Source organism: Ostrinia nubilalis, chromosome 7, assembly GCF_963855985.1.
Source record: "Ostrinia nubilalis chromosome 7, ilOstNubi1.1, whole genome shotgun sequence".
NCBI classification, from domain to species: Eukaryota; Metazoa; Arthropoda; class Insecta; order Lepidoptera; family Crambidae; genus Ostrinia; species Ostrinia nubilalis.
The window spans coordinates 9789245-9861333 of record NC_087094.1 but is presented as its reverse complement, the minus strand read 5'-3'; the positions used below and the strand labels follow the sequence as shown (position 1 = coordinate 9861333).

Genomic DNA, 72089 nt, shown 5'->3' with positions numbered 1-72089 from the left:
ATGTATTAAAATACACTTTTTCTTTTCTATTTTTTTTTATTTAAATAACTCTAAATGCAATAATTATAAAACTCAATTGAAAGTTAAGAATATGTGAAAAGTGTATGAAAGAAAAAACGTAAAGATTTTTACATGCATTGTAAGTGTTAAGTGATTTGAAACATTCATCATCACGAATTTCACGAATCACGATACGTAAAAAGTTTGAAAAGCGAGTTTACTTTTGTCACAAAAATAAACAATCCGATCGACGCGAAAAGCACCTTAAACATCATCCTTTTTTTGTGAAAGAGAATTTTGTGCAAAAACTCAGCACAAAAAGTTTAAATCTGCTCTAACTTTGGTTGCGACGTGATAAGTTTATTTTGAAATGGAGATGGTTTCTTTATCGGCTTACCATCCAAAATTGAACACACTTCTTTGTAAAAAAGTTTATGTAACTATTGCAAATACTTTATTTTAAACTTTACCTCGTAAGATAAAAATACGAGTTTATGTATTATTTATAAATCATCATGGAATTTTCCTAGTTCAGCATAATTTCCTAATCACTACTGCAAAATCATTACCAACATAAAATATTATATGAATTTTATCTACTGTAAGATTTTCAATTCAAAATTTCTAATAAGAAAAAGTAGGTTAAAAAACGCGATTACAGTTGTAGAGTGAGTTTTCAGTTCAGTATTTTTTGCATTTACAGTAGTTTCTTAGCAGTCCTTACATCGTTCTAAATCTAGGGTTTTAGAACAATATTTGAAACTGAACCCGAAGGCAAATTGTTACAAGATGGCGGCTGAAAACAAGCAGACATTTGCGCGGAGTCGTTGAACCGAACAAAAACTCCCCCGCGTTTCAGGCGTTCCCACGCAGCCTGAACTCTGACACGGGTAAAAACTGTGCGGCTCCCAACGCTTTCGCGTTCAAATGGGATGCTGCAATTGGATGCACGTATAATTAAAATTTAACTAACTTTATTATTAGCAGTTTAGTTGAAAACAACACCAATAATACCTAATAAACCTTTAAAAAATTAAGTAATTGGTATAATAGCCATGCACTGGCAGCATCACCTCTCTAAATAATATAGACCTTTTTATTTGTTTTTTCTCGATGAACTTATAAGAACCTGAATAATATTGCTTTGTAGCATTCGGTAATAAGTTGGTAAATAAAACTTGTCAGAAGTAAGTACATCTCTTTCAAATTGAAGCGAGAATAAATCTTAAATTACTCTTACTTCGGTGAAACGTTGCGTAAGAAAGGATCTTGCATCAAAACCAAAGGAAAGGTTTTTTGGATCAACCTTTTTGCATCTGTAAAGTACACGGGGTAATTATTGGGGCTGCGACAGCGCCGGAAGTGGCGTTTCACTGCGAATGTCATATCCGGAGCCTTCCCGCTGCGATCTCCCATTATTCTTTCAGCAAATATGTTGTGACTTAACCCATTACCCACCTTCGCCGAGCGGACGTCGCAAACGATCTTACCATCCTCGTAGTCATTAATAGTGTTATTATCAATCATTAGGGGTGAATCGCTACCATATGCTTTAAAGGGGTAAGAATACAATGTAATTTTAATTTAATGTGTTTTTTCTGCATTAATCAACCTGCGATTAAATTATGAATGTAAAGTATCTGTCTGTCCAATTAGATATTTTGGACCTGAAAGAATCATCATCATTTCAGCCATGGGACGTCCACTGCTGAACATAAGACTCCCCCAATGATTTCCACAATGGCCGGTTGGTGGCGGCCTGCATCCAGCGCCTTCCTGAAATAATAACACAATGAAAATTTCAAAAGATGAAATAGGGATTAAGGGAATCTTTTGTGACATTTTATAATCTTCAAGCTTACGGTAAATCGCGCTTACCCAAACCCTTTAATTTTTTTGCGCGAATCATAACGGTTGTAAACCTATTGAACGATATCTGGCTGTCATCACTTCCCGATCACACTTAGAAATTGTGGGAACAAATTATTGCAAACACTTCTCAGTTGCGCAAAAAACCTGCGCACAAAACGCCATATCGCAAAAAACGCACTCCCACGCCATGAAAGGGTTGAGTATGCACCTGACCTATATTAAATAGCATAAAAAGTGTGTTTTCTTTCGCGTTTTTTGCTTACTATGAGCGTACGAATGCATTAGTTATCGTAGAGTCGCCATACGTCCATGTCTACCATGGATATGGATAATAATACAAAAATTAAAAAGCGCATCTACATAGTTAATGGTTTTTATTTTTAGGCAAAGCTTTAGAAAGAGTGATTCTAAAGTAGAGTTATCTGAAAAACGATTCATAAAATCGTCCAATATTGCTAGTACCGCCAGGCCTGTTCATCTCCGCGAGTTTACATCGAAAACAAAACACGCACGATTGCCCCCTACAAGAGTACTATTCGACAAGGCCTCACATACGAGCGAACATTGACTCACGCACGCGTATTCTTGTGTATCATGGAAAAAAATAAAGAAAATGGTGTACTAAATACTGTGCAGTATTTAACTGCCTAAATAATAATAAAAACACAGAATGTACTTTTTTAAGTTGCCTCAAGACACTGAGAGGTAAATAAGTAGTTAATATTATTCATGATAATTCAATCTAAATCATGTATTTCCTCCGCCATTTTCTGCAGATTGGCACCTCACGTCACATCATTTTACCGAAGTCAGCCCTATAGCTTCGGCGCAGTACCGATCACTGACGTTTGTCAACAAAACTTCTGACAAACTTGCTTGACTCTTGAGACAAGCTAAATTACACCATATTGTTAATGACATTGAGCATACATTTTTTTAAATACCTTCGCGAAGTAAAACTTCTGTACGTAGTACTTATTATTATTCTGTGGTACCGCTTATTTAACTTAGGACATTAGAATATTTTAAAACTGCGTATAATTTTATTGACACCCCACTTACTCTCGTGTAGCATTTAGTTTGATAAATATCTGCAAACACCTTCACAAAATAAACAAAAACAAATGTGCTAACCTGTCCAGGTTCCCCTCAAAATGTTGCGGACCCCACTTGCACAACCAGAGTGCGCACAATACGCGCATTGTGCTCTGCTCCCGCGCAGGTAGCGCCCAAAGGGTTATCCGCTTATGCAAAAAATATATTACTATCCGATTAACACTCACACAAAACACGATTTACCTTTTTAAAATGATGATTACGATAACAATTTTATATTCTTTATCAAGATCGTGTGCTGGCTCCCATTAATATGGTAATGGCAAACTTTTTACGAGTTTTCATTTTCAGTAGTATTTTAATTAGAACACATTAAAAGTGGATGTGTAAACTACTTATGTACTGTTTTTTTACCTATTAAAAGGAGTTAAAAATAAAAATAAAAATTGTGCTAATACATAATTTCTCGCGAATGTAATCCTTGTCTTAAAACTTTATATTGAAACTCCTGAAGAAACCTTTGAAGGTAATAGTTAACTAAAAATCAGTTTGATTGTTCGAGAATAAGGCACCAACAACATTGGACTAAGCAAGGTGGAAAATAAAGTAATCATGTCCTAATTTCACCTAACACGAAAATTTGAAGCAGGCGATCCGTGCGTGTCGCTGTTTTGGTTAGCGCCCAACGAGGGGAATTTGGCGGCCTTTAACGAACGAAGCTCATTAACAATGCATTGACGAGATCGCGCGCGCCGGCCGGGGTGGGTGAAAAGGCTGACAGGCGATGTGTTGCAAAATGAATAAATTGTGCCGAGAAATTAGGGGCACTTCGCTAAGGCAACTACCAGACTCACTAAATAATGCAGCCCTCAACCCGTTACCAATCTTATCAGATCCGTGAATTTTTCTGTTATAGAACAAACCGCAGATCTCAGTTCCCTGGTCATTACGGCCACAACGCGAAACACAGCATTGGTAATGAGTGTGGCCGCCGACACGATAATGCCATGGCAAACAGTTGCAATCGACAGTTCGCGACCGCCCCTTTCCTACGACTTTCATTATGCAATTACAATTTCATCGAACTGACATTGAAAATAGCATTTATATTTAAACAGTTTATTTGCTTAGTATTTTTTCAGTTGGAAGTGTCATGCATATTGGAATAGTATTGATGTTTCATTCGAAAGGCTTTTCAATATTCAAACTGTATTATTTATTTATTTAAAGTATTGGTTTTGTTTAATTACGTTGAGTTTTTGCTCGACATTTGTTTTAGCAGATATTATAGCAAGTTTGAAACCAAAACTATCAAGAATTTGTTTTTGATGATTGTGATTGAAAATCAAAACATGCATGCATGCTAGTGATGAGTAAAAAACTGCATTAGACTGAACTCTGTGCAAATGTATAAAAAACAGTGGATGCGCAGCATGTGCATACGCAGGTGCCCTCCGTTCCCACACAACCCTTTCAGCGCTCGACCTCCCCGCCCCCGCGGTTGTCTCAACCCCTCAAAACTGCATAAGACAGATCTTACTACCCTTTCAACCTAAAATAACACCTATCACCTTACCCCTAAGATCAAAAACTCCGCATCAAACTAACGCTTCATCAGCCCTTTGGTCGTTTAAGCCGCCATTAACTTAAAATTCTACCTGTTCCGATTATATTTATAGATGCTGTCGTGTCATTAGATTTATTATGGATATAATGCAATCCTCTCTGCATTTTTTGCCGTAAGATTCGGACAATCTACGCGATGAAAGCGTTCTTATAAAAATTGGGAGTGAAATACAAATTCAGTCATAGAAAGTGTAGTTCGTCGATGTCAATTCAAAATTAAAACATTATACAGACAGACAGTATTGTTTATACTAGCTGTATTGAGTTAAAACCGTATCATCCCTGACATTTTACCGGTTATGTTTGTAGACCAATAAATATACTGGACTTATGAAATATGAATAGCTCTAAATTAATTGATACCTTCTACCCCGTTTACACATGTCAGCTTACACCAATTACTTTGGCAATCTTGCAGATGACTGAAGCCGACTAACATTGGCATTTAACTTTCAGGGGTCTAATTTTAAAAAATCTATGTTGAGACACTGCTACAGTTCAGTAAAGTTTATCATAATAAGAATATATCTAATGGTGCAGATATTTCATGCAAAGCTTTATCTCCGCGGAACTACACAAACGGGACTCATAACTTTAATCTGTGCGTTATCCAAAAAAAATTCAGATGTTTCGTTATCAGCTCTGTTTTTGTGGATGGGGTGAGTTTTGTAGCCAATTACGAAAAAAGGACACCGGCTGTCGGCGACGGCCGCTATAAATCGCAACCCCACGGAATAGCTTCCGCTGCCGGCCGCTGGTAACCTTCGTAATTTACATCACAAAGTTTAATTTTTTTGCCTTTGTCACCGGACTTTCGCTAGGCCTTTTCTTTTGTTTCACTCTGATATGATACCACGGATAATACATGCTGAATAGTACCCTAATTTGTTTGTCCTTAAATTTGAAAGTATAAACAGGATACTCGAGTCTGACAAACATAAACGACCGAATTCTCGGTTGGAAGACTCTCGGGAAACCGATAAAGTACTTCAATTACATACTTTATTAGGTAAGTAAAACGTCTCGTCGTATTTCATTTGCGGCAACAAAACTTGGCGCGTAACGGCCGCCGCCCACCGCTATTGCATCGAAGATATTAAAATAATTATTCACAGAACACCTTGCGAATAATAATAATATTACAGGCTTTCTGGCCGAGCTCGCCCTCCCAATCTTGAATTAAATGGCGGCGGCGGCTTGCGATTGGCCGGGGCGCTCAAGCTGCAGGCCACTGCAGTTGCAGATCACTGATATCATGCTTGTTTAACTATTTTACGTTAACTTACCTACATCTGCCTCCTTACTCGCTATATTTTGACCACCATGGCACAATAACTGCCCATTAGTATCCCATTAATTTAAGTTGAATGTTGCAGAGTGGTCTGCGTTCACTATAGTCTATTTACGAGTGTAAGTAATAAGTAAAGTTAATTGCGGATGTTTGAAAACATTTTTATTGGAATACTTTGAAATCTGTGTTTTGCTATGTTATAAATAAATTATTATTATCAAATATTGTCGTAGCTACGAGTGCTACGACTACGACACAATATTTTCTTAATTTTGCACGTAGCGTCTCGGTGTTTTTACACATCGCTATAAATTCGAATTGAATTGGTGTAATGTCGCATTAGCTGAATTTTATCTACTTAGAGAGACCTACCACTAACACTAAAAGTGATAACACACAATATTTCCAATTAACTGCCCCATAATTTTACTCCTTACTTAGTTTCATGTGAATATTTGAGATCTGTTGTTGTCACCAAAAAACTATAGGAAAGCAAATGTTTGTCAATCCGATATGTGCAGTGGAGTGTTTCCGTAACCGATATTTCTCATTAAGGTCGTTGTTTGCCATTCGATAAAAAACTGTGTCCGAGGGTAGCCGGTGTCCGGGCAAGGGTTGGCTACCCTCTGAGGAAGAGGGACAAACAGACAGATGGTCGCAGCTACTATTACATAATCAACAGTCATCGTATTCAAATGAAAGTGCATTGGGATCATGTGCAAATGAAAGATTCGATTGCGAAGCCGTTTTTTAAATTGTTTAGTTTCTCTACAGTTTCACTGTTAATTTATTTGATCTGTTAATTGATAGAGTCGATTTCACTTAATAATATAGAGTATACGAGCAGCATTCCTTAGTCAAATCAGATGAGGTAATCGTCTTAAAAGACATAATAAAGTTATTTGCAAAAAATGTAGCAAGTTTATCATTTGTTACTCTGAATTTCGAGGTCAAGTTAACTTCGACATGCTTTGAAATGATAGAACATAACTGACCTGCAAAGGTCGATTAAAATCGGAGATGCACAACAAAAATCGAAACCGAAAGTAGTTAGAACAGATACATATTGTAAAGTCACTAGAGCACCGGGTAACTACACAATTGTTCCGCTGATGTGGCAACTAGACACTCATTTCTTTTCGGGTCTTGTAACGAGAAAGCTTACGCTGCCAGACAGTAGAGAAAAGCAGCGTTACATCGATGGGCGTGAAAGAAAACGTGTTGTGTCTTTTTAAAGAGATGGAGCGATGAAAGGCAATTTAAGCGACTGTGAAACGATTGGTTTAACATGGGTGTGGTAAGATCACGATGCGCTATGTACGTAACGGTGCATTAGTGTCTGACTCACAGGGAACTGACCTAGGGGCATGCAGCGGAGTGCATTGACGCCGACACTTATCGCCGCATGCCTCTTCAGAGATAATGCACAGAACATGCCCTTACCGCCTGATGAATAACACATCTGTTTTCATGTCTGACAGCTCAGATTATAAAACAGTTCAAAAACACGGATATAAACACGTGATAGCTGAATGAAATTGAAATAATTTATGGTTGTGAAGAACAAAGACATGCTTTCCTATAAGAGAGAGTAGCAAATATAAAGTCATCATATGAGCATAATGTGATAATCGTAGGCTTTGAATATTCTTTAAATACTTTATCAATATCATTTACAGGTACTGTTGACCTAATGCTATTCATCTTTCTGTAAAGTATCAAAAACTACTGTGCAGCAATGAATATAAATATATACCTACCTAGTCATCTCTTTTACGGTTATAATACTTCAATTCTGGGCTCTATTTAGGTTTTACAAATCTTTGTCAAAGGGTCAGGTTGCTGAATTTCTTGTAGTTACGAAATATTTTCATGCAAACTGTTTTTCATTAAAAAAATAATGTTATTAGGCTAGAATTTTTACCCAGCATAACGTTCTTGTTTCGGATCAAAAACAACAAACAACAAGTTTATTATCATAAAGAATTACTTATATCGTGAAATCGTCAACTTGACCGTAATTCGTGTGATCCGCCCAAGGTCCTGGCGGTGATAAGGCGGTGTTTCACAATAGCAGAATTATTTGCGGCGGAGGGCGACCGAGCCTTGAGATGAGCGACAAACAACGTGTTCTCGGCTGAAATGTAACGCACACTCGCTGAGTATTTTCATACTTCATGGCACGTAAATTAATGAATGATATAATAATATTGATTATGATCTTTTATATTTACAATGACAAATTAAATACCTACGTAGGTTTAAAAAAATCCTATACATTGAATTACCTATCCTATAAATTAAGTTACCTACGAATAGGTATTAGATATTATTGTTTTTTTTAAATTATAAATAACTTGAAAAAATTGAACTGCCTAAGGCGGGAATTTATTTTTTCAAGTTATTTATAATTTTCAAATTAGTTTGAGATGCGACTCTTAACGCTAAAAATTAAATAACTAATTGATGTTTTTCTAAAGATCTTGTTGTGCCTATGGTCTTTGTTGACCAATTTTTTTTTTAAATAACAATTATAGAGAATCTTAGCTTATTTAAATTAGTTACTTTACATTTTAACATACTAGATAATATGTTTAAGTATCTCTTACTTGTTTCAGATGGAGCTCTATCATAGCGGTTATGAGAACAATTTTGCTGAGTTTGAACTCGTTAGTGTTCATAGAAGAAAATCTATGTTCAGCAGTGAACAAGTCGGTACTTTAGAGAACATTATCTAAAAACAAAACGCACGGTAGAATACCGAAAAGAGGTCATTGTTTGTCAACAGAAGCTCATTCAAACATTTCCATAAAAGTGCATAATCTGTCCACAGTTCTGATACGATCAGCCTATTACGTCTACGTGCGTCCGCGTCGTCGCGAAGGGCTCCCAGCGGCGAGTGTGCTAGCTCATAGCTGCGCGGGCGCACGCGTAGGTACGCTAAGTGGGTCAATGGCGTCGCGTGACGCCGCGGCCCTTTGCGCGCAGGGCTCGCCTTGAACCGCCCTACTATGCCGGCTTGACTCTATTAATTTGCGCTCGTTTCTCCGCTAAAAATAAAAGACGATTCTAAGACGTTTTTGTAAACATCACGATTTTTACGAGAGCAAGGCTACAATAACATCTTTGTAACAGTTATATTACAAGGGACCCATCTCTTGCAATCAATTGTATATGTGGCAATGACAACGTTTCAACGGCTTGCCAGTGGCTAAGGAAAGTTTAGTTAGTGAATTTCAGAATTTCAGAGCATGATACTCGCCTTTTTCTTACAATCTGGAACTTGAATGGGGTTTTTATCGCAAAATCGATTCAAAATCATACTTTTAAGATGAAGAAAAGCAACTCTTTTGCCTAGCACATTATCACATCGTCTCGTATGAAATGATGAATTGGACTCATGTAAGCATATTGTCGTCTTCAGGAACTACCGAAGAATGTAGACCATAAGTATAGCAATAGAACAGTTGGCTACACTTCTCGCTTTCGCAACGGCTGGTTTCGTAAATTGTTCGCTTGATAGTCATCAGCAAATTGATGAGGTCAATGGGATGGAATGAAACAGATATGGGTCTTGATTAAAACAGTTGATGTTTTTTATAATCTTCACATCAGACGATTTCTTTTCAGGGTCCGAATTTTAAAGAAACATGACAGAAATGAATATCGATAAAGTCAATGCACTTTTGAATGAAATTAAGCAGGTGAATTTTAAAACAAATGACTGTGCTTCAATTACACACAAAAAAAGTTCTGTAAATTTTTTACTCACATCAAGACATTGTGGTGCTGTCTATGTGATCCGTGAATTTAAATTATCTTGCTATTTGGATGAGTATCGTGTTTGAGCAGCTGTAAACATGGTTTGAGTGTGCAAACTGAAGATCCTAATAGCCCAAGGCTCAAGACACTTAGATCCGTATAACAAAACAACTCTCAAACTAGAAGCAATCAAAATCATAGACCCCGCGACTGGTCTAATTTAAAAAAAATAGTCAATAAATTCCTTAATCTATGTTTAAAAGTGAATGTAGTTTAAGCTAGGTTCTGGAATCAAACCTAAACTTGCTGTCATGATGATCATGTTAGAGAGCTGGTAAACACGATAGAAGTGTGCGAAAGATAGGTACTAGGCCCGTATTACAAAACAACGATCAAAACCCGATCCTATTGCAATTGGAATACACTGCATAAGTGTGGTGTGCTATCTGACGGTTCTAATAGCAAAGATACTCATATCATCGCAGGCCGGTAGTAGCTGAGGCAAGCACGCGCAAAGACGATTTGCATAAGGGCGCTGTCAATGCTACCGCGGGCTGACAGAAGGTCTCGGCCTCCGTTGTCGGCAGCAAGGCCCTATGATCTACAGCCAGAATTATAGTACAAATTATAAAAGTAAACACCGTTTTACAATTTGCATACGTTGAGTAACTGTCGATTTAAAAAAGCTATACTTACTATCATTATCTAGACTAAAGATTAATTTTAGTAATTTACTGTTTTATTGATTACTGCGTGATCGAATCAGAAATGAGGAGATCCGTAGGAGAACCAAAGTAACCGACATAGCTCGCAGAATTGCTAAAATCAAGTGGCAGTGGGCGGGGCACATAGCTCGTAGAGACGATGGCCGTTGGGGCAGGAAAGTTCTCGAGTGGCGACCACGGGCTGGAAAACGTAGCGTGGGCAGGCCTCCTACTAGGTGGACCGACGATCTGGTAAAGGTCGCGGGAAGAGCCTGGATGCGGGCAGCGCAGGACCGTTCATTGTGGAAAACCTTGGGGGAGGCCTTTGTCCAGCAGTGGACGTCATTTGGCTGAAACGTAACGTAATTTACTGTTTTATACCATTTTAAGTTACCTACTTTGATTTTAGGAGCCATTAGTTATCTTCAAAAATGCACAGATAGAAAAAGAAACCAGGCTGCAATAAAACACAAAAATCATGAAATTAACTTTAGGGTACCATAAATGATTATGACTAGGAGGTAAAGAATTCATGTACCTAATTACTTAACTACGTGATTGGAGGACTGGCATAGCCCAATCATGAAGTAACAGGAAACTTGCTTGTGTACCTACTCTCAAAATAACATTTTGCGGATCGGTAAAGCACTCTACAATCCCATAAAGTTATTTATCATCATGACACAAATACCTCTCAGAATAATCGGCGTCGCAGCTATCTATTCAGAAGCCGTCGCGCCCAATCATATTTTGGCACCGGATGCTAATCTGGCGAAGGTTAATTCGCACTTGACCGATTTTCTGTAGTACTCTTATCGTATCGCTCCGCCATTGGCCCGGCGTTTTCAGTGAGGTCGCGTGAAGTCCTTACGCTCAAGTACAACATTGACAATATACTATTAGTACACGCATAACACAATTATCACAGCAAGTAAACACAAATAAATGGTGGCTATAAAACACCTAAATAAATAAATTAAACACATTTTCCTTGAAATATCATTGCAATTAAAAGTGCCTAGTTTATGTTTATGTAGAGGTTTGGGAAGAGGAAAATATTGTAATAAAATATCTTATTATTTTGAATTGTGTCTTTTAATTAGTATGTACCTAGATAACTGCAGCTTCTAGCCGTGTAGCAGTCTCTATATCGTCGTTTAAGGTCATCACCACGTAAAAATTACTTACGTGGTGATATAACATAACCGACGAGGCGACGATATGCAACTGTAAAAAAAACAAGAGAGTATCTTGCCGGTCGAGGTTTTCAAAAGTATAACAATTCCATACGATCCTTGCATTGGAACTAATTATAACTTTGTATAAGGTTTCCGTATGCAAGAAGTTCCTATGCAACTGGCAGTAAAAAGAAGAGAACTTGTCGGTCAAGTTTTTTAAAAGAATAAAGTATCAATACGACTTGCATCAGCTAATTATAACTTATATCTGTATAGTTGGTCGTCTGATAAACAAGTCCACACCTAAAATTGTAATGGGATCGATGGCGTTCCACATTATTCGCGAGCGCAAGGTTGCATTGCGCAAGCGTTACACGTGTCGCTTCGAGGCGCGCGCGCCGACCTCTGCCGAACACTTCCGATTCGCATGCACAACGAGACGGGCAGGAGTGAGTCGCCGTTTCAGAGGAGTGTTCCGTAGGAGTCACAGACGACTCCTGAAAAATCCTACTTATCAGCTCTTTCGATGGTGACTACAATGACAACATCAGGCACCAATCGTTTAAGTGCCTTACCTCTACTGCTTATGAAGTAAGTTGGTAATGATATTTATACTTCGCAAATTAAATAAAAAGTTATAAAAAAATTTTGCCTATCTATCTACAGTTTTCCCAAAACTCACCGTACTAAAAAGAACGCCAAGTTTGAGAAACGAACAGCTACATACCAATAACAAGATCACATTGGACGTAGAGTGGACATCTCGCCAATTTTAGAGACCATGGAACCCAAAGCCCTAAGGTTTTGAAAGGCGAAGGTGAATATATGCGGAAACAAACTTCAATAACCTACTCTGCACCTTGACTCGCCGCCGAACTTGGGTCTGAAACACGAACGATACATTAATCATTATAATTATTCGCTAAACTAAACTCTAAAAGTGCCATTGCAAGTAGCGTAATAAATGATTAAAGTTGTTATCAGTTTAGACATCAATAAAATATTTAGTTTAGGTGTTAGACACATATTAACATGCGTTATTTATTATCAATAAAACATAGATATTTTATCGTATTGTGTATTTACAAAAAACTTATATCGTGTTAAAATTTATCAATTTGAAAGGCGGTCTTGTAGGCCTAGCAAAAAATATTTTCTCCTAATAAAGAACCAACGGTGAGTATCTCTAAAATCTTCAAGCGAGAACGTGTTGTGGAAAAGTAGCGGACTTTCATGAAAATTCCGTAGCTGACCCATTTTCAGCTGCTACGGGCCGTGCTTTGTTTGTAATCGTTAAGTACGGTCTATTGCGCAAAATGACCAACTCTCGTAGCGCCCCGCTCGTAGCACTTCGTAGCAACTGCTACGTCTTATTAGAAATTAATTATTAATTTCGCTTTACATATTATTATTTTTATGTTTAGTGATATAAGAAATGTTAGATTATAAGCCTAACCTTGTAATTAAATTAAATAAATAAAAAAAAAAAAAAAAAATAAAAATTTTTAAATTCATTATATTACTATTATTTGTTCTTGTGTCAGCTATCTCATGGTCATATTGATAGTCGGTTCACGAATGTTAAGTTGTAGCTATAGCTAGTTGAAAAACACGTGCGTAATTTTTAGCCTTCAGGTAAATATGCCTGTTATGCGGTCATTGGTTGCTCTGTATCCAAAATATTTTCAAAGATCTGTTGTAGCTATCTTAAATATTTCATTATTTGGCGTATAGTAAGTAAAATACGTGAAATTAAATGTCAAAAATATGGTTATTGCGGTCGCTTGATACTATCAGCACGTCGCTAACGGTACCTCAGTTGACGTTCTTACTGATTCATGCAATGCTTGGCTTGACCTATTTGGCCGGCCGGGGCCCGCGCATTGGCCAAAATTATTTGTAATCAAACAATTTAGGACGGCGTGATATCACCGTGGGGAGTAAGCAGAAGAAGTTGTACTACTCTTGGCACTGTTAACATGTGTTAAGCTTCTTTTTCTTGAGATGTATTTTTAACATAGACTTTGTACCTATGTGTTAGCTATAATCGCTTGGTCTCCAACAATAATAGACTCTAATAATGATTATTATTTTAAGAACTTATTGTTAACTAATATAAGTGTTATTGACCTCGCAGCATCCCCATTCTGTATACATGCAAATTATCTCTGTTTACCATGTATCCGCTGTAATTTATTAATTTGTATTCATTACTGACAAGTCGTATCCCACAAAGTTTTAATTGAGGAAAATTCATCGCGGCTATTTAACATTAAATTAATCAGCATTGCCGACCGCTCCCAAACTAGCTCCCTTCACGCACACAGACGTGATGCACACAGTTGCATTGGTCCGCTAAAACGTAATAAACGAGTCGTGTGTACGAGGTGGGCACGCACACTGGCGCGCCGAAGACTTTGTTTTGCTGTTGAGATTCGCGCGTGTAGTTGCGCAAGCGCAGCGTGGAGGCCATTGACTCGCGGCGGCCATGTTAACTGCGCAGGCGCCGACTAGAGCGCGAATTCGGCTCCTGTTCCGCGCTTTCGTAACCACATGTTTACTTCTACGTGACTGGACTGCGATTTTATATCAGCTGATAACGGCACGTAAACCCAATTGCTCATCTACTGATTGCCGAAACACACAAAATGTATTACATCGTTAAACCACAGAATAAACCAAGAATGGTCAGTAAGATACAAACTAGAAATAGTTATCTGGATATCAGTCTTGCTAATGAAGAAGTTAACATATTGACATTGCACAATGCACAGTAGTGTAAGATAAATGAGAAACCTGACATTTTGGCCTATGCTAAAATTCTATAAATATTGCTATTGCACAAAATAAAACCATCAAAAACTACGATTCTAAAAAAATAGAATTTAAGTAAAAATTAGCTGAAACATCATAAACAACAGATGTCTTGTGGCATTTCAAGGCACTTACACGCATATCCCCACACAAAATGATGTAAACAACTCTGCATTTTATGAATTTCTTCCGCTGCGTACAGTGTATCTAACGCGCAATTTAATAATTAAATGCTTATCGATTGAGCCGGTTTTGAAGGCTGTTTCGTTGTTGACCACTAGCTAATAGTCAGCGCGTCTTACTTCAATGAAAATTACTCTAAAAAACTCTATAGTTTTCGACTACTATTGTTGTTAAAAATGAAGTTTTGCTGCCGCCAAATCGAAACCTATTTTCGCAGTTGTACGTTGCGCAAGTAGGTATATTCGCAAACAGATAACGGAGTACCTACCGCGGCCCCTCCGTCCTCTCGCAGAATCCGTTCTTACCTCTCTGTCGCTCCCGCTGGCTATATGTGGCCCTCTCGCTCTAACGCTTTGACATAGATACCAAGTGAGTTGCGAAACAGCGCGGATTATATAGCAGGTGGATTGTGCGGTAAACGAGTTCTAACTGCTTTCACATACCTTTGAATACATAAGCGATTCATAATCGTTACACATAGAAACCGTTGATATGAATTTTGTGACATGCGAATGTTGACGGACTCGTTCTGTGTTGCTATCGATTAAGACGAGTCGACTAATCGACTTCCTCTCACACAATGTTTCTTCTAAAACTAAAATGATTAGGTACAACAGTTAATTGGCGATGAATGATGTTGATTGAAGTCATTGCACAGATTTAATGCATTCAAATATAATTTGGTTAAATAGGTTACTAATAAGGTGAAAAACCTGCGAAAAAATTCGCTTTGCCGTAAAATACCTCGACGTTTTTATAGAGCAAATTGAAGACATGATGCCTTTAGTATGAATTTTATTATTTTTTATTTATTAGGTTGAGCGAAGTAAACTAATAAGGCAATTTTCGGCTAACACATTGAAGATAGCAATTCTATAAATCACATTATAATTAATCGATAAGATCAATTAATATGCTGTGAAATGTTAAAGCACAAGAAACTGGATGACCTTTCTAATTGGGTCAAGAGTACACATGCTATCAATAACTTTGTTTTGGTATTCACATTTGTATCATAACATTCATAGTTTTCATTTTAATGAACGATGTGAAAAATATTATCCTGAATCATTTTTGACAAATCGTAAACTAAAAGAAGGACGTTAATCTATCAATTTACCCGCTCTACATTCAAGCACAAGCATTCAAAACTTCAGCGCATGAAAACATACCACCAATTGTAGGTATTGAAAAGAGGTTGTATACAGAATGGATAGTAAACCTTGAATCGTTTTTGCATGCACAATTCATTGCAAATTGCGCGCAATCCGCGAGGAGGCGGAGTCGCGGGCGCCCAATACACACGCCTTCCAGCCGCATGCGCGGTACATAGCTGCCTAGGTACCAAGTCCTTAGGTGCGCAGCTTGCGTTGACTCCTTCATTCGTGCGGCGACCATGCGATAGCCACCGATAAGATAAAAGCAATCGATAAATTCGCGCGATTCGCCGCCGCCGCACGAAAGGTCACTCACGTTGCGAAATAATGTACGAGCCGAACTGTGGAACACGAAACTAGCTATCGATCGTGACACAGTTAATTATTGTTTCAGCTTGCATAAACGTCACGTTATACCCTAAGCTTTAACGAGACTTGCAAGCTAACAACGAAAAACCATCACTACATTTTTTTTATTGAATGAACACTGAACATGGCACACACTCGTTAAATGGGGCAGTTGGATTAAGGCTTCCAGAACTCGATAGATAGCGATAATGATAGTACGTTTTAACTCATTAACGAACAGTTATACAAACATTCGTAACAGAAGCAGTTGTGCAAAAATCTCGAGCCATTATATCATCTATGTTAATTAAAATAAACTCAGTTACCTGAATAGATAAAAATTTAAGTCGGTAGTATCGTGGTTGGATATTGTTTTAACATCAACACAAGGAATCTGTAATCTGTAAAATACAACATTTTTCACAAGCACAAGATTCGTGGGAAATACATTTTTTGCTCATACAATAGTTGGGTCAATCGTCACTTCAAAATATATAAACTTTACTACATAAAATCGTTAGCAAGTTACGTTGTTTGTTTACTAACGCACCTTGATTTGAGAAATATCGAAGACATTATAAATTGTGTTAAATTCTAGTTTAAACCTTATACGAAGCTGCTCTATCAAACAAGCCAAGCCGGTCGAGAGCGTGTCGTGTCACGCACAGTGTAGGGTTCTGTAGTTGCCCGTCTTAATTTACATAATTATAATGCTAGGTATTATAACTTATTGGCTATTTCGTCGACATATTGATAAATAGGAAATCGAATCAAAGATCAATGGGGCATTAACTAGACGATTCCGTATGTTCGTCTCGTCAACTAAATGTTTCAGGGAAAAGGAATTCCAATAATACCGACTAAGTAAATCCCTTAATTTGATTCCTTGCTCTATCAATTACTACTTAAAATATTCCAGTTTTGTTGGCAAGTAAGCTTAGCCAAAATATTATTATGGCTGCCATATAAAACTAATTTCGTGCTTTGGATTTTAAGGGCGTTTCTGGTTCTTGCCTCTGGTCGTAATTATACGAGGCAAAAGCTCAAGTCAGAGGAAGGGTCCTAGTCACATTTATTCTATTAATATTTAAAACAACGTGTAGTAAAGCATTGTAAAACCAAATTATGAAAACCGCAAATGTACTTATTTAAAATGCAGTACAATTTTCTACCCCTCACTTAGTCTAAATTCGTAGAGCAATATGACGCCCTTAAAATACGCGTAATAGGCATACATACCTAAAATTCAGTAAATGTAAGATCTAAATATAGAAAACAACTTTACCTACTGTCATTTCTTTTTAGTCTAATACTTATGCACACTTTTTAAGCTGAAAAATAAATATTGAACTTCAAAGCACTGCTATTAAGTCCGGCCTCTACTGACAAGTTTCCTTGAACTAAACAATAAGCTATAAATGCAGACAATTTCCAAGTCTTGGCACCGTGATGACATTGACAGGGACTCTACATTATATATGAAGCGGTCGTAGCTTCGCGTGCTACCGAGAATATGCACAATGCATATTGCACTAGCATACAGTATGCAGGTAGGGATATTTTCTAAACAATAACAGCAAATGATACTACGCTGAAGGCCTACTAATATCGTAAAGTGCGCTATTCGTAATGTAGAGTTAGGCCTGTGGTTAGGCTGAGTTGCACCACTTAAGTTTGATCGTAACTATAACAAAAACCGGTGTCTTTTGTATGGAGTTTGACAGATTTTTGACGTTTGTCTAAGTTAAAGTAAGATGGTGCAACCCAGCGGTAGAGTGGTCTGTTACTACATGGTTTGTTAAGAAATATGCACTGTAATTCATGTAAATTTTAAATATTAATATAACTTGTAAAATATTAAATAAGATAGATAGATAAGATAAGATAAATTTATTGAATAAAAACTTAGCCTAAATACAAGAAACTTAAATGGGACTATGAAATTATTTGGTTAGTAACAATATGTTAATTAAGGTAGTATACCTAAACTAAGCAAAAATGTTTGCCTGTGTTTTAGGTATCCATACTTATTATGTAAGTTAGTGCTTATTAAACAGATATTATAAATAATTACACCAAAACAATGTTGATAAAGGTAAAGGTTGACAATTTTGTTACATAAATAAAATTTTGCTGACAGAATGTTTATTTATAGCTAGCATACCTAAAGTAAGTAATTTAACTAATAACTATTAACAGGTTTTCTGTGTCATCATATGTTTTACCCTTGAGCCATTTCTGCAGTGCATATTTACATTCTTTGCTGTTCATTGGGTATATACAGAGATACTTGTTTATACTGTTGTACAAAAAGCTTCCCAGAAAACAAAAGAATTTGTGGGTATGCTGTCTGTTAAATCGCTCAGAGGGACATACGATGTCAGCGCGCCTTTTGTTGGCTTTGAGGTCGGGATTAAAGGGAGTTAGTGAGTGTTTTTTGAGGATTGTTAGTAATACGAAAAGTTGACGTACTGATAGAACGTCGCATTTCGTAAGAAGCTCTACTGTAGGGAAGCGTGTTGGTCGGAAAGTGCTTACTTTCAGAACAGCTCTTTGAGCTATTTCTAAGCGTATTAGTGTAGTTTTATGCGTGCCTCCCCAGGATGTAATACAGTAAGTAATTAATGACTGACATAGCGTGAGGTAGACAGTTTTGAGAAGAGGACCCTTAGCCACGTGTCTCAGATTTTTGAAGGCAAATATCAATTTTCTGACTCTAGATGTGAGAGCTTCGACGTGAGCTTTAAAGTTCAGGTGTTTGTCAATGATTAGACCTAAGTATTTCATATTATCAGTACTATTTAAATAAGGGCATGCACATGCTTGTTGAGAATTAGTGCAGGAATGGGCTTTAATGGAGTATAAGTTTGAGGTAGGCTGCGAGAAAGCATTGTAGGAGAATGTTATGAACTTAGTTTTATCTACATTAAGGGTTAGTAAGTTGTTTTTAAGCCACTGATTGACAGAGTCGAAACCGAGTTGAGCTTGTGCGAACGCGTCACTCCAGGTGTTTGCGCTAAACATTAGAGCTGTATCATCGGCGTACGATATTATTTTCCCTTTGTTGTCGGGAAGTGGAAGTAGGCATAGGTCATTGATATACGTGAGAAATAATAGCGGCCCCAGTATGCTACCCTGTGGAACCCCATATTCGACAGTTAACTCTTCACTCACTTCATCATCTATAATTACACGTTGAGTTCTTTCCGAAAGATAATCCTTGATTAGAGTATGAGGAATTCCTCTAATACCGAGGTCGTATAATTTCTTTAGAAGCATTGGTATCGAAATTGTATCGAAAGCTTTTGCAAGATCAAGGAAGATGACTAAGCATTTATTACCTGAGTCTAGTTGTCTCGCAATGTAATTGGTGAGCTCATGTACTGCGTCATCAGTAGACCTAATACGGTCTGAAACCGAATTGAGTGTCTGCCAAAAGTTTGTTTTTTTCTAAATAATTTAAGAGTCTGTTATAAATAAGCCTTTCAAGGATCTTGGAAATGGATGGCAGTAAAGCTATTGGGCTATATTGGGAAATACTTCAGCAATAGGTACGACAGCTCATCAAGCTAAAGACATTTCATTTGAATAGACGAATTTGCAACAAAAATGCTTCGCTCTATTCGTGGTCTGTGGAACTAGTGAATCTATTATAAGCATGTAAAACTGGAAATTGACGTAACACTTATCGCAAAATGTTACGTAAATTCATCCCATCCATAAACTAACATGTACCTACCTATTTCATTTATAAAATCCAACTGCCTAAAGGTGGGAATTGAACCCACGACTCTTGAATGCGACTCTTAACGCTAAAAATTAAATAACTACTTAATTTATAGTCCGACACCTGCAATGTTGTGACCACAGCTCTCATACACCATACATTTTAAGAACACACAACAATACTCCTCTAAACTTACAAACCAAAATGCAAAAGTTCAAATCAAAGCTCGAAGCTTCATGAATATTTTGTCATCTCATTTAAGTCTCTGTTAAAGTTAATCCATGATTAATGATCTCAACAAGCATCGGCTTGAATTTGCGATGCATTTCACTCTCAGAAACATTAATTGAGTGATTTATGGAGTCGCTGCTGTTACGCTTGACACGGCTTGTTGGTGTCGAAAGATTCTCGAGGCCTACATATGCCGTTTTACATCATTAACGATACATTTACTAAAACAACATTCTTTGACAAATGTATCGGCGAAACATTAGTTACGTTTAATGGATTTGTTGCCCTTTTTATTTCACAAAACCAATCTTGCGTTTTTTTTTTATCTTCTGAAGCTTAATGTTCAGTATTCTAAATACTAACATAGTCATCCACTTAAACAAATAATTTTATTATTATTACCGACATAATAACCTAGCCCAATTTATGATTAATAAACCTTCTAATCTCTCGTGCTGTCTACGTTTCCAAAAACGTACGTGTCTTGTCTTTCCAATCAACTTTTCCAAGTATAGCTTTATCATCGTACCTTCAGTAGGTAGGTACCTAGTTGAAATAAGTTATTCAGTGATACTGTGTTCAAACAGTTTCAGATTAAACTTTCAATTAACATTCTTACCTCATTTTTAAGAATTATAATTCATTGTATCCTACGTAAAAGTGTATTAGAGTTCGGATAAAAAGTAGTAAGTAAGCAAAAACTTCAGTGTTCATTATTAATTTATTTTAGGAAGTTTTTTTTTGTTATTTAAAAATCTATTGTACGTTTATTATTATTTACTAAGGAAGTAAACATTACTTACCATATTGAAAATACCTATATTACAAATATACCCGTGATTACCATACAATGGAAACGCGCACGCTTAAGTTGAGTGTAAACAAATATTATTGAGCAGATGATCATCAAACACTTGTCGGCCCGGACCTACCAGAAGGTGAAACCGATAAAGCTTCTCTGAAATAGATCCATATTTATATGTGGTCAAGCGCTAGAATGAGATGTAAATGTATCTTGAACAGATTGTAGAATAGGGTTACTGAAAATTGTTGAAAAACAAACCTTAAGTACACTTCATCATAGTGGGATTTCATATTTTAATAATGTAGAGATCATAATAACTTCTGCAGCCCCAAAAAGTAAAGGCTAAAATAACATTGAGCTAGTTCAGTGCCATGAACAAGGTGTACAAACATCGTAAAAAGAAATTAACGTCATAATTACTTTTAACCACATGCGAGATTAGCTCTCGACACGTGCTATCGATAAAGTCTAGCAACATTTACGACAATAACTCGAATAAATTATTTTAATAAAGCATGCTGAGTTCTAACAACATTCTGCATAAGTCGATGAGGTATTTTTACTAGTTTTAAAATACTACACCATCAAAATGAGTTTGACTTGACTTGAAGATTAGAGCGAGTTGAAGTCTCAGGATTAATATTTCAAGTGAAAAGTATACTTACCTATTCTTTATTTACACATAACAGTTGCCCATACACTAACTGTAAGTTCTAAACTTTAGAATCTAAAGTTTGGTGAGATTGGTGAGCCTTTTTTACTAGATCGCATAGCAATATGAATGCAAAAAACTCAATACAACTAGATACATACTATCGTGATCCATTGTTATGGGAGTGAAAATTCTAACGTTTAACTAAACCATTAATTATAACGTCGTTAGTAAAATATTATCATAATTTTCAACTATTGTCATACCTATAAATCTCTCTCCAGTAGTCCAATATTATTATCTCCTTAAAACACTTTATAAAAAATTTTCGCCCTAAACCGACCTGCATTGTCGAATTCTTCCTCAGGTCACAGGGACCGGGTGACTGGTTTTGGGTCAGCATTTTATTTACATTTAATCTTGTTTGAAAAGTAGGTAAATCGCAGACGAGTTGGCGGGAAATCTCGCCTCCACTAATGTGTGGAGAGTTTTTATCCTGTTTTTTCATCGTCTGAGCGCGAGCAGGTTGGGGCAGGGACGAACTTGGAACGTATTTTGGGTAGCCTAGCGTCCTATTTCTATAAGTAATATTTATTAAAAAAAATATAGATTGAAATATCACATTTATGTATGCAATAGCAATAAAGCAGCAAAGCATAGCTTAGTTTTCTAAATCGTCTGTTGTACCCCTAAACAAACCACGAAGCTCAACCTGAAAGTCCGAGGATCAATCCCCGGGTAATGCATCAAAAGTAGGAATAATTGCTTTACGTCAGGTTTATTCCATTTGTTTTAATATATTGTACTGTGCTGCTTAGAAAGCAGAAACTAAATTAACAAATTAACGAAACGATGAATTCCTCTAGTAACGATTCATAGCCTGGTTTTTATGCTGTTAATTATGGACGTTTTAATTCAAAAAGTTTCAGGATTATTTGGTTTCTGAATTACTTGATTTCTGAATTGAATAATTATCTTAACTTAAAATAGTATTGTGAAAAGTGGCATCAAGTTTAATCTATCCACATCATCGCGAGCAAAATAAACATCGCACGTAGCAAACACTTAAGCTTTATACCTCCGTCGCTGACGTTAATTAAACCGTATTATAACCCGCGTATCGCGATCACGAATCCGCCCCGCGGTTCTGTTGAGTTATTTAATAGTGTTTTTTGTGCGGTGGCAGGCGATTGCGCTCCGCCACCCTTGGTCGCGCAAAAAACCCTCCGCTCACGAAAACTCTGAATGTTTAGGAACGGGAGGGGTGAGGCGAGGGGCCGCAGATCGCTATCGCACGCACCCACTGCACGCACTATCCTAGAGCCGGCCACTTAATTGTTATGTGCGCGGGCGTTAGCCAAGTTCGCGTTTCAGCCGGCCCTGAAAATTAAATCTTGAATTTATTATTTTACTTATCATTAAACTGGGCTCTACTTTATCGCTTGATGTCACTTCCACAATTAAAAAATAGCGCGTTCGCGTGAATTTCAAAAATCTGCCGTAAATCCTTGAAAAGAAATAGGTAGGTATAATGTAAAGTTCCTAAAGTAACCTACTAACATTTACAAATAAAATTTAGGTAGTCCTGAACCTGAAAGCAACCCAGGGTGCCTAGAGTAACTCTTTCTGTGACGTAGTGAAGAGCAGGAGACAACGTGAAATTCGTTGTAGAGTTCGAATCTGTCAAGTCGCTACATACGTCTATAACTTATATCTATCTACGGTACCTACTTGTCGTAGGTATGTCGAATCAATAGTGATAATGAGTGTTCTTAAAATCTATCTACTTATTAATAAATATTATAAATGCGAAAGTAACTCTGTCTGTCTGTCTTGCTTTCACGCCTAAACAATTGAACCGATTTTGATTAAATTTAGCATAAAGATAGTTTGAGAGAAAGGACATCGGATAGTTTTTATCCCGGTTTTTGAAACAGAGATGCGCGCGATAAAGTTTTTCTGTGACAGACAAAATACCACGCGGGCGAAGCCGCGGGCGGAAAGCTAGTTAGTTTTAAATTAAACAAACAATGAAAACTGACTTTGTTGGAACTGCTGTCCAACAAAAATTATACTTCCACAAGACGTAAAAATTGTACGAAATGCTTATTTAAAAGATAATAACCAACATAACAGGTGCTATCAACCTGTTCTATGTGAAATGACAGCAAAAACTCTCGCCAACCCTTCCTTTCGGTTCTCACAGAGAAGGGATCACATAAACTGTGTCATATCACATCTGTGCGTTATTCTTTTGTCTAAAAAGATTTTAAAAGTTAATAATAATATTGAAAGACAATAACATTCATTATCTTATTGTAGGTACTGGTACAAGAGAATCTTAGTACGAGTAGGTATAAATATCTAATTGCTTTCAAATTGGAATCCAATTGCCTTTGAAACCGGACAACCGCGTTTATAAAGATAAAGAAAATTACGTTGAACAATTAAAATTACACATATGAATTCCTTCATTATAGTTATTTAGATACTGATAAGTAAATAAGTAATTATTCGTGATTTATTCTGTTTCTACCTTTCACGTTGGTATTTTAACGTACTGTAAATCCACTATTTCAACCGCTTTTGTTTTGGTAACTGCACAAAAATGCGTATTGGTCGCGTGTCGCGCAGGCAGCATGGGGGAAGCTCATTAAGGTAAAAAGCCGAGTGCAAACGGCAACTAATGGCGAATTACTTGGGGGAGCCATAGCCGATACCGCGGCCACATTTCCCTCAACCCACTTACAAATTAACACGATGTTTAGTAGTCCAGCCTAAATTGAAAGCATTCGCTTTTGCGCCTGAAAACAGCGAAACAGCTATTAGTGCAATACAACACTTTGCGTAATTGCGGCTGTAAAGATACTGAAACTTTATATCGGTTTCAGGACTGAAACAGTTATTTTTTTGCAATCAAATTGCTGTATGAAATTCAGAAACGTGATAAAGAAGTTGCTCTACATTTTTTTGCTGCTAATAATTAATAATTATTTCAGAAAATGTCAAACAAACGTTCAGATGGGGTTCTATATTAGCAGACCAGTGCGGACGCACACTCAGACTAAGCATAAGAAGACTATCTTAAAACTTAAAGTTAGGTTAGCCCTGATGTAGAGACGAATAATTCAAATGCTGTAAATTCTCAAAGGGCATAAAAATTACAACTTTCAGTATCAATCAAGCTAGAGAAACATGGCTATAAAGGAAAAATATATAAATAAATAATAAATAGGTAAAGAATAAAGATACTACTCATTTTTTGAATTTTTAAAGTCATAAGAATAATAGACACCATGATAACCAACCGATGCGATGTCTTAACTTAAATCATAGTGGCTAAACTCAAAGCTTGAACACAAAATTGCTAAAAACAAAAAATGAAACCAGCGTCTATACATTACAAATGGGCCCTGAAATAGCGTCCTCTTAAGTTGTTTTAACAAATTCAAATGCAGGCACTGCAAGAATGCGAAGTGCGTGTCAGTAGACAAGCGGGGTGCAGCGAGGGGCGCGGGGGCGGCTATCAGCATTTCGGCGCGTCCGTGAGCCCCCCGCACCCGCAGTGCACCGATTTCGCCCGCACCAACCCGCGACGCTCCCCTCCTTAGCTAGGCTAACCTTGAAAATAGTTTTTACCGGCCGGAGGGTATTCACCCCGAACCCGAATTCCGAGCCTGTTGCACACTGCCGTCTTCGCCGGCCAAAAATCTTATAGGAAGACTCGTTATCGCTCGTAGCACGTAGTGAGCCCGTGGCGGGCCAAGGATATTATTTGACTATGTAGTTTTTTAGGCGAGTCGTGGCCCGCTGGCCGCTCTCGGGATTTGTTTGTGAATTGTGCCTTCTACTGCGTCGAGGAATTTTGATGCGATACGAATTATGACAGATCTCGGCGTGATGACTCAGATATTTTAAAGAATTGTAGAGAAGGGCTCTTTAGAAGCCTAAAAGTTTGATTATTGATCTTAAATGAGGGTTTTCGCGATTGAAAAATCCGCCAGATGGCAATACGTAGACGCGAGGTCGAAATGCTGCATGATCGGTTATTTTTGACATGACATTGACAGATATGTCAAAATCCACCAATCACGCAGCAGTCAGACCCTACATCCACGTCCCGCCATCTGGCGGATTTTTCAATCGCGAACACCCTTGTTAAAATCATTGAAAATTCAATTGTTCAAAACATTTACAGGTTTTTTAGCATTGGTAAGTAGCGGTAGCAAATGAAAAAGTCGCAATCAAAAGTTTTTTTTTTAAATAAGTAAAAATAAATTAGTTTTTATTTACACTTTGCAATTTCTAAGTAAGTAGGTTATATAATTGGTAATTAACAAGTTTCCAATACTTGAGTCTCTACATTCAGCAAATAAGTTAACTTACCGAACCATTACACATTTTAGTTACCTCGTTTTCGTTGAGTCTTTTCTACGGACTACCAAAATTTAGAAAAACAACAGCAAAGTAGATGCACAAAGTCCTCCCGTAGCGAAACAAATAAGAAAAAGGAGGGTCATTTCATTTACCTGCTCGCCATGCAAGTCGTGCGCGGGAGATGGGGAAAAATAGACGATCGCGCCCTCTCGCGGCCACGACACATAGCGAAGCGGAGCAAGGGTACGCGGCAAAAAAGGTAAAAAACAACGAGTGTTCACCGCGCCTACGCGAACGGCCTGCCGTGCCCGCCTCCATAAACTTTACGTTAAACTTTATGGCATTCGATGGAATCTTATCCCGGACTGTTTATCCCTTGGTCACGTGGATTGGACACTGAATTTTTATTTATTAAACGTAAGTCGCACTATCTCAAAGTACTTACTAACTACAAGTAATTAAGTACTTATACCAATCCCATAATATGACATCAGCCACAAATGCGGTATCGTATCGGTCTCGTCACTTTCAGGCTTTAGGAACATGGCATCTAAGTACTGCAATTTCTGTTTTACTGGATTCAGTCCTCGTAGGTTTATCTTTCATCTGCTCATTACAGTCTATTAGGTCCTGAATTCAGGCAGATACTGTCATATTTTTATTTGGCCTTAGTTGTAACTGGGCTTTAAAATTTTTGTTCAACGCTTCATTTTATCACGCACCTAATATTTATGCAATATGAGATAAATACATTAGAACTATTGCAATTTCTGTTTTACTGGATTAAGTTACCTTTAAGCTTATAGGTTTTAACTTTCATCTGCTCTTTAAAGTCTATATAGGTCCTAGATTCAAGCAGGCACTGTGTTATTTTTATTTGACCTCAGTTGCAATTGAGCTTTTCGCTAGACGATTCAATTTATTGTCAATAAATGCACGTGCGAGCTTCGGTATGCTCCATAATAGCGTTTAACAAGGCTGATGATGCGGGCGCGTCTCCCGTTATCTAATAACCAGTATGCGACTCACCCACTCGGGTCAAACGAACCAAGATAACTTACGTTTCTCCTTGACTTTATCTCCAGTCCAACGACAATAATTTAAATACTAACGAGCAGACACTTTCTACAGCTATCCAATTATAAGTTCTTGATGATATTTGCTCATTTTAGGTTTGGAAACAGCAAGGTTATCGATTACAAACTTATTAATGATGAATATTAATTACAAATCGATTCTTTGATACCGTAAAAAGAAGCTAATCATGAAAATAGTACTATTTCCCATACAAATAAGGTGCTCTACCATTAATTACGATATTATTTGAAACATAAACACCATAAAGCTTTCAAACAAACAAGAGTTTGTGAATAGTTTTTCTCGATATTCTTTCTCTACATTGAAATGTTATTTATTAAGTAATTTTACTGAAAACTTTCGACTTGGTTTCACTAACTTAGATTGCTCTATTAACTAATTTACCTTATCTAAAGGAAGGAATCGTAACTAACTGGTCATAATAACGAAACCTTTCCAACAAACTCGACTTTTACCAGTCTAATCCTTTGAAGAGTTGTCTGTTTTTTGCCGCGAGTCGGTCATGACTTGTCGATTACCATCAACCCCCGTAAAGGCGACAGCACGTCAAGCTTTACACTGTGGGACCTTATGCACTTGTAATAGAGGCGAGTTTGCAACAGAAATGTGTACCTTGATGTGCTTTCGACTGCACAATGCGCGGTTTGATTGGTGGCCAGCTGCCTGGCAGCAAAAACTGCTTTCTAAATTACTGCTATTAAACCGCGTGCATCTAGTGTGCACTCGCCTAACACAGATCACTATCTCCGACTGTAAATTATATGCAGGCTATGAGTACTGAGCCTTAAATAGAGCTATTCAGTAAATGAGTTTTGACCTGGAAATATTATTGTCACTGGTATGAATTTTCCATAGCTAGGTAGGTATATGATTATGTAAAAACATAATGTTTTATTAAGCATACCTACTTACCTAAGTATCTGGTATTATAATCAGGCGAAATCAATAAAGTTTTGAGTGATAGCAATGACAAAAAAATACTAGGTCACCTTAGATCAGTGGTTCTTAACCTTTAAGTAACGAGGGACCGTTTTACCAAATTTCTGTCTTGTCAGGGACCACTTTTTTTTTTCAAAATCATCTGAAAGGGGAGGTCGATTTCCCCACTGTCTTTCGCCCACTGTGCGCCATTTGCATTGTGTTGACTCGACTCATCACGTCACGTCACTTGTTTATTATGATGTCTTCGTGGACCACTTGGAATGCCTCCAGGGACCACTAGTGGTCCGCGGACCACCGGTTAAGAACCACTGCCTTAGATAGATTAATTTTCAATATTTTGACTAGCTTCATTATTATTATTAAGCTGTGTTAATCTTTTTTTCTAGCATCCATGATCGTGTAGAGAGAAGGACTCCGGAAAATATTATATGCAACGCCGGTTGGCAGAGTTCCCTACTACAACGCTGTGCGTATAGCCACTTGCAGAGCTTAAGAACCCAGGTTTCACGGTCGAAGTTTTAGTAAAACAATTTGGTGCATTAGATAAAAGCTGCAAGCGTTTGAGTCGGCGACGCGGCAACGAAGCTCGAGATAAGGAATTGTTTACACTGTTTGAGTCAATGTCCTCCTTCCGCACGCACAGGGAAAACCTTGCAGTGGCCGTGACTGCACCGAAGGCATCCTTAGAGGTCTGCCGTAAATAGAGACGTGGATTTTATTCATATTACTTTAATAAACTACATATTAGCGTTCTTTCTACAAAGACACCAAAAGTCGCGAGAAAAAGCTACGATACTACAGTTCTACTACACAAACGTGTGTAACACGCAAAAAAGTTCAATTTGAATCATTTCTTAAAATTAAGTTAGAGAGGGCTTTCTACGTAGTTTGTTCCGCAGATTAAACGTTGGTACCTACTAAACTTAAGTCCGCCACTGATACGTAGCTGAAAAATATCAACGCCTCTGTAGTCGTAGCACCTCAGCAAAATCTACAAAAAAACTTTTGAGGTTGTAGCGCGTACCTACAAAAAAAATACGTCGACGCTACTCCATCATAGACCCAAGTCCTCGTCTGCACGCCCCTAGCGCTCGTAAATAAATTGAGCCTGCATTAGTGGCAATTGTTCACTATTGCCGCTGCCAATGCACCTTCCTTGGCTGGTAAACGTTGGAAATATTCCATGCAAAGCCGGGACGGAGACCATGCATATTACATAATGCTGTGCCGTCGAGTATTGCGTGGCAAAACCACAATAATCTTGGATAGTAGATTTTTCTACTAAACCTACTTTTTGCGTAGAGAAAGATCCAAAATGACAAAAAGGGTATGTTTTTGATAAAGGGACTTCACGTAAGAATAATTAACTTTTATTTACTTTCAGATTTTCTTACTCGTAAGTCAGAACTCTTCAGCTGTAATTTAATTTAATTTAAGCTGTAAAGTATCTCAGCAATAACAAAGATTTATGTGCTCCTTAAAAATTTTAACTTTATGCAAATTGAAAGAAGTTTAAGTGTTCAGCGAATGAGACCTAGTGGAATTAGACTGTCGAAAAGCATTTTAATTTACTGATGAATAGATTGGCGCAAATTAAGCTGACTGTTAAATTGCATGACGATAACGCTTACTCATAAAATAGAGTTATGGATATATTTTATCACACGAACAGAATCACGACATGGGTCATTGCTCATTTTGTGACCAACCTACCTCCTAAGGCCCCCAAAAAGTAATGTAGCCTTATAGCCTACCTATTACTTACAGTAGGTAAATCTAGATAATACTAAATTAATTGAGAATGTTACTAGGTATGCAAAATCACTTGAAACCTATGTTACAGTTAAGCTTTTACATATACAAATACATTTGTTTTTATTTCATTCAAAAATACCAAGTAGTTATGATTTTATAGGCATTCAAAGTTCGCTTAAATATCGAGACCCGCCGACGGTCACGTGACCCCGCGTGACGTACATTCACAGTGGCCGCTCACTAGAAAACGGATATAAACATACTTAAATACATTTTTTTTGTAAATACATACTTATTATACATATTAACACCCAGACCCATCACAGAAATTAAAATTGAACCAAACCCAAACTTGATGCGATTGTGTCGTTTTATTGCGAATTACCTTCCAGCTCCATCATCAGACCCTGATTACTATAGGTATAGAATTAAAGTACTCATCAATACAAAACTAACGAGCCCAAACTCGATGGATTTAAGTCGTTTTATTATAGAGTTCCTATGGCCACCTTCCAGCTCCATCATCAGATCAGCTCCATGTCATCATAATATTGCATGGTCATCCAAATCGCATGTGTATGCGAAATTTCAGCTTAATCGGTTGCCCGGAAGTGGGTCTTAATTCGGCTTGCAAGATTCCACCCATACAAATATGAGCCAGTCACTGTAATATGACGTCACGCGCATTAAATGGCGGGCCGGCCGCCGCCCGCACTTTTAAAATTCAATATCTTGGAAACTGATTGACGTATCGAAATAATTCTTTCACGTGTATTTTTTATTTTTAACAGAGAATACAGAAAGCTAAAAAACAAAATTAGTGAACATTCTTCATTACTAAGTAGGTACAAATACTCGAGAACGAGAGATTCTAAATAAATATTTGGTCCGAGGAAGGTCCTAAAAGAGATTTTTTTTTAAAGTATCTGGAAATAAGTAATCGGACAACGTGGCATGTTTCTCTATGCGGAAAGGTCTGGGGCAAAATCTAGCTAATATTAATTAGAAAGGCAAGACGGAAAATTTTGTAATAGTTCGTACTCGTGCCTACCTTTCCATCTACAATTCCGTCAAAGTTAGGGATAAGTAAAGTTGCCTAAAATCAGTAGAAGTTTTTAATTAAATCATGACAAGAAAGAAATGGAAATATCTAATATTTTTAACTAAATCACCCCTACTGGGCCCACCGAACTTTGATAACGAATTGCAGAAAAAAAAGGATCTCAATAAAAAAGAAATCGCAGATACGCAAGCCATTAACTTTTTTCGAATAACGGGACCGGCCAAATTATTGCGTGTAATCTTTTGTTTTTTATTGATATTTCTTTTCTTCTAGAGAGGAAGATTCCCACCCATTATCTAAATTTACTAATGTTGTCTCGGAAGCTTAATAATTAGGAATCGGTGAGATTTATTGCTTTATTCACAATAATAAATCCTTTTGTAAAGAGGTTTGGCTAATCTCCCCTTCGTACTAGATAATTATGATACAAAATTTAATTATAGGAGTGAATTTAATGCATTAAATTCATTTGTTTTATGAATGACTTTGGTACGGCTGCAGTGACTTTGGTAAGTATTTGCTGGAAATTATTGTTTCAATTTCCTCCTCCACCCACATAAACTTGTATTGTTACATTGATAGAAAACTCTTAGGTACTGAATAAGCGAAAAGAAATATTATGCACAAAATTGTCGCTCCCACGAGTTGCACAAAGAATGCACAAGTCAGGACGGCACCTGTGGCTGACCCGTCTTTTATCGAAACTGCACACAACCTGAGTGGAATAATGTTGCAGCTCTTTTTATAATTCGTATTCCAACTTTCATTTTTCTTACGAATTCAAAAACTGTATTTAGAGAATTTTAAAGTTTGAACACTTTTTAAGTTTATATGCAGTAAGTTTCTTTCGTTTTTAAAACTTTAATTTGCAGTACAAATTAGGTTCTTCGGTAAGGTTTTTATTTGAGCTTTTAATTTTCGCCAATGTTTGAGTTTGTGAAGTGAACCTTAGAAATGTTAGTAAAAGAAATTACTGCTACAGTGATAAGGTTTCACTAAAGAGTCGAAAAATGCAAATTCGAGTTACATTCCTTGTAGCCTAAAGCGAATAAACTTTATAAGGAAAGTGGGATAAGGGTTTTATTAGAAAAAACTGTATTGTAAAAGGTCGCCGTGTGTCGCTTGCATTCTTACAAAAAATGCGTGAACCCCTCTCATTTGTGTTTTTTTAGGTTTTGATAGAAGTGCGAGGCAGGTAGACTGAACCTCACATCGCAAACTCCGCGGCATAATTTAACGTGAAAGAGGTTTCGGTTTTGTTATTATGGCTTGATAGTCTTTTCAAATAAACTAACTCATGAAAGGTCAAAAAAATTCTAAAGCGATTAATTCGTAACTATTAATATGCGTACAAAAATAAAGACGTAAAAATTATAGAACTTAAATAAGTTATGCTTTCATTTAATTTGTTCTTAAATTTTACATCTTACCTACTCGGGTTCGATTCCCAGATGGGACATAAAATTAGTATACAATACAATCAGCCTGTGAATTTAGGAATCTGTTCATAAAATATTAATTTAGGTAGGTAGGTAGTGAAAAAGATAGATCAATTAATTTATTTTAATGTTTCGGTGGTGTAAGAAGAAACTTATTTTCACAGCATACTGTGAAAATAAGTATAATAATGCTATGGCATTCCGAATTTAAAAAATATAAGGAAAATTCAAAATTCCGTTCGTTCCGATACACGCACTATGTTTCTAATAAATATAATAATTGGGGGAATAAGATAATAAATATTATTATACTTATCAGAACAAATCTAAATAAAAAAAAACAAAATCAACTATAATTTTTTTTTTTTTTTTTTTTATAAGTATAATTAATTTCAAATAATAGAGAAAATATCTATTATTCTACCCAACACAAGGTGCGTGAAAAGAACCACATCATTTAAAGCGCCCTCTCTTCCGCATCCCAAAAGTGCGATCTGATACGAACACGGACTACGGCCAATGTTTCTAAACTTCAGTAATGTAATCCATTTAAAACGAATGTGTTTAAATTAAAGAAAACGAAATAATTTTCTTTAAATTAATAAAACATTTTTTTATTATACAATCGATCAAATAAGAAATATTTTTATCGATTACAGATTACAGGCTTAAAATGGACTTCACTATAAGAAATGACAGATGACAGATGACAGATGTTAAATGTCAATGTCAATCAATGCGTCTCCCTCAGGGGCCTCAGGTTCGCTAGTTTTCTCTGTGCGGCAGAAACTTTGGGTTATTTATTTTAATAAATTACTGGCATATTGATATCTATTCAATATAACTTCTTTGAGTATTCAAATATCTACATTATTAATAATAGCCGTATATGAAACATACAACATGAGCTATACCAACAAAGTAAGTATTAGTGTCGGATGTAAACAATTACAATAATTGCATATTCATTGTGTATTGATTAATCAGAAACTAATCGTATTTACGCAATCATTGCAGAACTTTCCTGAACTAAAAAATGACCGGCTATTGAGAGCGGCACGGGGCATGGAGGTTGATAAGGTTCCAGTATGGGTGATGCGGCAAGCCGGTAGATATCTGCCAGAATTTCAAGAAGTACGAGCAAAACATGACTTCTTTACCGTCTGTCGGACACCAGAGCTCGCGTGTGAAGTGACGCTACAGCCACTCAGACGATTTGAGCATCTGGATGCTTCAATAATTTTCAGTGACATACTTGTGATCCCTCAAGCTCTAGGTATGATAGTGGAAATGCATCCTGGTCAGGTAAATAACTTAAATTAAACACCTAACTATCTAATATCAATGCAACAAAGTTCATTTTCAATACCATTGATTTCAGGGTCCAGTCTTTCCTCATCCACTCAATTCACCTACTGAAATAGAGAATTTGAAAGAAGATGGAGCCATATCAAGATTAAGTTATGTGGGTGATGCTATAACTTTGACCAGACACAAAATTGAAGGGAAAGTTCCATTGATTGGATTTACTGGGGCACCTGTAAGTTATATTATTACATTTTGTCCAGCACTGAACGTCATTTGGATGAAACAAACGATTAAACAAGTGTTATAAAATATTAGCTACATCAATACCTTAGTAGATATTGTATCCTAGCATAACACTGCATTTAACAGGTTTTCTTTTTAGTTTACTTTGATGGGCTACATGATTGAAGGAGGTGGCAGCAAAACAATGTCAAAAACTAAAGAGTGGATTGAAAAGCACCCAAAAGATGTTCACAAACTACTCAGTCTTTTGACAAGAGTTATTGTGGATTACTTGGTAATGCAGGTAAGGTTTTTTATAGATTTTTACTGCTTTACTTGAATACCGAAATCATCTTAAAAAACTCAATTTTATTTAATAAAACCTTATTTGGTATAAATCATATTTCCAGGTTGATAGTGGAGCACAATTACTTCAAGTATTTGAATCTAGTGCCGATCATCTAACAAAAGAACAATTTGCAGAACTATCATCACCTTATTTGAAGCAAATAAGAGATGGTGTAAGAACAAAACTTGATGAAAGAAATCTGCAGCAGGTGCCAATGGTAAATAATATCTTTTTTAAAACATGTTATTCAAAACAATAATTAATTTAAAATGTTTAAATGCATAACAAACTTAAAGCATGTCTTACTAATAAATTAATAAAAGTAAATTTTTTAGACAGTTTTTGCTAAAGGAGGTGGTCACTCTTTGGATGTCCAAGCTCAACTGGGCTATGAGACTATTGGGTTAGACTGGACAGTAGACCCAGTAGAGGCCAGAAAGATTGTTGGAGAAAATATCACTTTACAAGGAAACCTTGATCCACAAGACTTATACAAGCCCAAGGTAAAGTGTGTAAAGGATTTAATCTAGGGATAGGCAGGTATATTGCCCCCTCCAATCAGAACCCACACACAACTATAATTTTAAAATCCTGTCATTATCTATTTATGTAATGGAGTGACTTATCAATTCATACTATTGAGTAAGTAAACTGCAATATGCACTGCATGATCCCTCCCTTTGTCAATTTTATCAATCCTGTATAGATCCAATCTTTTGATCCTTATTTTTTTAATTACAGGAAGAAGTAAGGAATCTAACCATATCAATGGTCCAAAAATTCGGGAAATTCAGATACATAGCCAACTTAGGACATGGCATTACACCAGCTACGCCGATTGAGAGTATGACTGCTTTCACAGAAGCTGTTCATGAAGCTATCTAGTTATCATCAACTTTATGTATGCTTGTTATTTACCTACTATGCTAAAATGGTGGATTGGTTGAATAGATACTTATGATATGTTCAATAAAAGATGTTTTTTTGTTTACTTTTGTTATTTATTTATCAGAATTATTGAAAAGATTACATAAATTCAGAATTCCTATCTGCCAGAGCTTCACAATAGAAACAAACAGACTGATAGGCCAAATGATCGCCTTACGACGATGTACGACGATGTGCGTGAAACATTCGAAAGATAATAAATAAGAGTGTCCTGTAATTTTCTACAGACAAATATTAATGAGTTCATTGAGCCAGGCAATTAACATAATGCACTCAGATATGCAACAACACCGGGATAGCTAGGGATATTGATTTATAGCACATTAACATAATCATTGTACCTAGTTCATAAAGGTGCGATTTTGATGCAAAGTTACATAGTATGTATAATGAACTGCCAACTGTTTTGGACCATGTTTTTTCACTATCATGAAGCACTGTGGTTGCTAACATTATTGCTTATTTACATAGTATAAGTGGTTTTTGAGTTTTGACTAGTAGCTGGCATATCTTCATCATGGCTGCCCACAGATTTCTTTACATACTGAAATAAAAAATATTACTTTAAATATTTTACTACAGAAGACAAACAGAATAAGATATTAATACATAAAATTATAAGTGAATGTACCTGAGGATTAACTTGTATTTGTTCATCCATTTCCTGGATATACTGGTGCAGTTTCGTACATGCTGCCATTTGTTGCTCCAAAACACATAAGGTTTCAGGAGAAGCATATTTTTCAGGGCTATCAAGAAATACAACCATACCATCTTTTTGATTGATCATAGCATAAATTTCACCTTCTTCAATCTAAAAAATATTAAATCATTTTAAAAAATATACTTATGTAATAGTAAAAAGTTTTTATGGTTTCTGTAACTTTATAGGGATACCAGATACCAACCATGTTGAGTATGTATGTTTCAGCTTGTGCAGGACCTGACAGTTGTACTCTTGCAGCTACATCACTCAAAGACAGAGTTAAAAACGTCTTTGTAAGTCTCTGAATATTTTTCTTATACATTGAACTTAGAACCTGAAATAAAAATATAGTAAGTATAATTTTTTAGTTAAATTTGCACAGATAAACTACAGACTGCCTGTATGACATGTGGTTACTGGTTAGTATTACTTACTTGGTTTACTAATCCCATATTTTTGTCTCTAACAAATGTTTCTCGATGTTTTATCACTGCATGATGAGATGTAGCCAACTCATGGTATGCCACTGACAATGGTTTTAGAAAACGGCATACAACTTGTGGTACATATTTAGGCATAGGAAAAATCTGGAATAAGATGTTTTGTTTTATCCATTTAAAATCATAAATAATAAATAATATTTATTTTATAAATAATAAGGTTACTATAAGTTTCGAATTTTCAAGTTATGACAATACCTTTCCATGTGAAATAAATGAGACCAATATGTATTTTTTGTAAGCTTCCAACATTATGTGGGAGACAACCATAGCAGGGACTGTTACCACCACTTCAAAGAAATACAAAGCCCTATCATAGTTTTTCATAGCTGTGTAGATCATCCCTCCATAATAGTAATATAGTAGAAAATGTTTTGAATCGTTATTACCCCCAAGCTGTAATAAAATAAGAAAAGATTTATATATTGTTTAAAAATCTTTGAAATAATAATATGAATACAATCAATAAACTTTCTTTTACCTCAGAACTTATCCCAGTAACATCAGTATCTAGAAACTCAAGTGCTGGTTTCATACATTTAGAGAGCAAGCAGAGCTGACACAAATCTGCATGGATCGAAGTCAGCTGAGAATCAAACAACTGTATTTTCCTGATGGCTTTTTTTAGTATTTCAATGCCTCGGATGGGTTGTTTCAACTCTACTAGATGATCAGTAAGGAGGTGGCAAAGATCAGCATCTGAAATTTTAAGAATTAAAAGTTAAGAGTACTTTTTTTACCAAGATTATGCTAATTTGTAATTGAAAACAGAGTCACTATAAACAATACTGTGATACTTACACAAGTCTGGAGAAAAGCGTACTTGTTCACCATTACAATTATTTATAAAATCATGTATTTGTTGAAACATAGTAGATCTGTCAATGTCACTAGAGCCCTGTAAATTAAAAAATATTTATTACTTTAAACAGGATAAAAGTAACAAAATAATTTTAAGTACCTACATAAATATTATTCTGACCTGTGGTAGAGAGAATTTTGCGACCAATACTGCCAATACTCCCAGTGAATGTTGTTGAATGTCAAGGGTCTCCAAAACAGTATTGAGATGAGCACTATTACGCTGTAGAACTTCATCAGAGTTCCCTATGACTTCACACAATTCCCGGAAGCTCCCTGTAAAACACAGAAATTGACTGACATCTAACCCCTTTATGAATAGATTGCAAGGATATTAGCATTGATTAAAGTGGTGAAGGGAAAGATAATTTTATGTGTTATTTTTAGTAATTATTGTCTGAATACGAACCTGAAGCCGACATCGTTCTCACATTATTTACAAATTGTTCCAGAGGGGATGCCATCGTGTTTATGATGATAATACTTTACGGCGTATTCACGAGACACTGGATTCTTATAATTTGCAATTTAATTATTGCCAATCATTAAAGTATTAGGATTTTACGCTTTTTTCCTCTGTTTTCAGTGATTTTCAGAAATTGTTGGAAGCAGCAAAAAATCAGGCGACGAATGACAAAATGACTGACAGAAATGACAATTATGACAAATGACAGTAGGAGTCACAGATAAAAAATACAGCCCCCCTAGACAAAACGCACTTTTTGATCGAATCGAAAATCGAATCCGTCAAAACTCCATACAAAAAAGGGGCTTTTCGACCACTTTTCGACTGGTTTGCGATTATAATTTGCACTTTGTCTAGACCCACAGGATTGGGCATTGGGACAACACCATTGTGCCACACAAGTAGTGTTGTGACTCATCAATTTACTACCTATTAGTACATCATATAATCGATAGTATGGAAACATCATTAATTTAAAACAGTGTTCAACAACTGTGTAACTACTTTTTATTAGTAAGGGGGTTACTGTTTTATTTCCTACTAGCTTTTGCCCGCGGCTTCACTCACGTGAAATTTAGTTTGTCACAGATCGTCATAAATTATAGCCTATGTTATTCTGGGTTATAAACAATAATACTGTAGTTTCATCAAAATCCGTTCAGTACTTTTTGCGTGAAAGAGTGACAAACATCCAGACATCCACACAAACTTTCCCATTTAAAATATTAGTAGGATTTCCCGTTGGTAAAGTTTTATCTAGTCTTGTGCTAAGGATGGAGAGTTCTAACTTCATTATTTGTAATCATTAGTGATCCTTAATCTGAGGTAATCATACACCCCTGTATTCTTCATGGGGACTGCTTCTAGCGGTAACTGGGAATATACAAGACGAAGCACACATGTGAATGTGTTGGGTAAAATAAAAAAGAAGAAGTACCTACATAATAAATAAAATTGTTACTTATCATTTATTAATCCAAATAATTCATTAAATGTTTGACTGAATCCAAGTTTGTCCATGTATTTGGAAAAGTCAGTCATACTTAATTGTATTTCTTCAAAATTTACAAATTTATTTTGTGGAGCTGAAAAATCTTCAGATTTTCTTATAACAATTTTCTTCCAATTCATTGATTTTATGTCTTTCCACCATTCATAACAATCACAATTATGACCTTCAATACAAACAATACCTGGTTTGCCTGACAAGCAAAATCCGGTTAATTTTAATTCTCTAGCTTTTTTAACAATTTCTTCTCGTTTCTTCTTGTTATAAATATGGTGTGAGTAAATCCACAGCCTCACATAGTTCCTGTCTTTTATATTATCATCTGCAGTTTCTTCATTAACAGTGTTTTGTTCAGTAACACCACTTGAAGCATAAAAAATTTCAATATTTTCTTGTAACCAAGATATTGCATCATATAAACAGACTTCTCCTAAATGATTTGTCTTGATAAAATTTGATAATTCATAGTTGAGTTTTGTTTCCTGGTGCCGATTTAACTGATTGCACCTGATGAATATATCTGGCTCTTCCTCAGGATATAAACTTGGCAAATTAATACACATTTCTAATTTCAATTCCTTTATAAATAAATTTATAGTAAAGTCTAGATGACTAGGTGTATACTCAGTAGGATTATCCAAAAAGTTTTGAATTGCATCTAAACTCTTATTGTCGGTTAAAACTATATCATTGTTATTTGGATACATCGACTTCAACAGTTCAAACTCACTTAACTGTTGGGTTAAACAACCGACAAAGTCATCTGTAACATTTCCTGTACTTGCACTCATGTTATCAAAGGTTTCATCTCATCATCTGAAAATATCAATGATATTATTTTATATAATATCATTGGAAAATATAAAAGAGATGTTACATTAGATAAGTAGGTACTGTAACATTTATGAATACTTATTATGCTGGTTTGTATTGTTGCTAACAATGGTGGCTTGTATTGCTATGTTTTTATTTATTCTGAATCAAAAACGCGGAAAAACACTCACTTAAGTTTTGTTTTGTGTTTACAACTTTACAACAAGCACACCAAAAATCACCAAGCAAGACCAACAAACAAACAGCTGTGTTTGACAGTTACTTGTTCTTGGATTGACACTTGACATTAGGGGCGTATAGCCGAAAATATAGGTCTACCACACAGATATGGATAGATCATGAAGCTACAGATAAAAATGGAGGGCAGAGTTTGGAACATAACTTGAGTCAAATACCTACTTATATCTATCTCGCTCTCTGCGGCCCTACCTCTCTTTTTAGTGTGAACTGTAGTATTGCTATCTTCTGATTTAAATCTCCTTGTAAATTCTTCGAAATAGCCAATACACTAACCAAATCAGAAGTTAAACAAATAAATAATTAATATTTGAAACTAAGATTATAGGTGTACCAGAATCTCATGGCAAACAAAAATATTGGAAAAGTGTGTTTTTCATATGGCAATTGTCTATGGTTTAATTGTCACCTGTCAAAGAAAATTATGAAATCTGTCAGCCGCTGCAAAATTTTTGTAATCTCTTCTTGACTATTTGTTATTTTTCTGAAAAAGTCGAAAAAGTTCAAGCAACGCATATTGTTTTCAATGTGAATTGTAAAATAAGGCATAATTCAAAGTCAATCTTTGATTCTAAAGCGCGTCGTCGAGTTGACAGTAAGTTGGACTGAAATGTTTTGATACATTTAGTTTATTACCCAACTGCGTCAGCAGAAGGAGGGTTGTGTTTTTTATATTATTCTTACTTAATAGCTGCTTTATCGGGGTTTTCAGGTATATCTCACAAATTGGTGCAGATGTTATTATGACCATGTAAAGAAAATTGAAAAAGATTTCATCAAGCAAGATTGAATAATGGAGAAGTTTCCAATTTTTTTCTTTTAAATAAACCTAAAATAAATATAAGTAAAACTAATAATAGTTGTGAAATAATCATGAAAATATCTCTATAAATAAATAAGTTACAGGGCCCTAAAGTTGCGCATAACTATTCACGCCATTTTGATCGGTGTATTCACGACAGTCATTCGGAGTACAAACAATAAATCACCCCTGATCCAGCCAGTGCTGTTGACAGGTTCATTTTTTTAAAATCTAGCAGTTTTTAATTTTTCAGCTAGGGTCACTCAAGATTCTTTCTTAGTAAAATTTTGTAACCTTTTTTTTAAATATCCCAGACCTGGCCATATACAAAAAGAACGGCACCGCCTATGTTTCAGTTCCACGCGAAAATATGTAGGTAATATAAATAATTTATTTCTCAGACATTTCTTGATCGATTTTAAAAAAAAACTTCACCGTCTTTTTAGTTTTGGTATATATTTTAATCCCATTCAGCGAAATATAGTGTTTTTAACATCAGGAACTTCTCCATTGAAATGCTGAAAGAGCAATTTAATTTACAATACCTCTTTATCTTGATCATCTGTCTATTGAAGAACAAGAAATGCAAGTGGAGTTCTTAGAATCGTTTTCTAGTTCTGAATGAAGTGATAAGTTAAAAGTATGATGCATAATAAAATTAGATACTTAAAGTAATATACGATTTATTTAAATTTCAAGACATTTTCCTATGTTAAAAACCTGATGTATATAGGTGTACCAGAATCTCATGGCAAACAAAAATATTGGAAAAGTGTGTTTTTCATATGGCAATTGTCTATGGTTTAATTGTCACCTGTCAAAGAAAATTATGAAATCTGTCAGCCGCTGCTAAAATTTTGTAATCTCTTCATGCCTATTTGTTATTTTTGTGAAAAAGTCGTAAAAGCTCGAGCAAGTAATATTGTTTTCAATGTGTATTGTAAAATAAGGCATAATTCAAAGTCAATCTTTGATTTTAAAGCGCGTCGTTGAGTTGACAGTAAGTTGGAGTGAAATGTTTTGATACATTTAGTTTATTGGAAGGAGGGTTGTTTTTTTATATTATTCTTACATAATAGCTGCTTTATGCACACCTGGGTACACCTGAAACCCCCGTTTCAGGTGTACCTCACAAATTGGTGCAGAGGAATGGTGAAAATGTTTTGACCATGTAAATAAAATTCAAAAAGATTTCATCAAGAAAGATTAAATAGTTGAAATGCTTGAAGAGCAATTTATAATAAATACCTCTTTATCTTGATCATCTATTGAAGAAAAGTGGAATTCTTAGAATCGTTTTCTAGTTTTGATAGAAGTGATTAGATATAAGTATGATACATAATAAAATTAGTCCTACATAAATGTCTTAGTCATGTCTTGAAAAATAAGTAAATCGTATATTACATACGAATTACTTATTTTTCAAGACATTTTGCTATTATTATTACTGACGGGATTGTACCTTAGTTTTGAATTTCCGATATTTCGGCACTGTTGCAAGCGCCATGGTCTCGGAGTAACTGAAGAAACTTGCGGGTAATGGCAATCGTATTAAAAGACTACGAAAGAGGGTAGACCGATATGTCCGTCCATAACATCTCACAGCAAGTTTCTTCAGTTACTCCGTGTCCGTGACCATGGCGCTTGCAACAGTGCCGAAATATCGGAAATTTAAAACTAAGATACATGGTAGCAATCCCGTCAGTAATAATAATTATGTTAGTGACCATGAAAGTTTAAAATATGTAATACATTTTCCTATGTTATGAAATATGATGTATAACAACATTCTTCATACACATAGGTACCTAAAATTTACGAGGGGTGTTCAGAAAGTAATGAAAATGGGATCTTCTTCTTCCTCGTTCCCTCACTGATGAGGATCGCGACCACAGATAGTGTTCCTCCACAGACTGCGGTTCATAAGCTGTGTGGACCATTACCAGTTTCTAGTGAAGAATTAAGCTACCTGCCCATTTTTTTCAGATTTTTGTGATGGATATAAAAATCCCATTCTCATTACTTATTGTTATTGAACACCCCTTGTATATTCGTACTTCATGTTCATTAATACTCAAGTTATAAAAATAAAAAAATTAACAGTATCAAGATCGTTTAATCCGATTTCCCCAGTATGGCACTCAACAAAGTTTATTTTCCCCATTTGCCATGAGATTCTGGTACACCTATACCTAGTTAAATAAAAAATCACAAAATTGTCGGCCATTTAGGCTTAATGTGTTGGCGAATCAGGGAATTACAATCCCAATTCCTGGGTAATCGGTACCATGTGGCAACATCGGCCCAATCCGGCCCATCATGGCGGTTGTTTACTATTTTGTTTATTAAGCAGTTAATTTCGTTTGAGATTGTTTACAGGAAATAATCATTGTTTTATCACAAGAATTGGTGAAAAATTTTGTAGTGCGTGGTTGCGGTAGTACGTGCTGTCCTGGAAGTGACATAAGATTCCACGCGTAAGTGTTTATTTCGTGATTTCCGACATTGGATCATTGTAAACATTTTTCACATTTTTTACAGTAATTTCTTCCTAAAACGTTTTACCAGTATAGGTGTACCAGAATCTCATGGCAAATGGGGAAAATAAACTTTGATGAGTGCAATACTGGGGAAATTGGATTAAACGATCTTAATACTGTTTATTTTTTTATTTATGACAATAATTAATGAACATGAAGTACGAATGCCTACCTTATACATTTTAGGGATGTGTATGAAGAATGTTGTTACACATCGAGTTTTTAACATAGAAACATGTCTTGAAAAATAAGTAAACCGTATATTACTGTAAATAATTTTATTGTGTATCATATTAATTTATAACTTATCATTTCATTCAGAACCTTAAAACGATTCTAAGAACTCCACTTGCATTTCTTGTTCTTCAATAGATGATCAAGTTGAAGAGGTATTTATTTAACTATTTATTTATACACGGTGGAATTTTGTAATGCCACATGGAGGGAAAGTACTCTTAATACTGTAGATAGAAAATTTTACTGAAAGAAAACATTCCTTTATTTTTGAAAAAAAAAAAAAGAGAACTGCATTCAAATATTTTCGAATTTTTTTCGAAAATTCACTACTATACCATACAATTTTCTGTAATATTATTAAAATAATTTAAGATTTCATGGTTTTCTTTTCATTTGATTTATCAAGTTTGTTAGAGAGATTTCATCCTTGTACTTAACCCTAACGATCGATGTAATAAAAATACAGGGTGTAATTTTTAACAGATTTTAGTTGATTCGATTCCCGGGTGTGGCAAGCAAATTTTTGGAAATCTTTGAATGCAGTTCTATTTCTTTTCAAAAATAAAGGAGTGTTTTCTTTGAGAATTTTTTTCTATCTACAATATTAAGAGTAGGTACCTACTTTCCCTCCAGGTGGCATTACAAAATTCCATCCTGTATAATATAAATCGCTGTTTCAGCATTTCAATTACTCAAACTTGCTTGATGAAATCTTTTTCAATTTTCTTTACATAGTTATAACTTTTTCACTATTCCTCTGCACCAATGTATGAAATACACCTGAAAACCCCGATAAAGCAGCTATTAGGTAAGAATAATATAAAACTAAATAAACATAACCCTCCTTCTGACGCAGTTAGGTAATAAACTAAAAGTATCAAAACATTTCACTCCAACTTACTGTCAACTCAACGACGCGCATTAAAATCAAAGATTGCCTTTGAATTATGCCTTATTTTACAATACACATTGAAAACAATATGATTTGCTTGAGCTTTTTCGACTTTTTCACAAAAATAACAAATAGGCATGAAGTGATTACAAAATTTCTGCAGCGGCTGACAGATCTTTTGATTTACTTTGTCAGGTGACAATAAAGCCATAGACAATGGCCATATGAAAAACACACTTTTCCAATATTTTTGTTTGCCATGAGATTCTGGTACACCTATAACTACACTTATCATTTTTAATGATACCTATGTCAAGAAATAAAGATTTTACATTGGTTTCATTGAATTTGAACAATTTTATATTTTTTGTTTATTTAGAAAGAGCAAGTCTGCCCACAGAGAGCGAGATACTGATACTTAGTTTGTGCTTCAAGTACCTAGGTATTGAGAGTCTGGCCTCCATTTTTATCTGTAGCTTCATGGGATAGATGCAGCATGTGAAAAAATTTGTATGAAGACGAGCGTGCCACTTTTTAAACGTCATTAGTGTCATTTTAGCGAATTTTAGTGATTGCTGCTGCTGACGTTGACTGACAGCTGACTGTTTTGACCAATCGCATCGCAGAATCGAAGAAGCGTGTCTGGATTGTAGACGTTAAATATTACCGTAATCGGGGCTCTGGCCATATACAAGAACGGCACCGCCTTTGTTTCAGTTCCACGCGAAAATAATTATGTAGGTAATTAAAATAATTAATTTCTCAAGACATTTTTTGATGGATTTAAAAAAAAAACTTCAACGTCTTTTTAGTTCTGGTCTATATTTTAATCCCATTCAGAGAAATAATAATTAGAGATGAAACGGATAGTTGTTTGGCCGGATACCGGATACCGGATATCCGGCTAGCTGCTAGGCCGGATAGCCGGATATCCGGCGGCCGGATAAATAAATAAATAAATAAAATCATTTATTTGCAAGAACATGGTTAGATTGGTGTTAATTTAGTTAATTCCAGCATATTCTGTCGCATGCGACGTGCAAAAGTTTTTGTTCTTAAAGTTATGTTAATTGTTATTGCTACATTTGGTCTTAGATTTTACATATTTTTACAACTCAAAATACTTATTTTACTCATAGTTGTTTTTCATATACCATGATAGTAACAAGTAACAATACAATAAATACATGTCAGGGAAAACTTGAATTGCAAATGTCAAAGAAATTTAAATTAATTGTAAGATGTCAAATTAAGTTACATTACCGATGTTACATCATTCTATCATTTAAAAAGTCATTCACTGTATAATACATTTTAATTAACAAAAAGTCAAAAACTGCACTTTTAAATTTGGTAAAGGTTAACATTTTTACATTGTTTGGTAATTTATTAAATATTCGTATAGCCATACAATAACAGTTTTTGGAATACAGTGTCAATCTTTGAGGTGGGATTGATAAGTTGTCTGCCTTCCTACCTCTATAGCCATAAGTTTTATTTGTCTCAAATAAATGGGTATATCTCTTGACAAACATTGCCATCTCAAAGATGTATAAGCATGGAAGTGGCAATATTATGTTTAGATCTTTAAACAATGGCTTGCAACTGTCTAAATAATGTGCTCCGCAAATCGCTCTAATGCACTTTTTTTGTGCTCTAAAGGCTAGTTAGTTGGCCTATTGTCTCGTTGCATGGTCGTGACGAGTTTAGGTGCTTCGAACGCGATCAGTGGGTCTATTAGTAGACTAGACTAGTCACACTTTTCGAAAATCGAATCAGTCCGAATAGAATGTCAGATTTTGCCACTTGTCTAGGGGGCAGATCAATTCGGGCGATTTCGGTTGCCATTGTGAGTGTGTGATTGAATAGCGAAAAGGACATCATCCACGATCCATACATTTTTGGTCCAAAATCAAAAGTGCCGGCCTACAAAAAAAAGTGCTGTATTCTGACAGAACACGTCCGCCTTAGCATTTGTTACTATGGCACCAAAGCTGTAGCACTACTGTGCGTCTTTCTTCTTTTTATTTTATTTTTTATCTTCTCTTCTGTGGTTTTGTTTAGTTAATTTGTAATTCTTGATGTGTACTGTAACTGTATTATACACACATCCCTGCGTTGCGCGCCCCTTGGAGAGATATCGAACTTTCACTGTTATTTTAATTACGGTTACATTATTTTTATTCGGTGTCTTCTCCAAGGGATGCGCAATAAGCAAGGGCGTCCGCGGAAGACCAGCTTCGTGACTTGCCCTTTTGAGCATATCATGATAAATGCTGAGCCCCCCCATAGGCATAGTTTTTTCTCACCTATATCTCTTTGTTTTAATAGCCTGCATATTATATTATGTTTTTTTTTTTTTGTATTGTGTCTTTTTTATTGTGTCAATAAACCTATTCTATTCTATTCGTAGTATTTGAGATCTTAAAGTCATCCACGTTTCATATATTTTTGGTTCAAAATCAAGTGCCAGCCAACAAAAAAAACTGCTGTATTTTGACAGAACACGTCTGCCTTAGCATTTGTCACTTCTGATTTTGGATCAAAATGGATGATGTCCATAAATTACACTCGCGAGCAAAAATATGGAATCACCCTATTTGTTTCGAGCGATCACAAAAACTAAATGACTAATAGAAGACAAATAAAAATGGTACCATTTTAAAGGTAATTTATTATAAACTTTAAATTGATACCACAGATACATGCATAGTCATTCAGTTCTTAAGATCGCTCGGAACAAAACACAAGGTGGTGATTCCATATTTTTGCTCTTAAGTATAGTTTACTTGCTGCGTAATCTGACTGAACTGCATCATGACATCAGACCATCAGTGAAAAAAAAACGCCTATTTTATTTGGCAATCAACAGATATTTACTATTTAAGTATTCGTCATTAGAGTGTATTCACTCTATGTATGGGCCAGAAAAAGAAATTTGTTTTTTTAAAGGCCTTAATATGGTTTTTTGTAACTTTTTGGACTTTAAAGCCGTCATTATTATAATCCATTTTATTGATGTTTACCTCAAAGATTAATGTATTTCATTTTATTAATAGGAAATTCTCGTAGTTTTTTAATATCCGGTATCCGGCCGGATAGTGAGTTACTATCCGGTATCCGGCCGGATAGTAAATTTAGGCCGGATATCCGGCCTACCGGATAGTTACCGGATATCCGTTTCATCTCTAATAATAATGTTTTTTGAAATGCTGGAAGAGCAATTTATTTACAATACATCTTTATCTTGATCATCTATTGAAGAACAAGAAATGCAAGTGGAGTTCTTAGAATCGTTTTCTAGTTCTGAATGAAGTGATAAGTTATTTAAGTATGATGCATAATAAAATTAGTTACTTAAAGTAATATAAAATTTATTTATTTTTCAAGACATTTTCCTATTTTAAAAACCCGATGTATAACAACAAATAATTTCGCTTCTGCAGTGCGTCAGGGATGTTTGCAGAGGCACGGGTCAACTGCTTTTTTACCACAATGCGCAAAAAATGTGCATCCCTGGTGCGCAGGGTCCGGAGTAGTGGCAACAGCATCCTGACCATGATTGCGAGCAGTTTGGATTGTGTGTACGTGAGGCATTGCTGTGACACAGCCTATGGAGTGAAGCAGCGATGACTCATGTATGCATAACCTCACACTTAATTGTGGGTTTGGAATTGAAATGAGTATAATTTATTATAATACTTATTTCAATTCTAAATCTTAATCTAAATTAAATTTATTTAATTTCTTATTTTACATCTGTTTCAACTAACATAGTTTTTAAGTGCAATTGTTACTAACAAACTAAGTCCTGGTTACTTGAATAAAGAATCATTTATTATTATTATTATATTATTATTATTATAACAACATTATTCATACACTTATCTACCTAAAATGTAATTCATACTTCATGTTCATTAATATTAAAGTCATAAAAGTAAAAAATTAAACAGTATCAAGATCATTTATTCCAATTTCACCAGTATTGCTCTCAACAAAGTTTATTTTCCCTATTTGCCATGAGATTCTGGTACACCTATAGCACTTATCACTGCTAAAAAATGGATGGAAAACGTCACTATTGAAGGGGTTCCCTACTTGTGTTCGAAAGTTGATAGTTCGATTTTTATTATACCGAACACGCTGTGTCGGTAGTTCAGTTGTGCGATATTTTATTGTATCGATGCTTTATTGGTGCGATGTAACGTTTGTAAGCTCGCAAACGTATTCTCGCCGAAAACATGCTAAAGTTTTCGGCGGTTGTGTCGGTCGCCATTTTGCTTACAATGAGGATCAGTACTGTTGTAGAAAATTCAATAAAACTAGTATCTAAGTACGTTAATCTTTAAGACATAAGAAAGATATATCTTTTTGAATTATCCAAATCGGACCATTACCTACTTACGAAGATATTAAGTAATAAACATAGGCCGTTTTTGCCGCTAAAAGTCAACGTACGCAGGGCCGCGTGACGTCACTATATCCGAATCGAGCGCAGCCGGCGTACTATTGGGATGGAAAATATTTTTTTCCAGCTAAACTATCAATTTTAGAAAAAAACTTTTAATAACATTTATTCATCAAAATAAAGTAACCTATCGACCAGTAATTTTTAAAAATAAAAATTGTGAAAAATAAGTATCGCTATGTCCAAAAACCACATTTTCATAGGATTCGATGCAATGCGGAGACGCGGTTGGGGTGAGTGTAACTTAATGATTGTTTGTATTGAACATAATAATACATAATATGATGCTAATAATACCCAGTTTCTGGCCTGGGGGGGGGGGGGATAAGTCATACCCAGCTTATAGCCTGGGGGGAGGGGCAAGCCTTACCCAGCTTCTGGCCTTGGTGGGAGGGGGGGAGAGGCAAGTCATACCCAGTTTCTGGCCGGGGGAGGGGTCATAAGCAGCTGTCCTTTCCTGCAGCAGCTGGCCCGCCCATGGGAACGGCGAATAGATAGGTAGGTACGTAGGTTTAACTCAGAAAAACTAAATAACAGGTAGGTATTGCGTGTACATCGAAATGATCTTCATAGCAATGTCTTGTAGCCTAGGCAGAGTGTATCTGCCTCAGCGATACCTTATTGTTAGAAGTAAATAAATTAATACTTATACATTTTTATATTTTACTTTGAAGAATACAACACTGTCTTATGAACACTTTATTTGAATAAATCGCCAATTATGCCACCGCGGAGGGTAGCGCATTTTCTTACATAACTTTTCAATTCCTATCATTGGAGGTCCGAAAATATTTCTCATACAATTTGACACCATAATGATCATTCTTCATAAAAAATTTAAAACCTACATATTTAAAAACATAATCATTGATATTCATAATATCACTAATCATACACTTAGTTTTTACTAATATTTGTTTTCATATATTTTTCTATACTAATGATCGAAACTCATAATCATTCGAATAAATAACTATAACATTCATAAATGTGATGTATCCTAATATTTGTTTTCATAAATTTATTACTTTTAAGTGTATTTATCGGTATCCTTCCGTTTGGCCAAAATACTTTTCGCCAAATTTCACTTCGCAAACAACTTATCGCCAAAGTTTCATTTCCCAAATGAACTTTTAGCAACTGTACTTTTCGCAACTAATTCATTTGGTCAAATTATCATTTGGCAAAATTTTACTTGGCAAATGTTTATATAGCAAATGTTTTATTTTGCCAAATCGTCGTCGTTCGTCGTTTCAGCCAAATGACGTCCACTGCTGGACAAAGGCCTCCCCCAAGGTTTTCCACAATGAACGGTCCTGCGCTGCCCGCATCCAGGCTCTTCCCGCGACCCTTACCAGATCGTCGGTCCACCTAGTAGGAGGCCTGCCCACGCTACGTTTTCCAGCCCGTGGTCGCCACTCGAGAACTTTCCTGCCCCAACGGCCATCGTCTCTACGAGCTATGTGCCCCGCCCACTGCCACTTGATTTTAGCAATTCTGCGAGCTATGTCGGTTACTTTGGTTCTCCTACGGATCTCCTCATTTCTGATTCGATCACGCAGGGAAACTCCGAGCATAGCCCGCTCCATCGCCCTTTGGGTGACCTTGAGCCTTCTTATGAGGCCCATAGTAAGCGACCACGTTTCGGATCCATATGTCAACACTGGCAACACACACTGCTCGAAGACTTTCGTCTTGAGACACTGCGGTATTTCGGACATGAGTATATGGCGAAGCTTCCCGAACGCTGCCCATCCGAGTTGGATTCGACGATTGACCTCTTTCTCGAAGTTGGACCTACCTAACTGGACTGTTTGTCCCAGGTATACATAATTGTCGACAACTTCGAGTGTAGAGTCTCCAACCTTCAGAGGAGTGGGTGCAACACGGACATTAGACATGATTTTTGTCTTGTCCATGTTCATTCTGAGGCCCACTTGTTGAGAGGCTCTACTGAGGCCATCGAGCATTGTGCCTAGATCCTCCAAGGTCTCAGCCATGACTACGATATCGTCCGCGAATCGAAGGTGGGTGATGTACTCGCCGTTGATATTTATGCCAAATCCGTTCCAGTCCAGAAGCTTGAAGACATCTTCCAGGGCGGTGGTAAACAGTTTTGGAGATATGACGTCTCCCTGTCTTACCCCTCGCTGCAACTGGATAGGTTTCGAATCCCGATCCTGAAGGCGGACCGACATTGTGGCGTTTTTGTACAAACCCCTCAACACTTCGATATATCGATAGTCAATTTGGCACCTTTGGAGAGACTGTAGCACTGCCCAGGTCTCGACCGAATCGAAGGCTTTCTCATAATCCACAAACGCCAGGCAAAGTGGTTGATTATACTCCTCGGTCTTCTGTATAATCTGCCTTAGCGTATGTATGTGGTCTATGGTACTAAAGCCTTTTCGGAAACCGGCTTGTTCGGGAGGCTGGAAGTCGTCGAGCCTGCGAGCGAGACGATTCGTAATGACTCTTGAAAACAGCTTGTAGACATGGCTCAGAAGTGAGATGGGTCTATAATTCTTCAATAAGGTTTTGTCACCTTTTTTGAAGAAGAGTACCACCACACTTCTGTGCCATGTCGTAGGCGTTTTTCCTTCGAGGGTGACGGAATTGAACAGCTTCTGAAGAGCCCTCAGTACCGGCGTTCCGCCTGCCTTCAAAAGCTCAGCCGTGATTCCATCATCACCCGGTGCCTTGTTGTTCTTCAGCTGTTTGAGAGCCATTCTAATCTCGTACAGACTGACGTCCGGGATATCTTCGGTATAGTGTCGGGTCAGTCTAGCTCTTGGGTCTTCGGCTAGATTTGTGACAGGTGCACGTACACTCGTGTATAATTGTCCGTAGAACTTCTCGACCTCTTCCAATTATGTAAAACAAAGAGATTGCAGAAAATAGTATGGTTGCAGAAAGTAGGTATCGCAGAAAATAGTAGGTTAGGTTAGGTTAGAACAGTGACCCTTAACGCGCGAAGGCGAGCGAAGCGTGCCGCGGCAGCGGCCGCCGAGCGCTAGAATCACCTCTATTGTTTAATGAATCATTTGGAAATTTCGATAAAAAGAATGAAATATGAAAATTAATTTATTATTATTGTTTTGCCAAATGAGAATTTGCCAAATAAAAATTTGCGAAACGTTGTTTGCGATGTGATAATTTGGGAAACGTTTTTTGGCCAAACATTAGTAATCCGTATTTATCCATATTATTGAAAATTAAATCATGATGTCTTTATTCGTATTAAATCGTATTTTAACATTAAATTAATATGAAATGGTCCAAAACAGGCAATATTTTGTGCCACAAAACTAACGTGACAGAAACGAATCGCTGCAAAACCGATTCCACGTAGTCTTGTCTGCCCTACCCCTAGAGTGTAATTTAAAAGCCGGAGGCGCGGAGGGAGGGCAGCCCTCGTCCGCGTCCCACAGCGACGGAGACGAGGAGATACCAATGCATGTTGCATGCTTGCTTTCATGCTGCATGCTCTGCATGCTTATTTACTTAATTAATTAATACCGGAGGCCCAATTGGGGGGGAATGGGATTTAAAAGGTTGGCAGCGCACTTGTGAGTTCACTGATGTTGCGGGTGTACATGGGCGACGGCAATTGCTTACCATCAGGTGATCCGTCTGCTCGTTTGCCTCCTATCGTTATAAAGTAAATTATTCTGAACAACAACATTATGAGTTGAAGTATGTTCTTAGTAACAACATTATTAATTAAAACAATATGATCAATGAATGTTATGAAGAAAAAAGATCTGAAAATAAAAATTATGTATTTTGAATGGTTCTTGGCAGTAACAGTATTGATAAAAAAATTATGATTACTAACTGTTATGAGCTCCGTTGGTAGTAATAAAAATGTATGAATAAAAAAAGTATGAAAAATAAAATTATGAAGAGAGATTATTATGAACACAAATCGGTAGTAAGACAAAGAATAGGATTTAGAATTTTATGTGAGCCAATATACAGGGTGTTAGGTAAATGGGTATATGAGCCGACACTAGCCCATGTTAACATGGTCATATAAATGGTATGGTGAAGTCAGAAAATTGATATCTTCATTTTAATTATTTTAATTTTCATACAAATCAGATTTTATAAAATTTATTTTGTATGAAAATTAAAAAAATTAAAATGATGATATCAAATTTCTGACTTCACCATACCATTTATATGACCATGTTAACATGGGCTAGTGTCGGCTCATATACCCATTTACCTAACACCCTGTAGAACCACCGCGGAGACCCCAATCGCGTCTCTGCGTTCCATTGAATCGTATAAGCGTATGGATTTTTTGCGTTATTTTTCACAATTTCTATTTTTAAAAATTACCTATCGATAGTTTACTTTATTCTGATGAATAAATGTCATTACAAGTTTTTCTCTAAAACTCATAGTTTGGCTAGAAAAAAATATTTTCTATCCACGCAGTACGCGGCAGCGCTGCAGCGTTCGGATCGGATATAGTGACGTCATCGTCCCGGCGCCGGGCGGTCAGTGAACTTTTTTAGTAATTTGGCCATAACTTCGTCAATTTTTGTCGTAGAACAAAAATTTTTGGACTGTGCATTAAGGATTTCTTAGCCCTATAAATCTGCATTCACAGCTAAAAATCGAAATGATCCTCATTTCTAACAAATTCTATTTTTGGCCAAAAGCCCCGGCATTGTGTTTTTTTTTATTTTTAGTAAAATACACGAAAAGTGAGAGAATCTCTAAGGCCTAATTCACACGAGAGCTTTTTTAACGTCCGTTAAAAAAGCGTTCAAATAGAACATAAGTACGTGTTCACACGTCGGCGCTTTTAAAACGCGACGCTTTTTTATCGAGCAGTGTTGCATTTTCAACGCAGAGCGTTGGGAATAGACCCTATGAAACTTTTTATTATTATTCACACGAGCGTTATTCAAGAAATGATAAAAATGGAATTAGCGATTTATTCACTTTTTTCGATGGTATCATGTGTAGAATGTCATAAAAAACGTTTTGTTTAAGTTATATTTTTATGAGAAATGCGTAGTTTTTGCTATATTTCATGTTTTGTGTTTTATTTGTATGAAACGTTTCCTTCACGAGGCTCTTATTCAAAATGTTAAAGTTTGTTAGATATGACTACTTATAGGTTTTAAAGAGTCATACTAATAGAAGCTAATACAGTAACAACTTTGTCCCAGTGCGTCCCCGTTTAGGATATAAGTGATATTTTCTAAGGTACGAAAAAGTAAACAAAATATATGGATTTATGGCAATTTTATGATAATTTATTGATTTTCTAAAATAAAAAGAAGCTAACAATCATTCCAATCTTAATCATTTATTATTCAACATCATCATCAACATCTATAAATTCAAAAGTTTCATCATTATTTGAAGCTAGTAAATTTTTAACTTCATTAGGAAGAGGAGATTTTGACTCACATTCATTTTTGGTCTAATTGTTGACAAAAAAGGATCCGAAGAAATAAGTAAATTATTTAAAATATCACGCTTGGTCACTTTTCGGTTAAATTTACGCGTATGATTCTCTCTGATCTTTCTAAAATCTTTATTCCGCGATTCTGTAGCTTCTTCCGATAGTGCTCCTATTGGCATAATATCTAAGTGCAAAGCAAAACCAACTGACATGAATCATTTAACAAAATTAAAACAAAGATCTTTAAATATCGATATGTACAAGTATGGCCTATCTTCATTGCACGCATGGATACGGGCTATGGAGACTATATTACACATTACTTATAGACTAGAATTTAAAACTTGGACAGCAAGAGGAAATAAAAAAGCAAATATTATGGAGAAACGAAAAGCTGAAATACAAAAACGGTTTCGCGATGAAACTGGATTGCTAATAGATATTGTGCAGCAAGGGGCTGGAACAACAAACAACGGAAATACTGCGCGTAGATTTTTTGCAGATCCAGAAAAAATATCCAACATCACTGGAGTTAGTCAAGAGCTGATTCCTAGGTTGTCTGTATTATTAAGGGCTATGGCTTCCGGTGAGCAAATAAACCCCCAAAACTTCACTCAATTTACTTAGATATTATGCCAATAGGAGCACTATCGGAAGAGAAGAAGCTGCAGAATCGCGGAATAAAGATCAGAGAGAATCATACGCGTAAATTTAACCGAAAAGTGACCAATCGTGATATTTTAAATAATTTACTTATTTCTTCGGATCCTTTTTTGTCACAATAAGACCAAAAATGAGTATGAGTCAAAATCTCCTCTTCCTAATGAAGTTAAAAATTTACTAGCTTCAAATAATGATGAAACTTTTGAATTTATAGATGTTGATGATGATGTTGAATAATAAATGATTAAGATTGGAATGATTGTTAGCTTCTTTTTATTTTAGAAAATCAACAAATTATCATAAAGTTGCCTTATATCCAAATATTTTGTTTACTTTTTCGTACCTTAGAAAATATCACTTATATCCTAAACGGGGACGCACTGGGACAAAGTTGTTACTGTATTAGCTTCTATTAGTATGACTCTTTAAAACCTATAAGTAGTCATATCTAACAAACTTTAACATTTTGAATAAGAGCCTCGTGAAGGAAACGTTTCATACAAATAAAACACAAAACATGAAATATAGCAAAAACTACGCATTTCTCAGAAAAATATAACTTAAACAAAACGTTTTTTATGACATTCTACACATGATACCATCGAAAAAAGTGAATAAATCGCCAATTCCATTTTTATCATTTCTTGAACCAGTGTGCGGCGCTGCGATCAGTACGCCGCGCACTCTCTTAGTGGTCGGACGTGTTTGTTCTGTTTTGTTTTTTTTTTATTGTTTGGTTGTAGATCCTGAAGTCCTTATTTTAGAAGTTGAATCTCGGCCACTTCTATACGCAAAAACCATAGCTGGGCATTAACTCGTTAATCCGTTAATCGTTAATTAACGAAGTTAACATTTCTATTAACAGATTAACTTTTAAGTTAACTTTAAAAAATGTTAACGGACTCGTTAAGTTCCGTTAAATTATCCTTAGTCCGTTAATCCAGTACCTACTATTTACCAAAAAGATACAGCAGGCATGCTGAAAAACGCGTTCTGATAAGTACGTTCGGGCTTCCAGAACTTCCATAACCCAAAACAACAGTTTTCGTAACCAGAGGTGGAATTGTAAAGCAATCGTAATCATTTGACAGTTCATAACGTACGATAAAGTCAGTTAAACAAAGAGTTTGACAGAATAATCGTAGATTCGAGATATTCTCGGAGTCGGTGCCAGCCTGCTCAGTGCCAAGCTCAAGAAATGTTCTAAAACCGGCACCGACTCCAAAAATATCAATCATGGTATATGTACATTTGTCTTAAGTATCTCTGTTCATTCAGAGGATGTACCCAGAATGTCCTTTGTTTCTTTCTTCGTCTTCTAGCAACACAAATCGCTATTGCTAGTAATTTAGCAGAAACCATTCCCACGTCTTACTAAAGCGAGGGACGAGACGAAAGTGATTTAAAAGCGTTCGTATGAATGATCACATTGAGGACGTTATAAAAGCGCCGACGCCGGGTTATAACGCAACGCTGTTTAAACTCTCGTGCGAATGAGGCCTTATTTTCTTGGATTGTTTGTTAACAATAGCACATAGAGGTTTCATAACATTAACTTTTTCTCGATTTGATATCGCCAACATCGCCCGTCATCCCAAGCCTTCCTTTTCTTATAATCTGTGGTTGATTGTCAAAAAAAAAATTCAAGTCAATTCAATTCAATGTGTCAAAAGTCAACAGTTTTTGATTTGGCAAACAAAAATTGTGATTATTCAGTTTTTTTGTTGTTTGAATTAATTAATTTAATAATTTAGACAAAATGTATCATTGTGGGATGAGGCAGATGGAAGAAAGACATGTGGCTAACCAAGTGGACCTTATGGTCTGGAGTAATAGGCTTGATCTTCTTGCCATTAGCAATTTTAAAGGTTAGTTATAAAATAATTTGTTAAAAATAATTTACTTTGATAAGAAACATAAAGGTAGCGAAAATGAGCACTAGAAAAAGTGATTGTTCATCAGTAAAACTTATTTTAGGACCTGACCAGTACTTTCAGAGATGTGTACTTTTAAAGACTTGTTAGCTATCGAAAACTTGGAATTATTAAAATGTGTATAAAAATTTGGACTCGTTATATAAAACATTGTGATTAAATTGCAGGTGAAGTTCAGGTTCACAGACTACATTGGCAAAAAGTGTGGAATTTACCACCACCCAAGGAAAATGTAACTGTAAGCTGCATGGCTTGGAGACCAGATGGAAAGGTTTATGAATTAAACTCTATTTAAGCAAGAATGAGGTTTAAAAATTACCATGTTGAGCTGACTTATCATTTTTAGTAACCCTACTCAGCTCTTGTAGCTACCATTTCTTTACAACAGATTTTAATTGCAGGCTTTAGCTGTTGGCTACAGTTCAGGCAGTGTTTACATAATTGATATTGAAGACAAAGACGTTCTTGACAAATATGATTTGGAACATGAAATCTCTGAGGACTTTGAAGGGCCAAAGAACATAGGAATAACATGCATAACATGGGCTGTGAGAGCTGGTACATTAGAGAGTGCAACTGAATATAGTTTATATGTAAGTAATTCCATCGCATTGAAATATCTAAATGAATCAAATAAAATGAATAAACTTTTGTATAATATTCAGCTACTTATTTATTTCAGGAAGACACTACAATGTTTCTCCAAAAGCCATCATCATTTACTGCTTTCAATACAAGTTACAAAAATCAAGGAGGTGAAGACAGTGTCAAAAGTTTAAAAGAGATCCAGGAGCCAAAACATCTTACCATGCTTCTGGTTGGCTATGGATCTGGATGTATTTTCATGAGTATTTTTGGCAGATATCCCTATGGCACAGTGCAGCTAGCACAGGTCACCAGAGATGAGGGTGGAGACTATAAAATCCTTGACATCAGTCTATCTGATGACTTCAGTGTAATGCAAGTGGTTTATATGGACAGAGTCACAAAGAATGTGCTACTATCACTTGTCAACACCAGTGTGTTGTCAGCATATGCAGAAGAAATTTTTGTAGTGGCTAATAAGCATGGACAGATAACACAGATGCTGTCGTATTTGGACCAGACTATGACTTCGATTACTGAAGCATGGGAGCATATTTTATTAGAAATGGACACTAAAATGGCATACTATGCAGCATCTGTACCTGAAGGAGGAGTTTCTGCAGATTTATTAGAATTGCTTATGTTAGGTAATATATTAAGTTGTTTGAAACGTTTTGAAATATTTATAATCCTATTGTGAAGCAACTCTCATAATTATTCATAATTAATGTTTTCAGGAGTCCCATCAGATGAGTTAGAATTATTCTTACTACAAGAATTAACTGCTAAAGGCCTTAAAAAATTCGGAAATTCTGTGGAGCTAAGTTACTCAACAATCCAAAAATTAGTTCTAAGGCAATTAAACATTGTGGGACAGCATTTAACCTATTATTTATCAGAACTTCGTGGCCTTACTCGAATACCAGACAGATATAAGGTAAGGATAATAGTGAAGCTTTGTAACCAGTCAACTTGGACAGTGTTTCAGAATTGTTTAAAATCCAAACATTAAAAACAACAAGAGATGAATGCTGTATTCTGACTTATTAAAAACAAAACTGATCATCTTCTCTTATTTCAGACTTTAGGTGTTGAAGAGAGCACTGTTACTGGAGCCATTCGAGCTTGCTGCAGTTTTCTCAACAAGTGTCTAGAGTTGCAACAAGTGATTGATGCCTCTATGCGAAACTACAAAGCTTTCTTTAGGTGGCTCTTTGTTGTTATTGTTCGGTTATTGGATGAGCAAACACCCAGTGACATTGTGAAAATAAACCAACAAGAATTGAGCCACATTGCTGAGTTCTTGTACAACTTTGATAATGTACAGGTCGAAAGCAATGACAGCGTTCCTGAAAAGCCAGTAAAATTCAATCTAGAAAGGTTAGGGCAATATTTGCAAGACCAAGATTTGTCAATATTGCCTGATGATGAAGACAACCCTTGGCATAAATTTTTAAGAGATAACTCATGTATTATGAAAGACACAGATACAATCTTTTGTATGGCAGAATTTAAGAAATACTCCCTTGTGCAACAACATAAATATCTAAAAAATGCTGTTTATCAAATATTTGATGTCACCCACAAAGATGTTGGCAAGAACTTTTCACTTCTTTACAACATTAAATGCTATGAAAACAAATCAGAGACTACTATTGAGAATAATATCAGAGTATCTCAATTGTTCGATGCTGCTCAACAGAGGTTTATGATGGCATTTTTGAATCTAAATGATAAGCATGAAGTTTGTTTTATGTCAACAAATTTAAAAGAGAGGACATGCAGTGCTACTGCTAGTAAATATCACTTCCTACCAAATCTTTTGAAGGAGTCCAAAGACAAATCCACCAGTGGAGAAAATGTAGCAGTGTTGGACATACAGTTTTATTCTTCAGATTACTTGTCTGTTCTCATAGAACATCCACACAATGTAGAAAGTAGCATATTTGTTCAAGTTCCATTGAAAATTGCTGTAGAAAACTCGTGCGACTTTAATATTAAATCAAAATCGTATATATTTAGTGATAAAATGCAAAACAAGAACATGTCGTCTTTGTTAGAGTATGACGTTTATAAAGTTCTTGATAAAATGGACGGATTCAGAATCGCAGTATCGGGAGGGCGTAAAGTTGCTGTTGTATTATCAAAGAGCTTCAGGAAGGTTCGAGTATTCGAGATGGAGGTAGATGGAGATGAAGACGAGGACGAAACCCTTGACATCACGCCTCAGTCTCATAACCGGAGCAGCAACAGTCATTGTATGTCTGAGCAACAGAATATTACAACTGATGAGACATTTGAATAAAAGAACCCTTTTATTTAACAATGTTTATTATTTCAGTATCAAATATTTAATAATCTTTGATGTAGAATGTTAAATCACATAAATATGTACACTATCATCTACTAGCTATAATACACATTACATGAATGAATAACAAAATATTAAATCCTATTTTTTACATGCTTATAATTAGTTTTAAATAAAAGCTGAACAAATCTATTTAGTAATTTGTTATTGTAAGATAATATAATACAATGAACAGTATACTTCATTTTAAATAAATGGCAGATTAGTTTGAAAATTACAGCATTATTCTAAGTACATTTAAATATAAAAAAACTTCTATTTTAGATAAGACTTGGTTGTGGGGGCTGTTTTATTTGAATGTTCTCAAACACTGAATTGAAATCAGTGTCTAAGCCCTGGTTATCTATTCCATAAAGGAGTTCCGAAGACTGATTCCGGCTGGGACCTGCTACTGCTTGGTTGATCACTGTCGTTGTACGGTTATACACTTCATCACCATCGCCATCATCTTCTTCTGCTTCATCAACTGAAAAGTAAGCAAATAATTATTATGTTGTTGTTGTGTCTATATAAAATATTTTTAGGCATAAAGGCGAATCACAAACCACTACCTTGAATTACTCTACGTCCATCATACTTATTCCATTCTTTTCTTAAACGGAAATAAAGCACTGCACAGCCGATTAAGACAATTGTGGAAACAACAATAGCTATGAGTTTCACTGCATCTGTTGCTGTGAATGCCGAACCCTTTACGATCATCTCAATATTTCCCACTGTGATTCCTTTGCCACTGATTTTCTTAGATATGCAGGAATAAAATCCAGATTCAGATGGTGTAACACTCTGGAAAAATAGTAAATATTAGTAAAATCATCACATCAAGCATCATCTTGGCAGCAAATCAAGACAAGGTAAATTACAAAAAGTTAAAAGTTTTATATGTTAGTTTTGATTGCATTTTAATTATTACATAATAAAAACCAACTTACATCAATATGAAGTTTTCCAGACAGTACATTATATTTAAATTTCCTTTCATCATAATCATTTCCAGGGCCAATAACCTGAGTCTTATTTAAGAGCCAAAACAAAAAATTGTGGTTGTAATCATTACTATTGCAATTAAGAACTGCTGTAGTCCCAGCAGGTACTTCTGTAACTTCCAGGGTTTTAATTACAGTATCACGGCTATAATCCGCCATTGTTGTACAAAAATTTCTTAATATGAACTAGATTATCACTGACGGAGTATGACATGTACAAACACACTTGTGATGTCAATGAACGAGTGCCAAGTTTAAAATTATCTTCACTGAAGTCACATGCCTGCCCTTGGTATGTACAGATTTATTCTAGTTCAAGGTGTCTTTCAGTTGAGCTTAGTGTAACATTCTGTTGACATCATTAGTATCTACTATTTCCACTGGAGTGCTTTATTAAATGCATGAAAACTTCTACACATAAAACTGGCAGTAACATCCAAATAGGAGTCATCACCACATATATTGGTAGATTTACTTTTGTGTATTCCAGTTTAATACAAATAATGATCTGTGCTGCCATTTTCAATCCAATGGCTGCGATGTACCAAACATTTTTATTGATGGTGCCACGGAATCTTTCTATACCGTTTCTGCAGTGGGAAATCATATGAAATAACACATAGATTAAAAGTATACTGTCGTAGACCCACATAGGTATGAAGACTATAAACCAGTTCCAGTGAGTTCTTGATTCTAGTCTGAGACACAAAAGTATGAGAAAGACTAGGAAAATAAACCATGTAAATAGTGCTCTATGTAATATAGCCATCTTCGCTGTTTAATCCAGATGGTATAGTATAATTTGTTTTTAGTCTTATTTATCTGGTTAAATTTCAGCAGTCGTGAGTTGTGATAAGTTTCTTTTTATATTTTATTATGTCACTGAAAAGATTGTGGAATGTTCATTTGAAAATCTTTCTTCTGTAGTTAATAATTTTTGAAATGATACACATACTATTTAAAACTTGTTAAAAAACTACAAAAAAATATACTTTTTTATGAAAAAAGAATAAGAAAGACCGCTTGCAAGCAAACATAAATGTCATTGTCATAGAGAAAAGTAATACATAGGAAATATAGTTCCAAAATACTGAACTGTCCTATCGATGACATTGACAGTGGGGCGCCACCGTCAATACCGAATCGCTGGTTCCGATTTTTGCCATGTTGGAAACCATATAGTTGAACGATGGTAGCGCCCCCCTGTCATTGAGTTTGGTGGGACAGTTCAGCGTGGGTCATCTATAGAGAACCCTCTCTGTCAAATTTTTGAGCCTACTAATTGAGAATGTTACTAGGTATGCAAAATCACTTGAAACCTATGTTACAGTTAGGCTTTTACATTGACAAATACATTAGTTTTTATTTCATTCAAAAATACCCAGTAGTTATGATTTTATAGGCATTCAAAGTTCGCATAAATATTAAGTCCCGCCGACGGTCACGTGACCCCGCGTGACGTACATTCACAGTGTCCGCTCACTAGAAAACGGATATAAACATACTTAAATACATTTTTTTTTTGTAAATACAAACTTATTATACATATTAACACCCAGACCCATCACAGAAATTAAAATTGAACCAAACCCAAACTTGATGCGATTGTGTCGTTTTATTGCGAATTACCTTCCAGCTCCATCATTAGACCCTGATTACTATAGGTATAGAATTAAAGTACTCATCAATGCAAAACGAACGAGCCCAAACTCGATGGATTTAAGTCGTTTTATTATAGAGTTCCTATGGCCACCTTCCAGCTCCATCATCAGATCAGCTCCATGTCATCATAATATTGCATGGTCATCCAAATCACATGTGTTTGCGAAATTTCAGCTTAATCGGTTGCCTGGAAGTGGGTCTTAATTCAGCTTGCAAGATTCCACCCATACAAATATGAGCCAGTCACTGTAATATGACGTCACGCGCATAAAACGGCGGGCCGGCCGCCGCCCGCACTTTTAAAATTCAATATCTTGGAAAATAATTGACGTATCGAAATAATTCTTTCACGTGTATTTTTTATTTTTAACAGAGAATACAGAAAGCTAAAAAACAAAATTAGTGAACATTCTTCATTGACAGCCTGGTGTTAAATTCTCTGTACTTAACCTACGTACGTAACGCTCACATACATACATAGTACACGCACACATACATACATAAAGTCCACGCACACATACACACAGTTCACGCACACATAGGCCCTCATAACCTTCAAAGAATTATTGTTTTTATGATGTACAATGTAGAATTTTTTCAAATCCATTATTTTGAAAATATTTATCTTTATGGTGTACGTATTGTATTATTTTCAAAACAATGGATTTGGAAAAATTCTACATTGCACATGGAAATGCAAATAAGTAAACAAAAACTTTTGAATTTAATAATTTTACTTTATTTATGAACACACATAATATTATACACCAAAAGCGTCTTTTCGCAAAGTTTTCAACAACACTAAAAAAGCATTTGCACATTGAGAAAACTCAGATCACTTCGCACCCTTAGAATGAAAGTGACCGAATCCAAAAAATGCAATTTGTGGTAAATGAACAAGAAAGTCTTCAAAAAAGTGTAGTCTTGAATACATTTTACTATATCTCTTTCGTGTTCCGTCGCATTTGATTGATTTTAAGTAGATTTATTGATTAACCTTTTGAGTTAACATTGGCAGAGTATTTTTTGTAATTATACTTTATTTAGTATATATTTTGACATAAAATATAAAGTACTTCTAAATTAGGTCACTTTATTACAAAATACTTTTGAAACTGATGAGATTTTTTATTAATTAAGTCTGTTTATGACGCATATTGCAAATGAATCTGTTGACATAAGTCATTACTATACTTAATGTTATGTGAATATAAGGTAGTGAACATGGGCGTAGCCACGGTAGGGCAGGGTGGGGCAAGTGCTCTAACCTGTCAGGTACCTAACCAAACCTAAAAAAATAATTATCTAGGTACTAACTACAATACGATGTACACTACCAACTACTTTTTGGGTAAAAGATTTCTTGGTGTAGGTAGGTGAGCAATAAGACAGTGTTGGATAATTCGGATAATTCGAATTACACATTCAGATATTGGGTGCTATAAGGTAGCCTTTTTGTATGAAAAAAACTAACCGAGGTATAGCCCAAGGGTATAGTTTGCTTCTTAGTCGTTCGTTTCAGCCGAATGACGTTTACTTATTGCTGGACAAAGGCCTACTCCAAAGATTTCCAAAACGACCGGTCCTGCGCCGCCCGCATAGGCACCTCCCGCGACCTTCACTAGATCGTCGATCCACCTAGTGGAGGGCCTGCCACTACGTCTTCCAACTCGTGGTCGCCACTCCAGAACTTTTTTGCCCCAGCGGCCCATCAACTCTGTGAGCTATGTACCCCGCCCACTGCCACATGATTTTAGCGATTCTGCGTGCTATGTCACTTTGGTTCTACTGCGGATCTTCTCATTTCTGATTCGATCGCGCAGGGAGACTCCGAGAATAGCACGCTCCATCGCCCTCGGGCCATCTTATGAGGCCCATAAAAAGCGACCACGTCTCAGATCCTTAAGTTGTCACTGGCAACACACACTGGTCAAAGACTTTTGTTTTGAGACACTGCGGCATTTCGGACGTGAGAATATTGCGAAGCTTCCCGAACGCAGCACAGCCGAGATGAATTCAACGGTTGACCTCTTTCTCGAAGTTGGACCTACCTAACTGGATTGTCCCAGGTACACTTAATTGTCAACAACTTCGAGTGTAGTCTCTAACTTTCAGAGGTGTGGGTTACAACACGGATATTTGACATGATTTTTGTCTTGTCCATGTTCATTTTAAGAACCATTTGTTGAGAAGCTCTTCATACATCGAGAAGCCATCGAGCATGACTACGATATCTTCCGCGAATCCAATGAAGGTGATGAAGTCTTCGCTCTGCCTAGCGCTCATCCAGCTCCAAAACCCCGAAAGCTTTTATCTCGAATTGCAAAATCTTTTCAAATGCCTAGGAGACTACGGAAATGTGGACGAATGCAATGACAGGTTCGTAGGAATTGTCCAAACGACTGGGTCTAAGTTCATTAAAACCCGTCGTTCAAAAGGAACCAAAAAGATCTCTGACCTCACCAACTTATGGAAGAGAGAAGAAACTTGGTTCTGCAAGTATACTCAACTCGCGACCTACGCCAATTTGATACAGACCCAATTAAAGAGGCGACTGAGCGTAACAAGGGCTCTATAGCAAGAGATCTGTCTATTGGCCAAAGCAAACTGACCAAGCTGAAGACCGAGGATGGCAGAGTCATCTCGTCGGGGCCTGAGATATTGGAAGAGGTTGAGGTTCTACGGAAAATTATCACGAGTGTACGCACACCTGATCACAAATCTAGCCGAAGACCCAAGAGCTAGATTGATCCGACACTATAAGATATCTCGGACGTCAGTCAGTGCGAGATTAGAATGGCTCTCAAACACCTGAAAAACAACAAGGTGCAGGGTGATGATGGAATCACGGCTGAGCTTCTGAAAGCAGGTGGAGCGCCGGCATTAAAGGCTCTTCAGAAGCTGTTTGACTCCGTCATCCCCGAGGGAAAAAAGCTCCCTGTCTTTGTTTTCATTATCAGTTTGCATGTTTGGAGGTGTTATTACCATCAAACTAAACATATCTTGAACTAACTTGTCTTGATGTTATTTTGACTATAGAGTAAGAGCTAGTGAACGCCAGACCTACGTCATTTTATAAAAGCTGAAAGTTTGTCAGCGTATGCTCCCAATATAGGATATACTATAAAATCTGATTTTTTTTGTTTAATATTTTGGCAATAATTAGAAATATTTTCCCCAACACTCACACAGTTTTGACAGTTCCAACTCCTTGCCAGACAGTTTTTTAGGGTAGCTCTAAAGCTCCCAAAGCCACGATGACCCAAACTTCATAATTCAGCAACATTATAACCTATATTGGGAGCATACGCTGACAAACTTTCAGCTTTTATAAAATGACGTAGGTCTGGCGTTCACTAGCTCTTAGTTTACTAGTAAACTTGTGAAGTAAAGTCTGAAACAACACAACTTATTAAACTCTTAAGTACATAAATTTATACATATCTTAAACAAATTTTATATTAAAGCGACATATTCCAAAAATATGTTAATCGGTCCTTTTTATTTTTTCTTCTACACAGGCGCAATATCAAAAATATCAAAACTAAATTAGGTTAGTTCAGTCATAAATAGTCCTATTCGTAAAAGTGTCGTGTATCCTTCATTTATATTTTTAACTAAACAGACCGAATCCATAAATGAACACTGAATACTCTAACATATTTAGTTTAAATACAGACCTATTTATTAAAAGGTCACTTTATGACAAAAAAATCATGAACCTACCTTTACAGTATTTTTGTAATAAACAGATACAATTCGAGATCCGCCAATGTTTTACACGTACACTCGCAAGCACCGCCGACGTAAAACTAGTTCTGCCTCTTTCACACAATATGCATACATGAAAAGCGGGACTAGTGAAAGAGACCGAAGTATGCGTTGCTCTGCCTTTACTAAGAGATAGGTCACTTTATCTATACAGGGATATAGAGCATGCTTTATAAGGTCAGTTTATGGTGAAATCGAGAGTAACAGGAATTTTGAGTTAAGTCACTTTCATTCTAAGGGTGCGACTTGTGAACATAACAGAAAGTTTCTTCGCGATTCACGAAGGAACGAACAAAACTCCGATGAACCAGAACAGCAGCAGGTACGAAGGAATGAACTTGAATTTGACTCGACGACTCTTCAATACTTTAATAGGGCCACAGAAAACTTAAATGATGGCTAAGAAAACAAGAATGCATTTAACATAACAAAAACAACACCGGCCATTTTGGAGGAAAAACAAAGTTGCCATATGTTAAATAGTAATTTCTACTACTCTATTATGTAAATTATAACAAAAATGTCAATGTTCAGTTTTAAATTAAAACAAATTAATTTCATTTAAAAAAAGTTTTCACATTGTAATTAACAATATTCTCAAATATATTTTAATTAAGAAAAAAATGAAAATATGAAGGAAACAGGAGCAGCGACATCTAGAGCGTTTTAGGGTAGTTAAAAAGTATTTGAATTTATTCACCGATGTCGCTGTTTGGAAGCAAGTTTCACTTCGATGACCGTTGTATGGAAGTTTCCACACCCAGAGCCCCGATTACGGTAACTTTTAACGTTTCCAATCCAGACGCGCTTCTGATTCTGCGATACGATTGGTCAAAACAGCTGACGTACGCTGTTGAACGACCAATCGTATCGCAGAATCGAGAAGCGTGTCTGGATTGTAGACGTTAAAAATTACCGTAATCGGGGCTCTGTGGGTCTAGACAAAGTGCAAATTATAATCGCAAACCAGTCGAAAAGTGGTCGAAAAGCCCCTTTTTTGTATGGAGTTTTGACGGATTCGATTTTCGATTCGATCAAAAAGTGCGTTTTGTCTAGGGGGGCTGGTCATTGTCATCATATCTGTCATTGTTGACACTTGACAGATTTTTTTTATTTTAAGCTACCTCACTGGAGGATAAAAAGATTGTGGGTGTTATTTATGGCGCTAGGAGTCGTCATCCACAGGACGTTTAAAAAAAATAATGTTGAATAATGACAAATTTCATAGCTAGAGTGGTTTATATTAATAAAAAAGAAACAAATATTGGGAGCGTTTGGCCGAAAATAGCATTATTAGCGCTAGTAAGAAAAATGGCGTCCTTTAGCGTCCTTTTAGCGGTAAGTGCCATCACTGCTAAAAAAATATGGAAAAACGTCAATATTGAAGTCAGCAAACATGTCCTTGCCATAAATTAATATAGTTCCAAAATACTGAACTGTCCTGTGCATGACATTGACAGTGGGGCGCCACCGTCAATACCGAATCGCTGGTTCCGATTTTTGCCATGTTGGAAACCATAAAGTTGAACGATGGTAGCGCCCCCCTGTCATTGAGTTTGGCGGGACAGTTCAGCGTGGGTCATCTATATGCTAAAGTTTTCGATGGTTGCCATGGTGATGGCGATCGCCATTTTGTTAACAATTTCTAACAAATTCTATTTTCGGCCAAGCGCTCGCAATGACGTGTGTGTTGCAAATGTCAATGTCAAACAAATGTCAACAAGAGGAACTACTGAGGAACCGGCGGCGAGTGTAAATAAAGTGAAATCTGATCAAAAATAGGAAATTAGGAGACAAGAACATGTTTTTACAAATAGCTATAATAGTAACTACAATTAAAGTGTTCTTTATACCGTTTTAGTAAGTTATTATTTTATTTTGATCTCTGTTTCATGTCGAGTCAGCGAGTGTTGTTGTGATTTACATTATCTAGGGTATTTACATCCTGTTCTTTGGTTTCAGCTATTCCACTGACTTCGAAGTCCACAGAAACTGGCTTGCAGTAACCCATAACCTTACTATTGACCAGTGGTATTATGATAATACTTCAGAATGGACGTTGGATTACCCACCGTTCTTTGCTTGGCTGGAGTATGGATTGTCACACGTAGCGAAGCTGTTTGATCCCAAGATGTTATATTTGACGAATTTGAATTATAATTCTAATATGACAGTGCTCTTTCAAAGGCTATCTGTGATAGTTCTTGATTTGGTCTATATTCTAGCAGTTAGAAGGTATTTATTTATCACACAACTTAATCTGAAACTGAAACCTTATGCACTATATTGTGTTTTAGTCTCTTGAGTTGCTAAAAACTTCTAATGTTTTAACTTGAATACACTATCAAAATGTGACTTTTTCAACTTATCTTTAAGTATTAATAAAACTTTCTATCACCTGAAAATTGTTATATCTGCTTACATTTCTTCTTTTTTAACACATGGCTCTGTTTGTTTGGTAACATTCTTATTATTTTAATATATTTTCAGCTGCTCAAAACTTATTAGCAATGGGAGATTATTTGTGTACATGCTGTTGGTTACTAATGCTGGCTTGCTTATGGTTGATCACATTCACTTCCAATACAATGGATTTCTATATGGCATTCTGTTACTATCCATTTCACATATGATTAAGGTATGTAAAGTTATTGACCCAGAATATTTAAAGTACTTGGTGCACAGCAAGTGAATATGTGGTGCAATTTGGAGAATACCATTATTTATGTTCATGTCCTGTTGCAAGGCATTTAGGGCTGGCTTCCACCAAGTGTGTGGAGTGATTATAACTGATTTGATTGTACCTATAACTTGTTGGCCCGTTGGATTTTCTGTAAGCCTTCAAGCAGCCTTCTAGAATAAATAAATAAATAAATAATTCTATCAATTTCATTAAATCTGAATGGTTGGTTGTTCAAAACATTTCTCTGCTCTGCTTGGTGGAAACTGGGCCTTTTGTCTCATTGCCCCACACTCAGATGTGTCAGAGAAGTTTAGTATGTATTGTCAATACCAACAACGTTTTTTTTTATTACTTTCAGAGCAACTTCATACAAGCCGCTCTGTGGTTTGCTGTATTGCTCAACCTGAAACACATATTCTTGTACATTGCTCCAGCATACATTGTGTACTTACTCAGAGCATACTGCTTCATGGTGTCATCTGAAGATGGTTTGCATACCCCTTGGTATTCCTTCTCAATCATGAATCTGATCAAACTGGCCTGCACTGTGATTGTTGTTTTTGGATTATCCTTTGGACCTTTCTTGGACCATATACCACAGGTAATAAAACTATTTAATCATTAATTATGTTGCATTAATTAATTATTTATAATTTATGTCCAAGGCTATGTGAAAACTTTGTGATTAAATTGCTAATTTAATTATTACAATTTTAAATGTTGGCAGATAATTGCAAGATTATTTCCTTTCAAAAGGGGTTTAAGCCATGCATATTGGGCACCAAACTTTTGGGCTTTATACAATTTTGCAGACAAAGTATTTCAAGTTGCATGTAAGTATATTATTTTACTCATAAATTAATTACATCATAATTGTATCACTATCAGTATGAAGATCAATTTAAAATTTAACCTTTCAGTTACCAGAGCCGGTGTCATAAAAGCTCAGCCCCAAGCGTCCATGACCGGTGGCTTAGTGCAAGAGTATCAACATGCTGTGCTACCCTCGGTCACTCCAACAGTGACTTTTGCATTAACCTTCGTGATGATGGTGCCAGCTCTTATAAAATTGTGGAATCTATGTGCAGATGAAAGATACAGGGCTTTGAGTTTTATTAGGTAAGTATTTTCGTCCAATTGGATTTTGTGAATGAATCAGTCAAAATGGTTTTACATAATTTTTTTATTACAGGTGTATGATAATATGCGCGTCATGTTCCTTCATATTTGGATGGCATGTCCATGAAAAAGCCATTTTAATGATTATAATACCTCTGAGGTTAGTACTAAAATAAATTAATTAACTTGTTGTAATCAAGTAACAGTCTAACTTATGATAAAATAGATATATTAATGATAAATTTATTGATATGATTTCTAAGATATCAGTATAGCCAAGTCCACATCAAGATATTATCTACTGACTCTGAGTAGGCTCTGTGAGTCACAGTGTGAGATTAGAAACAAGAAATAAAAAATTAGACTACTACAGAAATCATAATTATTTACCATAACACATCACTTGTCATGGAATAATGTTTTATGTATCTCAGTGCTGGTGTTTTAACTTGACTGTCGACTGTATTTTGCGAATTTATGTCGCAAGATAAAGAGAATCGCAATATTAAATGTTGATGGTAATTCACAATCTTTATTCTTATTTTGTTTTCAGTTTCATGTCGGTGCTTGGCGTAGAAGACGGTATAACGTACCTCATGATATCAACAGTTGGGCATTATTCACTATTCCCATTATTATATCCAAAGAGCCTTGTGTCAATAAAGTTATTTATTTTACTTTCCCACTGTGGAATCGGATTTAGTACTATTCCATTTTTGTATATTGCGAAACCAAAGAAAAGAAAACGATTTTTAAGATTATCTCTATTAACTGATGCTGAAACAGTGTATTTATATGGTTTAATAGCTCTATTTGTCTATGAAAATATGATACATACAGTTTGGGGCTTAAATAAAACGTTGCCATTTTTACCCCTTATGTTCACATCAGTATACTGTGCTCTAGGCGTTATTTATTATTGGATATACTATTATTATTATTTTCTTACTTTTAACCTTAGCGGTGTCCCAACTGTTGGCGTTGTTAACTTAAATAGGTACGAGAAAAAAATACATTGATTTGTTGAAGCACTTTGTTTTATTGTTGACCTTATGGAAGTAAGAATACTTGCGTGCTATTTTATATGATTGCGATTGATATTTTTACGGAGCATTATGGAAGTGGTAAGTGACCAAGATTTGATGAACCACCAACCTACAACATCTTTTTATAGTAAAGTAATAGGTACTTATTAGAAACACACATAGTATGGCGATTAGAAAACGGATAAACACATTCGTACCAAAGTTGGTCCCTTGTCGGGAAGAGATCGCTTCATAGCGATAAGGCCGCCTAAATTGTGACGTCTCTTTTGTTTGTGTTTTTATTTCTTTTCTTGTATGGTTTACAGTAAAGTACGTTTTATCTATCAATTTAATTATGATTAGGAATGAATGCCCATCTGACAATTTCCCTCTGGATTGGAATCCTCGACCGCAACTGGCGTAGTATTGTAAGCGTACCAATATAGCCTTTCTTTTATACTGAATCAATTTGATTCGAGGGAGACAAATCTATGACTACTTGGACAATGTTCGTTCTCCATACAATGTTCGCCTAAGAACCAACAATTTTGACATATTACTAGCCGAAAGCGAAATAATACGATTCTGTGTGTAAGAACAATGATTCCTGATGGACACTTGCCATAAAATTAATGATTAAGAATATTAAATCACAGAGATTTTATAATATGTCGTTTATGACAACATGGCGTCTAATGTATTAAGTGAATGTATGAACACCGATTCGCGAAAAATGTTTTGTATTGTCGTCACGCCGAGTCGCAGCCAAATAGTATAAAATAATAGAACAAGTTTTAGAAATACAACTCGGCATTCCACTTTTATAATATGCCCACATATTGCACGTAAATAAACAACATGAATCGTAGGTTGTTTCCACCCTTGTCATCTGACACATGAAATAAACTCCTATTGTATTATAGATATCGAAGCCGAATCGTATATAATAATAGAATGGGTTTTGGAGATCACTCGGGGTTCCACTTTTATAAAATACCTACATAATGCATAAAAATAACACGAATCATGAGTTTTCTTTTCACCATTTACATCTGACACGAGATAACAAACTCCTATCTCCATGACTACCGTCGTAGTCTATGCTAAAGACTACAATATTTTAAGCAAGAAGTTTCAAACCTTAGCGGCTACGGTAACCCCTGGGCCACATACATCGTGATAACATTCGGTCGACACTGGAACGAAGTCTTGCGATTATGCAAAAAAGCATCGTATTCTAGTGCAGCTATATCACGTTCAACCGGGGTTTTAATTCGACTAAAGTCCTGACTAAAGACTGGAAGAAAATACGCCGCATTGTATGAGCACTTCGTGTTCGCTAAAGCGGCTTCAGATCTAGAGCCCACATAGTTTTCTTTTCAATAATATCCGCAAGTAGC

General features: G+C 35.9%; 6 protein-coding genes across 6 annotated transcripts; 3 read left to right on the top strand and 3 right to left on the bottom strand.

The window, feature by feature from the left end:
- Positions 1–32840: 32840 nt before the first annotated feature.
- Positions 32841–34950, top strand: LOC135073261 (uroporphyrinogen decarboxylase). Its single transcript, XM_063967372.1, has 7 exons — positions 32841–33001; positions 33098–33385; positions 33462–33620; positions 33771–33914; positions 34021–34176; positions 34295–34462; positions 34701–34950. The coding sequence occupies exons 1-7, from the start codon at positions 32984–32986 to the stop codon at positions 34842–34844; spliced, it is 1077 nt and encodes a 358-aa protein (XP_063823442.1). The 5' UTR covers positions 32841–32983; the 3' UTR covers positions 34845–34950.
- A 37-nt stretch (positions 34951–34987) lies between these two features.
- Positions 34988–37609, bottom strand: LOC135073260 (COP9 signalosome complex subunit 3). The gene is made up of 9 exons (XM_063967371.1): positions 37384–37609; positions 37096–37250; positions 36915–37011; positions 36595–36812; positions 36312–36509; positions 36048–36200; positions 35816–35947; positions 35539–35721; positions 34988–35451 (listed from the first exon to the last, which is right to left on the bottom strand). The coding sequence occupies exons 1-9, from the start codon at positions 37436–37438 to the stop codon at positions 35371–35373; spliced, it is 1272 nt and encodes a 423-aa protein (XP_063823441.1). The 5' UTR covers positions 37439–37609; the 3' UTR covers positions 34988–35370.
- A 775-nt stretch (positions 37610–38384) lies between these two features.
- Positions 38385–39508, bottom strand: LOC135073612 (RWD domain-containing protein 2B). The gene is made up of 2 exons (XM_063967771.1): positions 39454–39508; positions 38385–39265 (listed from the first exon to the last, which is right to left on the bottom strand). Exon 2 carries the CDS (start codon positions 39238–39240, stop codon positions 38398–38400), a length of 843 nt encoding a protein of 280 aa, XP_063823841.1. The 5' UTR covers positions 39241–39265; positions 39454–39508; the 3' UTR covers positions 38385–38397.
- Positions 39509–56236: 16728 nt separating this feature from the next.
- On the top strand, positions 56237–59398 carry LOC135073255 (anaphase-promoting complex subunit 4). Its single transcript, XM_063967364.1, has 6 exons — positions 56237–56421; positions 56655–56758; positions 56889–57080; positions 57170–57719; positions 57810–58009; positions 58154–59398. Exons 1-6 carry the CDS (start codon positions 56313–56315, stop codon positions 59375–59377), a joined length of 2379 nt encoding a protein of 792 aa, XP_063823434.1. The 5' UTR covers positions 56237–56312; the 3' UTR covers positions 59378–59398.
- On the bottom strand, positions 59386–61439 carry LOC135073264 (transmembrane protein 60). Its single transcript, XM_063967374.1, has 3 exons — positions 60376–61439; positions 59995–60229; positions 59386–59909 (listed from the first exon to the last, which is right to left on the bottom strand). The coding sequence occupies exon 1, from the start codon at positions 61196–61198 to the stop codon at positions 60791–60793; it is 408 nt and encodes a 135-aa protein (XP_063823444.1). The 5' UTR covers positions 61199–61439; the 3' UTR covers positions 59386–59909; positions 59995–60229; positions 60376–60790.
- A 5493-nt stretch (positions 61440–66932) lies between these two features.
- On the top strand, positions 66933–70692 carry LOC135073259 (probable dolichyl pyrophosphate Glc1Man9GlcNAc2 alpha-1,3-glucosyltransferase). Its single transcript, XM_063967370.1, has 9 exons — positions 66933–67200; positions 67533–67722; positions 67825–68097; positions 68353–68500; positions 68904–69146; positions 69273–69378; positions 69466–69664; positions 69738–69824; positions 70218–70692. The coding sequence occupies exons 2-9, from the start codon at positions 67664–67666 to the stop codon at positions 70681–70683; spliced, it is 1581 nt and encodes a 526-aa protein (XP_063823440.1). The 5' UTR covers positions 66933–67200; positions 67533–67663; the 3' UTR covers positions 70684–70692.
- Positions 70693–72089: the final 1397 nt, after the last annotated feature.

Excerpts from the sequence above, each read along its gene's own strand:
- LOC135073261 (XM_063967372.1), top strand. Across the intron at positions 33,621-33,770 it reads TTGGATTTACTGGGGCACCT|TTTACTTTGATGGGCTACAT; the intron begins GTAAGTTATATT and ends TTTTCTTTTTAG. Across the intron at positions 33,915-34,020 it reads TGGATTACTTGGTAATGCAG|GTTGATAGTGGAGCACAATT; the intron begins GTAAGGTTTTTT and ends TCATATTTCCAG.
- LOC135073260 (XM_063967371.1), bottom strand. The coding sequence starts at position 37,438 with ATGGCATCCCCTCTGGAACAATTTGTAAATAATGTGAGAACGATGTCG. Across the intron at positions 36,201-36,311 it reads CATTTATTTCACATGGAAAG|ATTTTTCCTATGCCTAAATA; the intron begins GTATTGTCATAA and ends ATCTTATTCCAG. Across the intron at positions 35,722-35,815 it reads AAACATACATACTCAACATG|ATTGAAGAAGGTGAAATTTA; the intron begins GTTGGTATCTGG and ends AATATTTTTTAG.
- LOC135073612 (XM_063967771.1), bottom strand. The coding sequence starts at position 39,240 with ATGAGTGCAAGTACAGGAAATGTTACAGATGACTTTGTCGGTTGTTTA.
- LOC135073255 (XM_063967364.1), top strand. The coding sequence starts at position 56,313 with ATGTATCATTGTGGGATGAGGCAGATGGAAGAAAGACATGTGGCTAAC. Across the intron at positions 56,422-56,654 it reads TGCCATTAGCAATTTTAAAG|GTGAAGTTCAGGTTCACAGA; the intron begins GTTAGTTATAAA and ends ATTAAATTGCAG. Across the intron at positions 57,081-57,169 it reads CAACTGAATATAGTTTATAT|GAAGACACTACAATGTTTCT; the intron begins GTAAGTAATTCC and ends TATTTATTTCAG.
- LOC135073264 (XM_063967374.1), bottom strand. The coding sequence starts at position 61,198 with ATGGCTATATTACATAGAGCACTATTTACATGGTTTATTTTCCTAGTC.
- LOC135073259 (XM_063967370.1), top strand. The coding sequence starts at position 67,664 with ATGTTTTTACAAATAGCTATAATAGTAACTACAATTAAAGTGTTCTTT. Across the intron at positions 69,665-69,737 it reads AGGGCTTTGAGTTTTATTAG|GTGTATGATAATATGCGCGT; the intron begins GTAAGTATTTTC and ends TTTTTATTACAG. Across the intron at positions 69,825-70,217 it reads ATGATTATAATACCTCTGAG|TTTCATGTCGGTGCTTGGCG; the intron begins GTTAGTACTAAA and ends TTTTGTTTTCAG.